This window comes from Canis lupus, chromosome 32 (genome assembly GCF_048164855.1).
Source record: "Canis lupus baileyi chromosome 32, mCanLup2.hap1, whole genome shotgun sequence".
Taxonomy (NCBI): Eukaryota; Metazoa; Chordata; class Mammalia; order Carnivora; family Canidae; genus Canis; species Canis lupus.
This window is the reverse complement of record NC_132869.1, coordinates 34516645-34588733: the sequence shown is the minus strand read 5'-3', so window position 1 is coordinate 34588733 and position 72089 is coordinate 34516645. Positions and strand designations below refer to the sequence as shown.

The 72089-nt window shown below is 46.1% G+C and overlaps 1 long non-coding RNA gene across 4 annotated transcripts; it reads right to left on the bottom strand.

The window, feature by feature from the left end:
* Positions 1 to 13467: 13467 nt before the first annotated feature.
* On the bottom strand, positions 13468 to 68395 carry LOC140623167 (uncharacterized). 4 transcript variants are annotated; one of them, XR_012022828.1, is made up of 7 exons: positions 68326 to 68395; positions 67918 to 67938; positions 64027 to 64116; positions 53059 to 53183; positions 52856 to 52942; positions 27539 to 27658; positions 13468 to 21713 (listed from the first exon to the last, which is right to left on the bottom strand). It is a non-coding gene; the product is annotated as an uncharacterized lncRNA (long non-coding RNA). The 4 variants fall into 4 exon arrangements; XR_012022827.1 differs by lacking the exon at positions 13468 to 21713 and adding an exon at positions 21733 to 23138; XR_012022825.1 differs by lacking the exon at positions 13468 to 21713 and having other exon boundaries at positions 26642 to 27658.
* Between the last annotated feature and the right edge of the window lie 3694 nt (positions 68396 to 72089).

Here is a 72089-nt window from a genome sequence, read left to right as displayed (position 1 = left end):
CTAGCAGCAGCGCCCTCTGGACCTGATGTTTTCTACCTGCCTCTGACTCTGAGGCTCTGGGTGTGCTCTCACAGCCGAGGGGGCAGGGAGAAGACGAGCCTCCCTTCACTGCTTTGCAGACCAGCACCGGGCAGGAATTCCACACCTGCTCACACCTGCTGAAAAGTCATCTCGGAGAAACATCCAGGTTGGACGGGGCTTCGGAATCATCAAGTGGGTAAGAATAAATGGGGAAGAGCAGATAAGCCGCTGCAAGGGTTTTGTGAATGATGTGATCATAGAACATGTGCACTTGGGCAGCCCGGGTGGTTCAGTGGTTTAGCGCCACCTTCAGCCTGGGGTGTGATCCTGGAGACCCGGGATCCGGTCCCACATCCAGCTCCCTGCATGAGGCCTGCTTCTCCCTCTGCCTGTCTTTCTCTCTCTCTCTCTCTCTCTCTCTGTGTGTGTGTGTCTCTCATAAATAAATAAATAAATAAATAAATAAATAAATAAATAAATAAATAAATAAATAAATCTCAAAAAAAAAAAAAACATGTGCACTCCCTCAGCAGTGGAGGGCCTGAGAAGATGCTTGCCTCCCCAGCTTTCGTTGGGAAAGTGCCTCCAGGTGAAGGTAGGCTTGACATCTGCTGCTGGCTTGGCTGAAGGATGTAGAGAGGAAGGTGAGTGGCAGATAGCTCTATGCAAGAACTCCTCCTAGCAGCTGAAGGTTTGTTCAGAGAAGGGCCAGGAGCTCCTGCATTCAAACTTCACACACCCCATGCCCTCTATAGCAGTCACAGTGATGACAGTCACAACAGCAGCCACAACCCACTAGGGCTTAACCTCTCTGGGGCACCTAACAGTCTAATACATTCACATATTCCTTCTCCTCCTCTATCCTTCCAGCATTTCTGTGCAGGAGGCAAGGCAAACCCATTTAACAGCTGCAGGGCCTGAGGCTCAGACAGGAAGTCAGGATGGAATAATTTGAAAAAGGTCACAGGGCTGCCAAGTGGTAGAGCCAGAATTTTCCCTCAGATTCCAAGATTCCAAGTCCACAGCCCCACAGACCACCTTTATCATCATACACTTACTTGCACCCAGGCTTTGATTTTTCTCAAAGTGCTTCCACAGATATGACTCGGGGAAGGTTTGACATCCTCAACTCATAATTAAGGAGACAAATTCTGAGAAGCTAAAATGGCCACAGAGCTGTACCCCTGGTAAACCAGGAGCTATAAGAAGGAAGAGCATCAGATTGGGAAGGAGAGTACGTAGCAGAAAGAATATAATGTTTGAAATTGGACTGTAGCTCTTAGAAGCAATGACCCTGGGCAAGGTATTTAAGTTTTAAAAAAAAAAAAAACTTTAAGTTTTGTCAAATTAGAAAACAAAAGTCAACTGAGTACATTTTAAAGATCTTACTGGCTTTCTTCAATGATTCATGAATCGAGCAACATCCAATCGGCAGACAGAAAAGAGTTCTGAGGAGCTGTACAAAATGAAGGAGTTTATTATAGGCAGAAGGGAGTGGGAACAAAGAAGTTTATGAGCAAAGAGTGGGGACGCCTGGGTGGCTCAGCCATGGAACGTCTGCCTTTGGCTCAGGGTGTGATCCTGAGTCCGGGGATCCAGTCCCAAATCCCCAGGAGGAGCCTGCTTCTCCCTCTGCCTATGTCTCTGCCTCTCTAATGAATAAATAAAATCTTCTTTTAAAAAAATAGTGGATTGGTTGTGGCAAGGTCACTTTCCTTTAGGAGATGGCAGGGATCTATCTATCAGCCAAATTACCTCACTAGCGCTAATCAGGTAATTCCTAATTGACTAGTTTAGGATTCCTTTACTGGGAGAGCCAAAATTTTAATTAAGTCTGGGTTTGGTAATGAGGGGCTTAGCATAAGTGACTCCATTTTGGGCCTGTTGTCTTGTTTTTAACAATTCTCTGTTAAAGGACAATTTTTTAAATCTAAAATAACCACTTTATTACAAATGTAAAGATGAACAAATATCAAAAAGACTTTATTTAACTCACTAATTAATGAGGGAACCAGTAAGGTGTTAAAAACTGACTCAAAGGAGAATCCAAAGGGCACACACAGAAACAATCTGAAATGGATTTACAAATAGTGCAAAACTGATCAATATCCTCAAGGCAATAGTCATTTGCATTCCAACAGACACAATTTATTTGCACGTCTGTGGACAAGATCATTTGCATTATTATCAGTTTTCTACAACTGAGTTGTAAAATAGCTCAGACAATAAAAAACCTACAGATTGCCCAAAAAGGCAGACTATTCCAGACAGCCAGTAACCTTCTTTTTTTTTTTTTTTTTTGCTCATGCCAAAGACTTCCACAATTTTTCCTAACTTGGGGAAATGGGATGATCCAAAGGGCTGTTGCAAGCATTCAAGGAGATGGTAAAAGTTTACTGCCCAGGGTGAAGTAGATGCCCAGTAAAGTTCCTTCCTCTCCTCTCCTTCCCCAGGTAAGGCTCTTCCCTTCTAGAATGGCTTCCTGATTACCCAAGCCCATGGGTTTTCACTCCTCTGAGTCTGGCACAGAGGAAAGGAATGGGGCTTTGATGTCACCCAGCCCCAGGGTCTGGTCCTAGCCCTGCCACATCCTTGGGCAAGTCATTTCTCCGCTCCTTAGGCCTCACTTTATCGGCAGTAAAAATGAGTAGCTGGACCAAGGAGCCTCAAAATGCTCTTCAAGCCTCTAATCCTGGCTTCACATTGGTTGTTAAAGCACAACCAGAATTGTGGGTTTTCTGAGACCGATTCATGGCATAGTGAACAAACATGGACTTTGGGGCCAGCAGATGGATGTCTGAATCCTAGCTTAGCATCTATCTGCGTGCTGTTGAGCAAGTGGCTTAACATCTCTGAACCTACATTGTTTATCTGTTGATGAGGTCACAACAGAGGTCCAAAAGGTTACTCCAAGGAGGAAACTGGACACCATGCTATGTCTCTCACCAGTTAATGCTCTGCAAGTGTTGGCTTCCATTCTCCTGTGACTCCCTTTGGGTGTGATATTCCCTGCCTTGGTCTATCAGTCAGTCAGCGAACAAACCCTCACAGAGCTCTCCCCTGGCCATGTGTTGAGAGCATGATTGCATTTGGCTCCTATGCTCAGGCAGATCCACTCTTGTCATGGATCTAGGCTGAGGACATGGCTAAGGACAGGGGAGAGAGAATTCGGTCCTTAGAGAGAGGCTTGCAATGGGCAGGAAGAGGTCACAGGAGATAGAGCTCACTTTGGCAGCTACATCCAAGATGGGCTTCTAGAAGGAGGTGACCCTTGAGAGAGCGCTGCAAGATTTTGACTCAGGAGAGTGCTTTAGAGGCACAGGGGCCACTTGGACAAAGCAGTGGAGTCTGGAAGACAAGGCCCGTGCTAAGAAACTGCTTGTTGTTTAGCTTGACCAGGGCCCAGGGTACCTAGAGGGGAATTCTGGAGGACAGGAATAGAAAGGGATGTGTGATTTTGATTGCCAAGGGCTTTCAGTGGCAGGCAAAGGAGTTTGGACTTCACCCTCCAGATGGCAGTGCGCCAGAGGAGGAGGCTGCGGAACTCTTGTCTTCTGGCCAGAGGATAATACCCTGGGGAGATGTACCTCCCCACTTTGTAACCTTTCCAATGTCTAGCATGGGGCGGGGCACATAGGTGGCACACACGAGTCCTTGGGGATCTTATGAACATGCCGACTCTGATTGAATAGGTCCAGCACTGGGGCCACAACTCTGCATTTCTAACCAGCTCCCAGATGACACTAATGCCTCTGGTCTGTGGGCCACACTTTGAATGACAGTTGCATCAAGTGTGCCCTGTGGGTAACCTCAGAATAAGCAAAAGACAACATTGTCGGGAAGATGGAACTTAGGCTAGATATCTTTCTCTCCTCTTTCCTCCTAGTTAGTCTCCAGGCTCCAGATTCCCCAGACTTCCTGTGCCTGGCTTCCTAGGACTCAGCACCCAACACACTGCCCTACCAGGGCTGCCCCTTCCAAGCCTGAGAGATGCTGAAGGTCTCACTTCCCACGACTCTCATCTTAACTTACAAGTCTCCTTCCCTGTAGGTTCTAGGAGGTGAGAAGGATGGGACCACTTTTAGCTAAATCCTCCAGAGAAGTTCATGGAACAGGTGGCCATTCAGCTAAGTCTGGACCAAGATGTTAATGGCTGACAAAAATTTGTCATCCATGCCTTCCAGAACACATTCTTGACTTCCAACTGGGGCTTCGAGTGACTCAGGCCAAAGGAGCTAATCTAATGCTGGGCATCATGGAAGGCTCTAGGATGAGAGCACATGATACAGGTACCTCTCTCTCCTCAGTTCCCAGAGTACCCCCATGCTCTGCCACTATCATCACCCCAATGGCCTGCCTCCCCTGCTGTACTTGGGAACTTCATGAAGAGAGTCAGCTTGGCATTTCCAGCACCAGCACCTGCTTCACAATGTTTGAGAAATGAACAAGCGACACTCCCCAGAGCCCTCGCGTATGTCCAGATTGGTGGTTCTCGATGTGGCAGTTTTGCCCAGGGACATCTGGCAATGTCTAGAGACATTTTTGGTTGTTAATCTGTGGTGTTGGTGGGGGACAGGGTAAGAAAGGATAGCTGGCCTCTGGAGGCCAAGGATGCTGTAAATAGCCTCCAGTTCACAGGACAGCCTCCACACAAAGGATTATCCAATCCCAAATGCCAATAGTGTTAAGGTGGAGAAATCTTGGTGTAGGGGGACAATGAGTACATAGGGACACAGTACTTCCCAGGGATGTTCATGGGGGCACCAATAGAGTCCACTATAGAAACCGAGACCCAAAGGGGGTGAAGTGACTTTCTCTGGGTCATAGCACAAGGTAACAAAAGTCCCAAAAGAGAAACCCATCTTTGGAATCATCAGCTAGGACCCTTTCTGCCACCACACCCAACACCCCCTTTCTCTTCAACCACGTTGTCACATCTCAAAATCATCCTGCCCCTGCTTCCCTGACACTAGGGATACTTAAACACTAGTTTACTAAGTCAACACTAGTTTACTAAGAATACTTCAGTAGCAGAGGTGAATGTGTCTTGGAAGATATCAAATGGTTTAAAGCTATGAGACTCTGAGCCTTCACAGACAGAAAGACTCTTAGTCCTTTTCCTGAGACCTGCATTTATGGCAACATGCCCACTCAAGAAATTTAAGAAAAATTTAAATGGTAACAAGTAGAGGCAGGCAACAGTGAGCTAGCAGTAAGACACATTGGGATGTTCATTATGCCGGATTTCCGGACAGTTAAATTGGTTAATGCATTTCCCTTTGGCTTGTGGATCAGTCTCAGTGACTGCCAGCAATGCAGCGACCACCTTGTTATACATTACAGCTTAAATGCCTTGGTGACATCAGTGAAGTCCTCTCCAGGTAAGACCTTGATTCATGAATAGTAGAGTGGAGGAGACAGATGACTCTGTGCCCACCATTCAGGCTGCTGGGGGCCTCACTCTAACTCTCCTGCACCCTCATATGCCCACAGCCCCCCCAAAACAAGCAGCTACATACATGCAAGTGAAAGTAATTTACTCAATTATTTCCTGCTGTTAATTAATTCCTGTAATTATTTCCTATAAGGCTTGGGCATGGGGAAAATCATAGTGTCCTTTCTGCATTGGGAGTTTCTTTTAAGGTAGCTACAACCAACTAGCATTAGCATGGCTCAGGGAGGGAGTGGCAGAGGGGGCAGTGGGATGGTTTGGGGCACTGAGCATCATGAAAACCCAGCCAGGGCTACAATTCTATAGAAGGAGCCTGCTTTCGGTTTCCTTGCCTGTCACAGCGGGGCTAACAGGCTGTCCTTCCATCCACCCTCTCTTTCTTCCTTTAACAAATACTCATTTAAGAGGCACCTGGTGGCTCAGTGGGTTAAGCAGCTGGCTCTTAATTTTGGCTGAGGTCATGATCTCGGGGTTCTGGGATCAAGCCCTGTGTCAGGCTCCATGCTCAGTGGGGAGTCTGCTTGAGGATTCTTTCTCCCTCTCCCTCTGCCTCTCCCCCCTCACTCTTTCTCAAATAAATCTTTTTTTAAAAAAACAACACTCCTTAAGATCCTAGCAGGTGCAGACTCTAGGCTAGACACTGGAAATATAACTGGAAGAGAGAGAGAGAAAAGAGGAGGGGTAGGGAGGGGCCAAGGACTGTGAGACCCATGGAGAGGGTACAGGTTGGGTGAGCATCAGGTGGGACAGGTTCCACCTATGAATTCATGGCCTTCCTCACTGGCCCACAATGCTTATGATCTGCCCACCTTCCCAGCCCCCAGCCTCCCCTCTGCCAGGCAGCAACCAAAGCCAACTTCCTCACCTCCCTGCCTCCTGAGATGTCACCTTCTCCTGGAATGTCACACTTTCCTGGATCTGAGGCATTCTTCACACCTCACACACCTTTCCCTCCCTCTCCGTCATGGTTGTTGAGCTTTCTACTATGTTCTTATTCTGCTGGTTGATTTTCACATGGGTTTGCCTTGGCTCAAAAGCTAAGCTGTACCACCTCACCCCATCAGGATGGCTATTATCAAAAAGCCAGCAAACAAATGAGGAAGTGGAGAGATTGGAACCTTCATGCACCCTGGTGGAACTGTAAAATGGTATTGGCCACTGGGGAAAACAGGATGGCAGTTTTTCAAAAAATTAAACAGAGGGGGATCCCTGGGTGGCTCAGCAGTTTAGCACCTGCCTTTGGCCCAGGATGTGATCCTGGAGTCCTGGGATCGAGTCCCACATCGGGCTCCCTGCGTGGAGCCTGCTTCTCCCTCTGCCTGTGTCTCTGCCTCTCTCTTTCTCTCTCTGTGTCTCTCATGAATAAATAAATAAAATAAAATAAAAAATTAAACAGAGAGGGGCGCCTGGGTGAGACGGTCAAGTGTCCAACTCTTGTTTTCGGCTCAAATCATGATCTCAAGGTCACAGGATGGAGCCCCACATCAGGCTCTATGCTTAGCAGGGAGTCTGCTTGAGATTCTTCTATCCTTTCCCTCTGCCCCTCCCCCCACATGCATGCATGCACTCTCTCTCTCTCTCCCCTCTCTCTAAAATAAGTAAATAAATAAAATCTCTAAATAAAAAAATTAACCATAGAACCACCATTTGATCCAACAGCTCCACCTCTGGTATATACACAAAACAAGCAAAAGCAAGGTCTCAAATGGATATTGGTACACCCATGTTCAAAGCAGCATCCACAGTAGCTGTAAGGTGGAAACAATACAAACATCCATCAATGGATGATGGATAAACAGAATGTGGCATATACATACAATGGTTTATTGTTCATCCTTAAACAGGAGTGAAATTCTGACCCATGCTACAACATGGATGGATCTTGAGAGGGAAAATGCTAAGCCGAATTAGCCGGACACAAAAGGACAAATATTGTAAGATTCCACTTATATGAAATACTTAGAATAATCAAATACATAGATTTTATTTAATACATTCAGAGATTTGATACATATACAGAGAGTATAATGTTGGTTATCAGGAGCTGGGAGCAGGAAGGAATGGGGAGCTCGTGTTGAACAGGGACAGAGTTTCAGTTTGGGAAGATGAAAAAGTTCTGGAGATGGATGGTGGTGATGGTTGCACAATGTGACTATACAGTTCAGAGAACTGTATTCTTGAAAGTGGTTAAAATGATACCTTTTATGTGTATTTTACCATAAGAAAAAATATTACCTATATTTCAATTTTAAAAAGAGAAAGAATGAAATCTAAGATGTGAACTCTTTGGGGCTGAGCCTATATTTTTTTTACTCCTTTGCCTTCTGTTCAGTGATACTGACAAAAGCAACCACTGTGGGGATTGAGGGAGCGGGTGCATCTCTGGGTCAGTGGTCCACTAGGACCAGAGATGGGAGCTGCAGTTCTCTGCCCCTGTGGCAGGCATCTCCTACAGTCCCTTCTTCCGGAGTGGGCACTGTAGTCACAAACTCCAGGCCTCCACATACCCCACCAGGCCTTCCTGCTCCATTCCTGCAGACCTGGAAGGCCCTGTCACTAGCCACCCCCCCATGCCCCCTATGGTCAGATCACACTCGACAACCTTGTTTTCAGTGGTGCTATATTCCCACTACTTCTCTGCGCCTTTGCTCAGGTCACCTTTCATCTGGGAAGTCCAGCTTTACCTGCTCCCTGGTAAAGTCCACTTCATCCTTCATGCTCAGTTCACACACATTGGCTTACCCTGAACTCCTCCAGAGCTCCTGCTCCCCCCTGGGGACCCCCACAGAGCCCTGCTGCGCCATCCCTGAGTCAGCACCGAACACCCAGATCTGTCATTATAATTGGGGGCATCTCTGGCTGGAAGACTGGCTGGATGGTGGGGCACTGTCTGGTGATGGGAGCTTTCCCCTTCTTCCCACCTTGCTGGCAGAGTGCCCCTGTCCTTCAGCTCATTCCCTTCTGTCTGGGAGGTGAGGGCAGCCTCCACCCCAGGGAGATGGAGACTGTTCCTTCTGCTCTAATCACTGTACCCCATTCCGCTTACCAGTATTGTTGCTGAGGAGCGATCATGAGATCTAATTCTGGTCAAGGAAATGGGAAGAGAAATGAGGCGGGGGTGGAGAAGGCCTATAGAAATGCCTCTTTCTGCTTAAAATGACGTGGGACAGGACAAGAGGAGAGAAGTCCTTTCCACCTCTGGGCCTGCTCATTGGCATTTGTCAGCTGCCACCCTGTGACTCAAGTAGTGACACCACCGACACACCTGGGCGTGTCAGGGCAGAAAGAAGTGTTATCAGGCAGGAGTCAGGAACCACACCGGTGAAGCCAACAGTGGAAATTACTAGTTGCTACCTAGGCATAAAGAATGCTACCTAGGTCCCTGAAAAGGTTTAAAAAAAAAAAAAAAAAAAAAAAAAAAAAGGAGGGAGCAACCGCAGGAAGCACAATCATTGACGGGGACCTAGAGGAGGGTGCCGCAGCGCCGAAATGGGGACCGGGACCCCACGGCTGCTGGCAGGTGCTGCACCTCTGAGCTTGGAGAACCCGGGCCGGTGGCCTGGTCCAGGCTCTGAGCGGGTGGGCAACGAGGCTGTACGTGTGCATGCTGGACACACAGCAAACTCACTGGGCTCTGCTGTGGAGGCCTGGCCTTGGCCAGGGGGCACCCGCAGCCCCCAGGGGAGGAAAGGTGGACCCCAGGCGCTGTCCCCGTGGTCGCCCTCCTTGGGGTCCCCTCCTGGCTTTGACAGAGCAGCTGGCCACGCAGAAAGGTCTGGTTGCACCTGGCTGGGGTGGGGGATGCAGGGGAGGGAGTAGGCCCAGTGCAGGACCCTGGCTTTGCGGCTGATGAGCAGCACCGGCTGAGGGCGCCTGAACCTTGGATCACATGCTAAGCTACTGAAGTAAAAAGACCATGGAGCTGCCCTACCTCAGATTTTCTGGCATCAGAGAAAATAAAATGTCTCCATCCATGAGCCACTCCTGCGGGTTTGCCTGTCACTGACCCAGCGTCTGTACCACCACAGCCTTGTCTTACTCAGCTTTGGCTCCCACAAGGCTAGGACAGGGCTCCCGCGTCTGGAAACATTAATGAAGTCTAAGGGAAGCCCCTCATGCAGCTAGTTAGGGTGCGGGACCACTGGGGTGAAGCCCTACTCTTTACTCAATATGCCATTTCAGGCCAGTCTCTGGTTTTCCTGGCTGCCATCTTCTCATCTGAACAGTGTCTCATTGGATCCTGGTGGGGGTGATGTGAGAGGCTAAGGTACAGTGCTGATGTCACCTGCCTCACACACAGTAAGCAATACCAGGAGGGAACTGTCCTGGCTGGTCATCAGCTCCTATGCTGCTGTTCTGACAAATGGGCTTTGGGCTGGCTCCCCCAACACCCAGTGGCACCCTATGCCTCATAGGTAGAGCCAGGCTCTGTGCCTTACCTCCCTGGGCTCTGGTCACTGGCTGGATGACCTGTCTAGTGCCCGCCCACAAGGCCCAGGACTCCTCCACGTGTCTCTGGGTCTGTCCACCCTGATGTCTTCCTGGTGCCATGGCTCTGTAGCATATGCTACATTTGCTGCAGTGGCCGTGTCCCATCAGCCTGGACTTCCCTTCCTTCTGCTCCAGCTTCCACATTCCACTCCCTTCTGGCCAGCTTGGACCATTCCCCCATCCCTTCAGGAGATAGGTCAGGGATGCTCATTTCATGGTGTTGTTCTTCAGCACTCTATTGGTATCCTGGGGCTATTGTAGCAAATAACCACATACTTGGTGGCTTAAAATAGCAGAAATGTATTCCAGAGGCCAGAAATCCAAAATCAAAGGGTCAGCATGGCTACACTCCCTCTTCCTTGTCTCTGTTCTCCCCTGATAATCCCTTGGCATGTGACAGCATCACTCCAATCCCTACTTACTTGTCCTGGCCTTCTCCTCATTGGGTCTCTGTGTGTCTTTTCTGTCTCCATTAGGACACTTCCATTCGATTTAAGGACCACCCTAAATCCAGCATAAGCTCATCACAATCCCTACCTTCATTGTATCTACAAAGACCCTATTTCCAATGAATCTGGGGGACATACCTTTCAACCCACTGTGAGTGCAAGATCCAAATCCAGAGGAAAGTGGAAGACAGAGCAGCGACTGTTCCCACCCAGACATGGGGGTTTCTTCTTCTGGAGCCAGCTGTCACATGTTAGCCGACATTTCAGCCCCTGTAACCACTCAGGCCCTGGCAGTCGCTGGTCACTGCTAGAATCTGTCAATAGGTTACATTATACCACCCTTCCATCTCACATACAGGCTGCTGGTAAGTTCCATCTGTCAAAGCACACATTGTAAATAAAGCCAATTCCATCTGGGGACTGGCGGTATAGTGAAGGAAAAAGGAAAAGTATTCAACAAATAAAGGCAAAATCTTCATCATCCACAAAACAATACACAAAAACCAGGGCATTCCTCTGGACCATCAATAAATAACCCACACCACAAAAATAATATATTAGACAGCTTGTGTAATGGTAGCGTGTGAAAGACTGTGGAACTTTCTAAAATTAATTTTCTTCATTTTGGTTTATTAAAATTGCACTCATCTATCTCCCCTGTTAAATATTTTATTTTTTCATATTAATGGCTGCAATTTCAGCTTGTGCCTGTTTCTGTCATTAACACTGTACAAACTTAATATCATTAGTAGTTTTTCCCTTAATTATGTGACTAGAGAAGAAAAACATCAAAGTTTCCGTGAAATTGGAATAGTATATCTAAATTGCCTCATGTTTATTTTAACATTAACAGTAAATGAAGCTAATGGGCTTTTATATTATTAAAAGCACTCATTTGTGTCCTGCCTGTTCTAATATATAACAAAGCTTTAAAAGATGTTAAATAATTAGTTATTTAATAGGGATGGGTGGAATAGATCAAACGAAAGGAAAAGTTGAGGGTAACCAAAGCACACGGTTGAGGGGTCCATCCCTTTTAGGGCTTTCAAACGGGATTCCCTCTCCCCAGGATCCCTACCCCACAGTAAAGTGAGAGCTCTAATTTATAACTACCCTGGAGAGTTAAAGCAACAAAATCTATTGCTGCAGCCCTGCAGAGGACACACGTGTGTGAGGGGCAATAATGTTTGCAATTATTTCTGGGCGATCTCCATTCATAATTCAATACCTGCACAAGGGCCGTGTGAGGCTGGGGCTCGAAGGTCCTCTGCGGGAGAGAGGCCGTGGGGCTGCTGCTGGTCTGCCATCTCTCCCCTACAGCCTCCTCACCTCATAGCAAGATATCCTTGGCTTCAGGGGATGCTGATGCGTGTAGACATTCAGCTGTGTTAGGAACCCAGGGAGACCTAGTGAAGTTACTCCAGCTTGTGAGTCTGAAAGAGGTACCAGACTGTTGTCACTGTCCTGCTCAAAAACCTGCAATGGCTCCCATGGCCTGCTCCATCAAGGCCAACCTCCTCCTTGGCACTTGAGGCCTTACCTCTCTGACACTAACTTCCACTCTTCCCAACATCTGTACTCTGTTCCACCAGCGGGTTTCCTCACCGGGCCCAGCACATGCCAGATTGTCCCATCTTGTCACCTCTGCTCATGCTGTTGCCTGTACCTGAAGCCACTTTTTACCCTTTCTCTTGACTAGTCATATTCTAGTCATTCCTTATGATTCAAATTCCAGATCCTCCATCAGGCCTCTCCTGGCTCCTCTGGCTCCTGAATTTCTAGAGCAGTGGTTCTCAAATGTGAGCATGCTCAGAATCTTGGAGAAGGCTTGTTACAGCACAGGTCACTGGGCACCACCCCCTAGCAGGTTTGGTTTCCTAGTTGGTTCCATAGGTCTCAATTTCTAACAAGGTCCCAGGTGATCCTGACTGATGCTGCTGGTCCAGGGGACCACACTATGAAAACCACTGGAGGGATCCCTGGGTGGCTCAGCAGTTTAGCAACTGCTTTCGGCCCGGGGCTTGATCCTGCAGTCCCAGGATCGAGTCCCGTATTCAAGCTCCCTGCATGGAGCCTGCTTCTCCCTCTGCCTGTGTCTCTGCCTCTCTTTCTCTCTGTGTCTCTCATGAATAGATAGGATCTTTAAAAACACACACACACACAAAACAAAACAAAACCACTGGAGCATATACAGTCAGTCCAGACCATTAAGGACTGTACTTGTGTTGCTAGAAAGGCTCTCCAATAGTGGCATGTGGCCGATGTCTCCTCAAACAGACAGTTCTTTGAGGGCAGGGACACTGGGATACTTCTCTATAGCCCTCAAAGCACCACCAGCTCATGGATGGGCTCATGGTGTATGAGACAATGACTCCCGTTGAATTGGTTGACTAGTTGCTGTGGAGTTTCATTCAATCCGTAGAGACATCTCCATCATATGGGTGAGGAAGCTGAGGCTTTTAGAAATGAAGTAAGTTGCTGGTGGTCACACACATATTAAGTGACAAATTTGAACCCAGGTTCCCCTCCAGAGCTCTTGGACAATACTTCCTGGTTGAGTGATTTCACACATGAGGATTTGGAGGGCAAGGCACCTGTTTTAGGAGACCAGATGTTTCTTCTGTCACTGCTCTGTAAGGAGCCTGGGCTTCCAAAACAATTATGTCTAGTGGCCAGGGGGTGGGGTGGTGGTGGTGGAATTGAGATAATCTCCCCTCCATGGATTTAGTGATCCTTTAGTCTGGGCAAGATATACAGTGTAAAATAAGCTGCAGTCTAGCCAATTGCTATACTGTCACCCTGATGTTAGGTGCAGTCTCCGAATCCTTCATCAATTGGCATTTTTTAAAATTTTTATTTATTTATGATAGTCACACAGAGAGAGAGAGGCAGAGACATAGGCAGAGGGAGAAGCAGGCTCCATGCTCTGGAAGCCCGACATGGGATTCGATCCCAGGTCTCCAGGATCGCGCCCTGGGCCAAAAGCAGGCGCTAAACTGCTGTGCCACCCAGGGATCCCATCAATTGGCATTTCTAATGCAAGATGATATATATCTGCACTTACAATGTAGTCCAACTTCTCTGCCACATAGTTAAAGAAACAGAGATTCCAGAGAGGAAATGCAGCATGACCAACAGCAAATCAGTAATGTGTATTAGTTATCTCCTGGGCATAACAAATTAGTTCCCAACTCAACAGCTTAAAACAACAAATATTTATTGACCCATGGTTTCTGTGTGACATGAATTTGGGAGCTTCCCAAGAAGCTCTTTCACCCAGCTGTTGGCTAAAGGTCTAAGATCTTCATCTCAGGCTAATTGAGTGTCCTTACAACATGGTGTCCCCCAGAGCAAGCAATCTAAGAGAAAACAATGATTAATTTATAGGGCCTTTTATGCCCTGGTCTCTGAAGTCACATGTCATCACTTCCACTTTATTCTATTTGTAAAGACAAGCCAGTGAATCCAGTACATATTCAAAGGGGAGAAGAACCAGTTTCCATCTCTTGAAGGGAGGAGTATCAAAGAATTTATGGACATCACATGGGGAGCAGAGTCTAGAACTCAAGAGTGTCCAATTTTTTTCAGTTATTAAATAAATTGTGCAAACATACATTGATTCTACATATATAGTGTAAAGCAGAATTATAAAATGAGCACCTGAGTAGTCACCACCCAACTTACTAGACCTAGAATTTCATCAGCACCCCAGAACTAATCGCACCTTGTGATTACAACTGCTTTCCTCCCGACATGTAACCACTATTATGACTTCTGTGATATTTATTTTCTTGCCTTTCTTTATAATTTTAATACCAATTGTGAGTCACTAAATAATGTAGTTTTCCCTGTTCTTTGAACTCCATGTCAACAGAATCATATACTATACTGATTCTTTGTCTTGCTTTTTTTTACTCATCATTATGTGTGAGTTTCACCCATGTTTTGGCATGTGACTGTATTTTATTCATTTTTGTTGTTGTACAAAAGCTTCTTATCTTTTTTTAAGATTTTATTTATTTATTCATGATAGACAGAAAGAGAGAGAGAGAGAGAGAGAGAGAGAGAGAGAGAGAGAGGCAGAGACACAGGCAGAGGGAGAAGCAGGCTTCATGCCGGGAGCCCAATGCGGGACTCGATCCCAGGACTCCAGGATAGCGCCCTGGGCCAAAGGCAGGCGCCAAACCACTGAGCCACCCAGGGATCCCCAAAAAAGCTTCTTATCTTTAATAGTTCTTTTTTGCCTTAAAGATTATGCTGTTTGATATGATACAGCTATGCCAGCTTTCTTTTGACATTTGCATGATATGTTTTCTTCCATCCATTTGGATGGATTTTTGCACTTCATATGTTTTCCAAATAGTTTTTTTTTATTTTTATTTATTTATGATAGTCACAGAGAGAGAGAGAGAGAGAGAGAGAGAGAGAATGGCAGAGACACAGGCAGAGGGAGAAGCAGGCTCCATGCATCGGGAGCCCGACGTGGGATTCGATCCCGGGTCTCCAGGATGGCGCCCTGGGCCAAAGGCAGGTGCCAAACCGCTGCGCCACCCAGGGATCCCTCCAAATAGTTTTAAATTCAGTCTGATAACCTTTAGTTTTTTAACTGGAACATTTGTTCTGCTTACATTTGATATCATTTCTGACATATTTGGATTTATTTCTGCTACATTTTCTTGCACTTTCTAATTGTACCACTTTACTATATTTCTTTTACTCTCCTTTTCTGCGTTTTTTATTTTAATGGAATATTTTGTGACCATTCAGAACTGCTTCTTCAATCAGTTCAGAAGGTGCGTTCTCTGTTTTTATTCTTTTAATAATTGATCTGGAAATTATAACAATCTATATTCAAAAATTATCAATAGCTAACATTAATCAATACATCCTCCTGGACTATTCAAGGATGTTAGAACACTTTACACTTATATGTTGGTGTTTTCATATTTTAAAATCTATCTTTTTAAAATCTCAAATACAACTATTATTAAAGCTGTTAATATTTATTTAATCAACCTATATAACTCCTGGCTTCTATGTTCTTCATCTGTTTATACATTTTGTTCCTCATTCCAGGATAACTATCTTTATCCTTGTAGCACAACCTTAAGCATTGCCTTTGGTGAGTCTCTGCTAATGGCAAATTTTTCTTCTTATTTTTTATCTGAAAATCCTTAATTTTATTTTATTCTTGAAAGACATTTTCACTGACTACAGAATTCTAAGTCAGTGGTTGTTTTTAATCAACAGTGTGCTAAAATATTCTATTATCTTCTGGTTCCCACAGTTGTTATTGAAAGTCAGCCATCAATCTACATTTTTTTCTTTTGAATAGATTATAACCTGTTTTCCTCTTTTTCTGGCAGCCTTAAAAATCTTTTCTTTGTCTTTGTTCTCCAGTTTCACTCTGAGGAATCTACATGTGTATTTTATTTATATAATCTTTCATTAGGTGTCTCAAAACAATGGATCAAGATCTTTCTTCAGGTCTGGAAATTCTTAGCTATTATTTCCTAAATTATCACCTCTTCCTCATTCTCTTAAGCTTTTCCTTATGGAATTGTTATTTGATGTATATTAGATCTTATCATTTTATCTCTCATATTGCTTAACTTCTCTTTCATAGTCCCTATCTCCTTTTTCTCTTTACTGGATCCATCCATTTCACTGATTCTCTCTTTGGCTGTGTCTAATCTATTATGCAGATTCACTGTGTGTTCACTTTAATTATATTTTTCATTTCTAAATGTAATATTTCCTTATTTTAATAATCTTTTAAGTCTCTTTCTTTTTAAACATTTTCCTCTTCCCTGCAGATATTATCATCCTTGTCTTTTTACTCCTTTTAAATGATAAGCACAGTATTTTATATTCTGTATCTGATAAGCACAGTATCTGAGATCTTGCAGATCTGTTTCTGCTGTTTCTTTGGGTTCTTGTTTCAAGTGCCTTGTTTCCTCGTGTACTTGATTATTTTTTGTCTGAGTTGTTCATTTTCCTTGGAAAATTTTTTTTGGTAATTCTTTGAAAACTGAGATGAAAAGATCTTTGTTTACTTCTTCCAGGTACCTTAAAGGCATTACTAGTCCAAGACAACTTTATAAGTTCATGGCTACAGTTATTCTGACTGTTCAGGTGATGTGGATTTGGGCCATAAATCCACTTTTCATGAGTAGCTCTTTTTCTCTCTGACCTCCTCAGACCAAGGCAACTTTTCTCACAGTCATTGAATGTGAGAGGAATCAGACCGTTTTTCTTCCAGCTCACACATACACTGAGAGCTTCCCTTTGGAGGATATCCTCTTAGACACCCCATCTTTGCTGCCCTAAGTTTTATATTCTCTCCCCCAAAACCCTTGGCAATGTCAAAACTGACACTCAAGTTTGGTGGTTGGGCAAATAAAGCACAAGTAGTTGCAGCGTTCTCAGAGCTCCTGCTTTCAATTAGCTTTGACTTTGTATCATCTTTCTATATTGTCAGCTTTTTAATGCCTTTAAGAACATATTTTTCACTTTTTTCAGCATCTCTGTTTCTACCCTGAGAATTGATCTAAATGATTCAAACTGCCAAATGCTAGACATAGAGTCTGCTCTATGCTTTCTCCACAACCCTGGATTAGCATGTTTTCTTAATTGGAGAAACCAAAACAGGAAGTAGGATGGTCCAATCCAGTGGGTGGTGGGGGTGATGGGTGATGGCTATTGGGCAAAAAGTCCTGCTGAGGATGGCGGGGGTTCCTGGCACACAAAATGTGAGCCCAAACCATGCACCTGAGTCTGTGTTCTCTAGGGAGGAGAACCTCCTGATTCTCTTAACCTCCCACTGTTTTGCCAAGGTGTTTGGAGGGTTTTAAGCAGAGGATGACACAGTCAGATGTTACTCCAAGAAAAATGGCTGTACCTTCTGTGTGGAGTTGGAGACAGCACAAATTTAGGTGGAATAGTCCAGAGGCTGTTGCAGTGGTTAGGGTGAGAGATGATGGCAGCTTGGATGGAGCTCAGGGAAGGGGAAGAAGTGGATGATTGACTGATATAAGAGGGTACCATCCATGAACATCATGCTTTTGGCATGGTTGCTCAAATTTCTTGGACTTTTGATACAATGATGATTGTAGCTCTTAAGAGATGCAACTCCGTTTTTTTTTTAAAGATTTATTTATTTATTTTAGAGAGAGAGAAAGAGCACAAATGGAAGGGGCAGGGAGAGAGGAAGAGATAATATCAAGCAGACTCCATGCTGAACGTGGAGCCTGACATAGGGCTTGACCTCATAACCCTGAGATCACAACCTGAGCTGAACCACGAGTCAGTTGCTCAACCGACTGTACCACCCAGGTACCCCAAGAGATGTAGCTCTTCTTAAGTCTCAGTTAACATGAATGGCCCAGCAGCTACTTGATTCCAATGAACCAGTGATGTGACCACACTGAGTTAACTGAGGGATACAATGCTCCTTCCTTGAAAGGGTATGCCAGATGCACCACCACACAAACAGGGGGTGAGGGGTACTGGGCATCCAAGATGTGCACAGGGCCCTTCTTTATTATGATTCCCTGGCACCCATTCCATCTTGCTTCCTGGCAGAAATGTCCATTCCCAGGTAAAGAGGATTTCAAAGAGAGAGCAAGAGGAGGGGAAATAAAGAATAGAGAGATAGGGGATCCTGGGTGGCTCAGCAGTTTAGCGCCTGCCTTTGGCCCAGGGCATGATCCTGGAATCCCGGGATCGAGACCCACATCAGGCTCCCTGCATGGAGCCTGCTTCTCCCTCTGCCTCTCTCTCTCTCTCTCTCTCATGAATAAATAAAATACTTTTTAAAAAGAATAGATAATAAAAGTAGGATGAGAGAATTACAAAAAGTCAAAATTAGAATGAGAATAAAAGGATGAAAAAATTTTAAAGCAAATATTAAAAGGAAATCAGGAGTTGAAAGTAGTGTTTATGGATAATACAATCAACTGGACTTTTAAAAGTAAGATACTAGGGGCACCTGGGTGGCTCAGTGGTTGAACATCTGCCTTTGGCTCAGGTCATGATCCCGGGATCCTGGGATCGAGTCCCACAACGGGCTCCCCATGAGGAGCCTGCTTCTCCCTCTGCCTATGTCTCTGCCTCTCTCTGGTCTCTCATGAAAAGGTAAGTAAAATCTTTGAAAAAAAAAGATATTAGAACCTGGGAAATAAAAAGCTGTGTAAGTGAGAGGGATTCACTTGGAGCAATGGCAAGTGTGGCTCCAACTCAAAAAGTAAAAATGATAATAAAGTAATTATTTAAGTGCAAAAAATGGGAGGGTTGGTAAAAGTTCAAATAGGAATATGAGATGAGAAAAAATGAGGTAGGTGGTAAGAACCTAAAATAAGAGGAAGAAAAAAAGATGATTTAAAGATAAAATCAGGTTCAAAAAGATATATGCACCCCTACGTTTATGGCAGCATTAGCCATACAGCCAGAATGTGGAAGCAGCACAAGTGTCAACTGACTGATGAATGGATAAAGAAGAAGTGGTATATGTATGCAATGGAATATTATTCAGCCATGAAAAATAATGAAATCTTGCCATTTGCATCAACATGGATAGAACTAGAGGGTATTATGCTAAACAGGATAAGTTGGTCAGAGAAAGATAACTACCATACAATTTCACTCATATGTGGAACTTAAGAAACAAAAAAAAAAAAAAAAGAGAGAGAGAGAGAGAGAGAGAGAGAGAGAAAAGAGACCAAAGAAACAGACTCAAAATACAGAGAACAAACTGGTGGTTGCAAGAGGGTAGGTAGGTAGGGGAAGGGTAGATAAAGGGAATTAAGAGTACACTTATCACAATGAGCACTGAGTAATGTACAGAATTGTTGAATCACTATATTGTACACCTGAAACTAATATAACACTGTATGTTAATGATGCTTTAATCTTTTTTTAAAAAAAGAAATTAGGAAACAAAAAGGAAAAATCCAACAAATGTGAGACCTAAGAGCTTCTGGGGAGAATAAGTGGGCCTGGTCCAGAAGGTTCCTACTCTTTCTGCTCTCAACCCCTCCTACTGCAGCAAAAAGAGGGAGTGCATGGTGGAGAGGTTGTTGTGAGCAGGGTAGGAAAGCCCCAGTCTGAGAGTTGAGAGAGCTGGGTCCCAGCTGGGTCTGACTTTCTCTCTGCAGGGCCCAAGCCAAACCCTTTCCAGCCAGACTTCGGGCTCCTCTTCCATACAGAGTAGAGCCAACCAATATGCATGGGGTTCCTTCTGCTCTGATGTCCTGGGGTGGGGAACGGATGCCAGCAGGAAGCAGGAGATAGGATCTTTGTTTTGTGGCTTCTTAGGGGAAGCACTGAATCTGGAGTCTGAAGTCCTGAGTTGGATTCTCAAGGCTCCAGAATGCAGCAGAAAGCAGAAAATGAGAGGTGCTCAGCAGGCAGCCAGCAGAGGAATGTGGCCCCCTGCCCAAGACCATGGCCATCCATGTAGGACACCCCACCCATGGCAAAGTCCATCTGTGTGCTGCAGCATGAGCACCATCCCAGAGCAAGGCTTCTTTAGCTTCTCATTGTCTGTCTCCCTGGGCACTGAGCTCCTTGAAGGCAGGCCCTTATCTTATGCAGTTCTTTATCCCAGCTCCCCACCCAGCACAGACCTTGCTAAGACACTGCTCAGTACCTGTATGAGGGATAAATAAAGCAAAAACCATAACTTACTAGGTGCTCTCACTAATGAATGGGTCCACTGACTCCTCATGACAACCCTATAAAATAAGTAGTAGTATATCTCATTATACAGATGGGGAGACTAAGACTGAGAGCACTAAAATAACTTGCCCAAGGTCACTCAGCTAAGAAGGAACCAACCTAGGTATGCTAGCTCAAAATGGCGAGATTCATCATTCTGCTACCAAGCAAGCGGGAGGGAGCAACTCTGGATCCCACAGCCCAAATGGTATGGGTATGATTTAGAGAGGAGGTTATCTTGAGCCCCACAGAATGAGGCAGCCATAGTATGGCCAGAGCATGGATGAGGCAACCTTACTATATGGTTAAGGGTGGGGACCCAGTTCTCCAAAGTGCTGGCTCATCCCTCTGAGGTCTCCTCTTCATTGGCTCTGAAGCAAATGGAATCTTCTACGAACAGAAGAGAGTAGCCACTTCAGTATAAAACCCAAGGAAGAAACAGCCAAGGGAAACAGCCTTTGTCCCTGGCAAAGGGAGATGGAAATTTCCCTGTGGGGAAGGAGCTTTGAGCCTGGAGGACTGGACAGCCTCCCAAGGGGCCTTGCCCCCTTTCAGTGCATTCTTCTCACCATCTTCCTCCCCAGGTTTTCTGAGACAGTCTCCCCATAGCTCCCACCCCTTTGCGGGCTCTGGGCCCTCAGGATGCGCCCAAGCTTGCTTCTGTGCCCTGTCTCCTCCTCCAGCCTTTTGCTGGGCCTCCAGACCCAAGCACTGTCTGGATCCTTAGGACTCCCTCATTAGGATGGTTAGGATCCCACAGCTTAACCTCAAGTCCTGAGCCAGGGGAGTTAACAGGCAGACCCAGTTCCCTCTGTATTTAAGGCAAACTTCTGGTGGAGGCTGCTGGTTCTGCCTTGTAATTGTCTCCTCATTAACCCATGAGGACACCGCAGCCTCCCTACAAGGATATGGAGCTAACCCCACCTCTGCACAGGCTCCTACAGATGAACAACTCCACTGCTCCCCTGCACTTCCCTCTCTGCCTCCTCTGATTGTCAAACTTTCCTCCTGGGCTTCCCAGGTGATGAGCTGCAGGTGTCCCTGCTCTAGTTCCTGAGAGGGTCCCTCCCCTCCTCTCCTGCTGAAAGTATTTCTAGTCCTCTCTGCTGTGAAGGTCACTTTGACATGATGAAGGCCTGTGAGGCCAAGCTGGCCCCTGCCTTCAGGAGACACAAGGAAGGAGGACAGATAGCCAAGAGAAGCCAGAAAGAACTCTGGAACAGAGCCTGGTGAGCTATGGAGGCCAAGTACAGGACCTGGTGCCCTGGCCACACACACCGCTGATTTATTCAACAGTTCCTGGGGGGCTGCTCCATGCTGGACACTGGTGGACATTGGGGAAGAACCAGGTGGATGGGGAACTTCCTCAGAGGAGCATATGGTGCAGTGACAGTCGAGATGCTGAGCACTGGCAAGCTGCATGGTTAGAGCTGGGGCCAAGCTGCTCCTCCTTCCTCCATCTCTGTTCCTCATTTCTAAAACGGGTACACGGCTACCCAACTCCTGGGCAGGTAGGAGGGTCAAATGATATGAAACGCAGAAAGTCTCCCACACGGTGGCTGGTGCAGGTGGCTTCTTCTAAACTGAAGGTTGAGGTTCAAGAATAGGTTGCAAAGAATCTAGTGAGTCATGAACAATTTCTTTTACAAAAGAAATGGAATAAAAATATTACACGCATCATACATACTAAGGGTATCATGTTTGTGAAACTTCCACTTTAGTTATAAGGCTGTGTGTATATTCTCTGGGTCGTGTGGGGAAAATGTATTATTTTTCAAAGAAGTTTGAAGGTCACTCACCTAGTGGTTCAGAGCAGGGCTTTCAGGCGACCTGGGTCTAGTTCAGATCCCAGCTCACACTGTGTGATGGGAACACCTCTCGCTCCTCCAACCCTCACCGGAGGCGGCGCACATGAACCAGGTGCTCAGAACAGCACCCAGGACCTCACAGGGCCTCAAAAAGCAGTACCTGGTCTCTGTTAGTATTGTGTATGTATCACAGGTGCTCAAGTAAGGGCTAATTGTCTCTGATTGAAACAAACAGGGAACTAGTATTTTTGTCACTGTTTTTGTCAATAACCTTTTTTTTTTTCAAGATTTTGTTTATTCATGAGACAGAGAGAGAGAGAGAGAGGCAGAGACACAGGCAGAGGGAGAAGCAGGCTCCATGCAGGGAGCCAGATGTGGGACTTGATCCCGGGTCTCCAGGATCAGGCCCTGGGCTGAAGGCGGGGCTAAGCCACTGAGCCACCCGGACTGCCCTACATTTTTAGTATACCAGGCACCAACCTCATGTCCTCACAGCAGCTCTGTGAGGTGAATTGGCTCCTTATTCCCATTTTACAGCTGAGAAAATGGAGAAGCAGAAGGTTCAGATTTAGTGTGCCTCTGGCAGGCAGACCAACCAAGCTCACCCCGGGTGCTCAACACCACAGGCACTGCCAGCCCTGGTTCCCTGCCTCTGCCTGCCCTAAGCACCCGCCCCGTGGTTCCAGTTTTGAGGCTCAGGAGCCGGCCCTCCCCGCTGGTCCTAGTGCTTGTGGTCTCACTCTGCAGGTGACCAGCCTGACCACTTTGCACAGCTGCCTCTTGCTATCACACTCCCACTGTCTCTTCTTAAAACACAAGCCCCTCAGGGTTCCCAGAGGCTGCCTTGAGCATTGGCACCTGCATCTGGGGAGCCAGTCACAGGTGAGCAGGGAGCTGGGGGGAGCCTGGCCTTTGGGGCCGGGGCTGCAGCCTGCTGGCCTCTGCTGCGGTGCCGAGCAGCCAGGAGAATGGAGCTCAGCTTCTGCCTTGGTCCCCGGAACCGAGGAGGAAGCCCCTGGAACGGAAGTCTTCCCCCGATGGAGCCCCAACTCAAGAGCTGACCCCTCCTCGCCCGGAAGTGGTGAGCCAGCACAGCAGCCCACGGGTGGGCCCAAGGTGCCAACGTCGCCGAAGCGGGATTACAGGCAGCATCCCGGCGCGGTGTCAGCCGCCGGCTCTCACCACATCGATCATCCAGTCCTTAAGACATATTAAAATGGATTTAAAAAGACATTTTGCATTTTCTCTCCTTAACACCCACATTATTGCCACACATCGGCTTTTGTTTTAATTAAAATCGGTTTTGAAATCCTCCATGAAACTTCAGTGGGATTGTTAAAGGCGGCAATTTCCTTATCGGCAGTGCGTCCCCACAACATACTGTAATAGTTATTTTGCAACAAAGCACAAGTCTTATTAATTTAGCTCAATCAAATCAGCACCACGTTAATTTATGGGGCTGTAAAAATCTGGCAGCGCTGCTCTAGATCAAGGAACTTAGGGCAGGCAAGACACCAAGTGGGATGTTTATTTTGTACAATGGTCCCTAACTGCATTTCTGTGATTTAAAAGCTTTCCGAGGCGTGCGATGATAATATTACATGCATATAGAATTGTGTGTTTGCTATGCCTCATTACTCCCCACAGAGACCCAAAATCATTTGGTATTCAACTCCTACCTAAAATATTTCCTTTTACATACAAATATTTTTTCTGCTTTAAATGGCTCCTCTATGTTAAATTTTTTTTTTTTTTTCCCAGCGCTGTGGAACAAGATCATTTCCTACGTGGGATTCTATTTTGGTCCAGTATTGATCTTTAGTGGTGGTTATTAAGTAGGTATTCGGCTCTCGCCCCTTCTTTTCCTCTGGTCAATCCCTCCAAGGCGGTTTTGGCGGGGTTAATTTTGCCTTTTTCTGCCTGTTTCTCCCCCACCTTCCAGATTCATGCTTCCGGATTTACTTTTACTAATGTCTTCTTTGGTGACTCAGAATGCTTCTCTCTCACTCATGTCTTAACAACAGAGCTTCACAATGATTACAATGATTTACCAGGAAACGCAGCTTAGCAGCCAGCAGAGGATTTGAAAGTCAGGGTGGGGCGGGGAACTGCAGCAGATGTGAGTCGGAAATCAGGAGATGGAGGCTCAGAGAGAACAAGCAACTGGCCCAAAGTCACACAGCAAGTTAGGAAGTGCACTGGACTCTGGGACTCCACCTGGATCCTCCAAGCACTAATTTTCCATCAGCTGAATAAGGACCATATAAATTGGAGGTCACTTGCGTGAAAGGCTTAGCACAGGGCTTGGCACGGGGTGGGTGCTCTGGGTTCTCCTCATTAACCCATGAGGACACCGCAGCCTCCCTACAAGGATGTGAAGCTGACCCCAACTCTGCACATGCTGTCCTTCCTCAGCAAGGCCGGGTCTGATTTTTCAAGCACCTGACTCTGAATTGCAAAGATGGACTCTGCAGGTGCAAAAAGGAACAACTGACATCTCAAACATTTACACCTGCCATGCTGCTCTCCCTGTACAGAGACACTTCCGTCTACTCCAGGAGGGCATGTGCTTGCTCTGAGGATATAGACTGGGCCCTGAAATACCACATAAGCATTAACTAATGGGCTCAAGACAACAACCTGTCTTAGAACAGGCATGCATGAAACCCCATTTAGTGCTGAGATGACAGAGACTAGCTGAGAGTTTTGAGGGCTGCCCATAGACAATCAGTGGCAGAGGGAGATTCCAACCCAAGGCCATAGCCAAGGTCAATGCCCTTTCTAGCACCCTGGTTGTGCCTGGCACCCTGGCCAGTCTGCAGGGGCCCACGGAGGCTAAGGTTTGGGGAGGAAGTTCCTGCTGGCAGCATAAGCATCTGCTAATGTGACAGCATTTGAGAGGCCCTGGAAGGCATCCCTTGCTCCCTTCCTGGCTGTAGCTATGCCTTCAAAAGGACTATCCTCTGGGGTAAGTCTTGCCTTTTCCCCACACCTGTGTATTTGTTTTCATTATAGAACCCACACTGTCCAGTTATGTTCCTTCTGTGTCCCATTAGAGAGAATGTGTTTCTAGATAGTCTAGAAACAGGAGAGCTCTCAGTGCCTGGCAAGGAGCTTTGCACTGGAGGTGGAGATTTTGATGTGTGACTCCCAGATGCCATTACATCTTTAGTGACAACGATGTGGCACTCACCACCTCCAAAGCCATTAACAACCACACCATTTTTGGGCAAAGCCCTTGTCAGAAATTCACCCTTCCTCTGAATTCAGTATTCCAGTATCTTCAGTAAAGCATTATGACTTCATCCTGAATGGCCAGGCATCCTCTCTGACCTGCCAGTGCTGGAAGGTTCCCAAACCACCTACAGATAGAGGTGTCTCAGCTATGCCGGGTAGCAACTCAATGCCATATAAGTCAGTGGAGGCGGAGAGAGTTATCTCTAGGGCGAGGAGGGCGGAGGAGCAGAGGTGAAGTTATGGGAGATGAGAAGATGGAAGGGGCATTCAGGCCTAGGCCAGATGTGGAGTGCTGGCTGTCGTGTGTGGTCCTGAGGCCTTCTAGGACCAGAAAAGTCACAGCCACGAAGTTCGGTTCTAGGCAAATGCAGACCCTTTGGCTAAGTTCCAGAAAAAAAGACCATTGAAATGGGAGGTGAGCCAAGAGTTGGCTGGATCAAGTTTCAGAAGAGGCTTTGCCACTGAGCAGGGATGTCAAGAGTAGACAGCTCCACCGTCGACTTCATTCAACAAGTACTTTGGGGAACGTGCTATGTGTCCGGCCCTCAGGTGGGCTCAGAAGGGAAGAGGAAACACAAAGCATTCCTGATGCCAACCCTGTCCTCCCAAAGCATGCCGTTGGCCACAAGGGTGCAGGCTCTGGCCCGGCTCTGGGCTCTGGGCCGGCGAGAATCAGTCCTCATTTCCTGCTGTGTTTGCCTCCTCCTTACTTTGGGAGCTGGGCTCCGTAGAGAAAATGAAAATGGTTGCAGAGGAGGCTGCTCTTTGGACCTCCTAGCTCAGCCTCTGCAAACAAATGCTAAGCCTGTGGGTACAAGGCCAGGACCCACAGTTGAACCAGTCTGAGAGGCATCAGTAGCCACAAAAAAAGAGGTGGCAAGCAACTTGGTTGCTTTCAAAATGGCTTCTCTCTTTCAAAAGGCCACAGAGGGATCACAGACTGCCTTTGTAGGAATTTGAAGAAGGCAACCTCTTAGGGCAGACCCCCCACACACCCCTACACAGGACCTCGGACTGGCACATGGATCCCAGGATGGACCTCTGTTTTTACAGCTCCCTGGGCTGGGCACACTTGTGCAATGAAAAACTTGTATAACTGTAGGTGGGGGCTTTGCTCCAGACCCCGACTGCATGATCAAAGCCACCAGGGCCTTTTCAGTTACGAATTATGAGAGGGTGCAGGCTGAGGCTCCCTCTACACATCTGGATCACCCCAGAGCTAAACCAGAACTCCCCGCAAAAGATGAGGAAAGCTGTGCTCTAACACCCTGCCCCTCCTGCCCTCATAACCAGCTCGCTCAGGGCACCAGCGTCATACCCATGACCTCCTCCATCGCCGCCTCCTTCCTTTTCACAGGAGGGACAGGTGGACGTGGCAGGGGGAGGGGGAAGCCCCCGCCCCGAAACTGCTTCTCCGCAGCCAGTGCCAGGCCTTCCTCTCTCCTCCCGGTTCTTTGAGAAGACTTTCTAAAGAAGAGGAACCTTCCGTGGTAGCAGATGGCGGATAAGTAGGAATGGTAAATAGTTTTAATTACTGCATAATGTAAGTGAGACAATAAAGGGGAGACAGTGGAAGCAAGCTGCTGCCGCCGAGGCCCTGAAACTGTTGCAGGGCCCAATTTGTCTGGCATGTGCTGTTCGCAGTCTTGGGAGGGCTTTAAAGAGAACGCTGAAAATATTAATTGCCCGCCTCACTGGCCCATCCATCTTCACAACCGAGTAACACGCTTTTTTAATTTCAGGGGAATCGTTTTCAAATGGGAATCATGCAAATGAGTATTTTAGCTATTCATTTGTTTTACTGCGAGCGCTTTGTGAGCAAATGGCCTACAGCTTGCAATGAATTAAAAGACACGGGCACTGGAGACCGATTTTTAATACAAAGTCTTGACTCGGAGACGACCCCGACCAGCAGCACAGAAAATGTTGGCATAGCAACTTTGGGCATTTTCATGCAAATTGGCTTCTATATAGATGATACGAATGCAATGTTTTCCTTCAACTAATCATCATAAAATTAGTTTCACTATATTTAAATGCCTCCACTTAATGCATTATATCCATATGCATGAAATTGCCTTCGCTAATGCAGTACATAAAATGCCAAAGATACAATGAATAGCCAAATTGCAAGCAGTTATGTTATCTCCCATAAAAACGGCTCCCCTCCCCCCTTCTTTTTTGTGAGTGTGGGTGTTATTGAATGTGTGGGCGCCAAAGGCATCTATCACAAATTGCTATTAACACACAGACACACACACACACACACACACCCCAAAGTCCTCTTCAGTTAAGTAACGTTAAGGTTGTAACCCAATCTAACGAAAGCCAGATGGAGCCGGGGCTGGGTGGGTTGTGCTCACCTGGGCTGGCCGCCCTCCCTTACACAGTCTGCAGCCAGAGGAGATGGCCGAGGGAAGAGCGTGGCTCTGCCTTGGGGTTGGCTCCAGCGGGGGTAGTTTCATGCGGCACCCCGTCACCCACTGAAAGAGAGAGGGAGAGAGATGTGTCTGAGCTAATTGGAGACCAAAAGGCCAACCGGAAATAATCAAAGGTGGAGCCAATGTGGGTGAGAACCAGCCCCCGGAAGATGAGCCCCAGCAGCCTGGAGAGATGAGAACTCTAGCAGAATATGGTCAAAGTCAATAACTGAGGAAGAGCCGGAGAGGAAGGGAGGGACACCCATGTTCTGGGTGCTGGGCTTGAAACCCTACGTCTTCCATGTCATGTCATCTTTACAACAGGGGGAAGTCAACATGATCGTCGTTGGTCTTATGGACTCTGAAATGAGTCTGAAAGAAATTGAGGAACGCATCCAAAGTCACATGAACAGTAGGTAGCAGAGGGAGGATTTAAACCCAGGACTCTCCCCACAAAGCCCCACTTTCTCTGTGCCAAGTTGCCCCCTGCAGGTGGCACCGAGTAATGGTGGGAATGGGTTCCATCACACTTTTTGCTCTAAGAGGAGCTGTCCTCTCTCCAAGCAAGCTAGCAGCTGTGAGGGTGGAAGGAGACAATGATTGGGGGGAGGGGAGGGCTTTCAACATTTAAGCTTGACTCTCTTTGAGTATCTGATGAGTCTTCAGTATGGATCCCAAGTCCCCCCAGGGTTCAAAGATTCTTTTTACGTGAACAGATTGCTGTGCTCCTCAACTTACTATCTGGGCCTCTACCTCCTCCAATCCCACCAAGGGGGTCAGGGTCTTTCTCTGCCCCAGCCTTGATGGGTTTGAAATTTAGCTTAAATATATGGATGCTATTCATGTTTGGGGTAGGCGTTATGAGAGAGAGAAGCAAGAGGTGAAACTTGAAAAATACAATCCCTTCTTTTCCACCTGGAGATGGCATTTCATCTCAGGAGGCCTCCGATTCTCACTGCTCAGGGCACTCTGTGTTGCGCTGAAGCAGCAGTGATATTTCCTCATAAGAATGCATGAGGTCACCATGGAAACAGTGTGGTGGTTTCCCAAAAAATTAAAAATAGAATGACCATATGATCTGGCACTTTTACTTCTGGGTGTATACCTAAAAGCAGGGACTCAAACAGATGTTTGCACAGCCATGTTCACGGCAGCATTACTCACAACAGACACAAGATGGAAGCAACCCAAACGTTCATGAAGGGATAAATGGAAAAGCAAAATGTGGTATGTACATACAATGGAATATTATTCAGTCTTACAAAGGGAGGAAAGTCTGACATGTGCCACAAGGGGACACACCTTGAAGAGATAAATGCTAAGTGAGATGAATTAGTCACAAAAAGACACTGTATGATTCCACTGACATGAGGTACCTAAAATTGTCAAATTCACAGAGACCGAAATTACAGTGGTGGTTGCCAGGGGATGGAAGAAGGGAGGACAGGGTGTTAGTGTTTAAGAGTGACTGTGGAGTTTGGGAAGATGAGAAGAGTTCTGTGGATGGATGGTGGTATATTTGCACACTTAAAAGTGGTTAAGGTAGTAAAACCTGTATTCTGCGTGTTTTGCCACAATAATTAAAAAAAAAAAATGAAGTAGGAAGGCATCTGCCCCCCAAGACCCCAAGCATGCCACAGCATTCAGGAGCCAAACGCTCTGGGCAGCTTGATGAAGAGGTGAGAACAGCTCCTCCTGATTGCTCAGGACAGCCCACCTCTCTCGAAGCACTTCTGTGTTCAATACAGGCCTGTTGAATTAAATGAAGTGGTAAAGTCAGGGAGACCCTTATGAGCGACAGGATTAGCTGGGGTGGAAGCCATAGCTCAGCAATACCTCCACTCTCATTAGTTTGCTCCATTTTCGTTTCCTTCCTGTCCCTTCTCCCCTTTGTCTTCTGTCTTGTGTGGACAACCCCCTCCGGACATCCCCAACACACAAATACTGCTATTACATTTCCTTCCACTGGCCTGTTTGGTTCTTGTGTCCCCTCCACAAGTGTTTTTCTCAACACCTGAAATTGTTCCTGGCTGCCGTGACTTTACAAACTCTAAATGGAACTGGCATACTCTTTTGCAAATTGAATGATTTATGCGATGCATTGTTATCCTTATCAATGCCTGTCCTTTTAACACTGGTCCTGTGGTTCTACTAGTAGCCACCAGGTGGCACGATTGGGAAAACCCGACCACTATTGATAATGGCAAATACCACCTCCCGTGGCTGTAGCGAGATTTGCAGGGATGGTGCCTAGATGGCGATTCACCAAACTATCTGTATTAAAAAGCCAGCCCTTTCAATGACTGTAAGTATAAGGGCTCTGAAAATGCCCCACAGCTCCAGCTCCTTTTCCCTCTCATATCTTAGCTCCCAGAAGAACCAGGACTGTGTCAAGGTCTTTGGTACAACCTGCCTCTAGTGTAGGACTACACGTTTCAGCCCTCGTAATACTGGGTGGACCATTCTCTTGAGATGAAAGGTTCCATCTCATTCTGTTTCTACTAGGTTTTCCAGATTCAATTTTTACATTGTTTGCTCCTGGAAAACCTCTTGTGGCTTTGTTCCTAGCACATCTTCCCTAATGTGCCTTCCTGTGCTAGTTTCTTCCATATGCCCATGGGAGGGGGGAGGGGGACGGGGTAAGCTAGATCTCCCTGCTGCAATGGAATCACTTCATCCTGGACCTGCAAAGTTGTTGCCTCCCTTCGTAGAACCTTCTTTTGTGACTAGCAGTATTCTCCTAGTTTATAAGCAGTTAAGAACCAAAGAAATGATGACTACTAGGAATTAGTGAAGATTCAGCAGGAAAAGGCAGATGCTCAGCTCACCTGGGCTCCCTCTGATGAGATGCTTTTAGACATGCTGCATTTTGATTTCTGCCTAGCATTTTGTAAGTCTCTGTTGTTGGACTTGTGAACAAAATGGAGAGATGGGGCAAGATGAGAGCTTAGAGATGCAGTTTCACAGCTGGTTAATCCACCCCACACAAACAATATGGGGCAATCGACTGGAAGAAGGTCACTGGTGAAATGGCATAAGGCCTATTCTTATCTCAGTTCTATTCTACATTTTACTTCCTTGAATGAGGACTCTCAAAGCAGACTTTCTTCATTTCCAGGCATTGCAGAAACACTTGAGTGATAAAATAGAGACTGGAAAAGTACTTAGTAGGCTACGCGCGCGCGCACACACACACACACACACACACACACACACAATGCAATAAAGTCAAGTTTAATAGACAAAAAAAAAAATGTAGGGTCACCTTGCTGGCTCTGTTAATTATCTGACTCTTGATTTTGGCTCAGGTCGTGATCTTAGGGTCCTACTGGGATGGAACTTCAAGGCAGGCTCTGCACTCTGAAAGGAGTCTGCTTGAGAATTCTTTCTCACCCTCTGCCTCTGCCCCTTCCCCTGCTCGTGCATGCATGCTCTCTATAAAATAAATAAATCTTTAAAAAGCAAAAGTACTTTCCCATTTGAGTTCAAACAGTCAATTGGTTGAGGATAGGATGGGGGATACTGGAGCAGGTTCCTGTTTAAAATCCTTGGGGTTTTAGTAAGCCATAAACTGACTCCTTAAGATGGGGTAATGGTTGCTAAAAAAGAACTAGCGTAAGCTGAGATGGTATTAATTCAAGTGTGTAGTAAAAAGGTGGTGCTGGTGTTAGGGTCACTAAGGATGCTGAGATGAGGGACCAAGTCGGTCAGAATGATGTAGTCATTTGTTGTGAGTATTGCTTGAGCCACAGAAGGAAACAGAAAGGTCTTTGAGGGAAGGGACCACATCCTATTGTGTACATTCCCAATATGTACTATAGCACCTGGTGGAAGAGAAGGTGCTGGTTGTGTGTGTCAAAAGAATGAATATGTGAATGACTGGAGGGTTCAGGAGTCTTTCTCTGAAGATTGGAAAGGTTTTCACAGGAGAGAGGGAACCAGGGCCCAACTGTGATAGGGGCCATGGGTGTCTTTAGTGCTCTGAACTCCCTTTCCTATAGGTGACAGTCCATTCCCAGGATTCCAATCATAAGTGATTTGCATATCCTCTAGTGGAAGGAAACATCTATTCCTGGGTCCAAATCCTTTCCCTACTACTAGTGTGAGCCTAGGCAAATTAACATCTCTGTACCTCATTCCCTAAATGCCAAACAGAAGCAAAGTATTGCCTCCTTCATAGGTTTGTTATGAGGATTACAATAAACAGCCTATGCAAGGAAACTGGCACATAATAAGGGCTCCAAAAAAATTGTGTAGAATGAATGAATTTTCCCTGAACATGTCTCATGCACCCACTAATTTCTCACTGATAACAAATATCCTTCTGGTTACTAAATTCTGTTCTCCAGGTGCAGAGCCTCCTTTCTTCCAGGAAACCTCCTGACATCACCCAACCATGATTTTCCTTGTCTCTTCTGGTTCCCCATCCTGTTTCCTGATTTCCCCAGGGAATCACCTGTAGGGACAGGCATCTGCATGGATGGGCATCTCCAGAGACAGCCATTTGGGTCTGATCAGCATCACAGAACTGGGAGCTGGACCAGGCAAGGCAGTGGGCAGTTGGGAACAGCAGCCTCACAGGAGACTCTGGAGACCCGAACTCTAGCCCTGGCTGCTAGGAAAGTGGGCATTTCCAGGCCTCAAGGAAGGTTCTCCAGACTGTCCCTCACACTCGGTGGTTCTCTGTAATATTCTGGTTCCATCGGATTCTCAGTAACTACAAGATGAAGACGGCTCCTTGGCAGGAGAGGGTATGATGAGGCCGTCATTTTTTCCTTCCAAAGAAAACTCAGGGACTTGGAGACAATGACACGCTGCCCCCTCCCATCATATTTGTCTCAGTATTTCCTTAACTGTTGAGGAGATCTGGTTCTTTAACTCGTTCAGGATGCACTGATGGCCATGTGAGAAAGATGCCCTCTGAGGCTCCTTGAACCTCTTGCTGTTTTTTTTTTCAGAAGTAGAAGAGCCCTAGTCCCCAGCCGGGGGTCTCTAACCCTTGCGGGGACCTGAGAAGAAGCTCCTTTTCCTCTCTGGGCCTCATTTTCTTCATCTATAGAATGAAAGGATGTGGGTAGAGGAGCTCTAAGGTCCCTACCAGCAACAATGGCACAATTATTTATCTTAGTGTTGCCATATCCCCCATAATTGAGGTTAAAATATCAAAACAAGATCTGGGGTTAGTAAACAATGCTTATTAAATGGAACCCTTCAACAATTATTCTTCCAATCTTAATCAAGAGACCCAAATAATCTGGCTTCTCAATTTGCAATTTCCTTGAAATCCTGCTGTTGATTAGTTCGGGTAGCCAGTTAATGGAGTCTGGCACACCAAACCCATTCATTTTGTTTTCTTAGAGGCAGGCTCCCATCTTGGAAATCAGGACCAGGAGGTAATGGCTTTTGATGTATTGTCAACAGGAGAGTCAGGAGTTCTCACACAGTGTCATCACTGCCTGGGATCCCATAAGGACAATGACAATGGAGAATGAGGATGAAGAAGGATGGGGCAGAGGGTGCCCAGCCATCATGAGGCATGTGCAGAGTGAATGTCTGGTGAGACAGACAGACAGAGCCCATAGGCAAGCCAGTTAAGATCTGGGGTGTCCAGTGGTGGCCATCGCAGGAGAGCAGAGGGGTCAGTAAGAGGAATTCACAATTAGGTACAAAGGGCCAGAACTAGAGAGGAAGTGGAAATCCTAATTCCAGGGACCAAGTTAACTTGCTGCCATAGAAAGCTGGCCAATGTCAGAGGCAAGAGCAAAGGCTCAGGACCCAGCTGGCTCAGAGTATGTCCCTTCATTCAACAATACTTATTGAGGACCTTCTATATGCCACATACTGTTCGAGACACCATGGATACAGCCATGAAAGGAGACAAAAGAGCCTTACCCGCCCTCCACCCCCATGGAACTAATTCCTATGGAGGAGGCAAATAACAAATAATCACATCACAGGTAGAGATCAACAAGAACCATTAAAAAGCAACACAGAGGAAAGGAATGGAGAATGATGGGTGATCAGGGAAGACTTCCCTGAGGAGATGATAGGGAGCAAAGACTTGAACAAAGCAGGGAGTGAGCCACGTGAATAGTCACTTTCACCAAAAGCTGCTCTTGAAACCATGGGTGACAGGGCTGCGGGGATAGCATTCAAGCTGTGAGTGCTGCAGAAAATCCAGCTAATCATGACTTGAGCAGACAGCATTAATTTAACTCACTGAATAACGGATGGGGTTGGCAGCCCAGGGCTGGAAGGGAGGGTTCAAGGGGCCTTGGGGCCCAGGCTCCTCTTCTCTTTCTGCTTCACCATCCTTAGCATGTGGCTTCTGTCCTTAAACTCTTCTGTCCTTAAACTCTTGAGGCAGCTGCTCACTTCCAGGCACAAAGTGCAAGTTCAAGACATGACGGGGGAAGAGGAACAGGCAAAAAGATCCCAGAGGACATCAGCTGATTCTGTCCCCATTAGCCCCAGCCAACGACTTCTGCTGTGTCCTAATGGCCAGACCTGGGTCACATGGCCACCTCTGCACCAGTCACTGGGAGGGAGAAGGGGGTTATATGTGGGACCCAGGCCCACCCACCAGCACATCCAACCTGGGTCACTTTCTTAGGGCCTCCCTTCGTGGAAGACAGCTCTATGATGGCTTTTACCTTGAGTCACGGGAAAAGCTCATCTCTCCTCTGTAGGGAATCAGAGCTAGCTCTGCCACAAACTTGCTGTGTGACCTTGGGCCAGTTGCTTCTAGTCTCTGGGTCTTGCTGGAGCAATCACCAGACTGCTCTCTGCAATAATGGTCTAAAGCTCCAAGTGCCATTCTCATCTCTGTCACCATAAATTCTATCCTATAGAGCCCCTAAAAACCCAGCAGAGTCCTACAGGGCACACAGAATGATCATTTTACCAAAGGAGACACAAATTCTAAGAGCAAATCCAGCTGGCAGGGCCAGGACAACCGTTAGGTGAGTGAGACACTTGCCTACATAGGCATACAAGGAGGTGCCAAAAATTGAAGTCACCAAGATATATAACACTTTAAAGCAACACTTTAAAAATCCAATTTAATACAAAAAAAATCCATGTTGAACAAAATATAAAATTTTTAAATAAAGACAAGATCAATATTACTGATTTTTCCTTTTGCTTCAGACTCTGGCTTGGCTCAGCATGGCATGGCCTCATTTACTGACCCTGTTTTATTAAAAATGCTGAAATTTTGTTTATCATCAACTTTCTTGCATTAATTTTGGTTTTCAGAGATCCAGTCTGTTCAACTATTATTTGATGTCTTAGCATTTTGCCACCCCTTAAATTTTGCACCCAACACAAATCCCTCACCTGCCTCTCACCCTGCTCTGCCAGCCTTAGGGAGCCTGAAAGGAGCCTGTTGCTGGACAGAGGCCAGTCTGCCCAGCCAGGCGTTTACCCTGTCTGGGGACTTGAGGGTCACACAGTGGACATGTGCAATTTTTAGCGGTTTGCCATGAGGGTGTTTGGATTAAAGGCTCTGGTATTTCTTTAATAAGAAAAGCAGGCTGTAGCCATTAAAAATTTAGTCCTACAAATAGCTCCTAGGAGCTCCTCTCTGAGGTGCTGTATTTATTTAATCATAGTAAATTTGGGCCAAATCCTCTCCTGGGGCTTCCAGCACCTGCCTCTATATCCCTGGGGAATGTGTCAGTAGGACCACGCTATTTGCACAAAATCCCTCTGCCTGTGGCTCCCCTGGCCCGCTGGCTCACAGGGAGATAAAACACCTTAGCCTCATTACTCAGATGGCTAATTGCAAACTGATTTAATTAAAGTATACAGATATTTCCCCAAGTTAGTTACATTTCATATCACTCCATTAGGAGTAATTGGCTGGGATGAGAAGCTGTAGAAAGGGAGGCTGGCCAGGTGGGTGGGGAGCAGGGAGCCCCCTGGTCTGTGGAAGGCTTGCTGCCTCTGGGGGTGGTCCCAAGGCGTTCCTGGAGGCACAGGACCACTGAGCAGCCTACGGGGGACGTCCCTGGGTCACCTTAACCACAGGCACCAGATTGCTCACAGCCTGGGTCAGGAACCTGGGTTTCACGCCCATTCCATACTTAAATGAGTTCACACCTGGCCTCAGCTTCTCCCCCTGTAAAATGGGAGTAATAGTGATGCCTACCTGAAATGGTTGGTACCTGATTAAATGGAACAAGCTTGGAAAGCCTTTAGCGTAGTACCTTCACACAGTTAAGGCTTAATAAATAATATCATTATTACTTGGGGCCAGGTGTGTGGTTACGGAGTGAAGCAGTATGGACAAGAGAAGAAGCATCTCCCTCAGAGTCAGAAACCTTGGGGTCTGGTCTCAGGTACGCCCCTAATTTCCTGTGCAATCATGAGCAAGTTGCTTCTTTCCCTGGGTCTCAGTTTACTCTTCTGGCCAATTAAGGAAAGGAGGCAGAGACTGATGTTCACGTACGCTATGTCCATTCTGCCCTTCTTCCTTACTGGCACAGCCCTGATTGGGGCAGCAATGACTGGCTACAACATCCATGTTTCCCAACGTCCCTTATAGACAGGGCTGGTCTGTGAATTCCCATCAATGAAGTGAAAGACAAAATTGTTCCCTTCTTGGGTGGGGTTCCGAGGAATTCACCTTTAAAAGGGGCCAACTCAGCTGCCCAGCTCCCCTTCCACCCCCCTCCTCCCTTCTTTCTCCCACCTAGAATATGATCCTGATGGTTGGAGCTCCAGCAGCTATCTTGTGACCAAGAGGTAGCCTTGAGGGTGGAAGCCACTTGGCCAAGAAGAAGATAGAAGATGCCAGAGATTCTAATAACATCTGACAGATGTTGCCCCAGTCATGACCACCCTGGATTTCATAGTACCTAAGAGAAAAAAAGGATCTGATGTTTTGAGCTTTGTTTTGTTTTTGTCTTTGTTAAGCCTTAGCTTTTTTGGGTCTTGATGACTTGCTGCTAAATGCTATCCCTAACTGATACAGGGTTTCCTGCTCTATCCAAATATTACAGCTTGATCTCTGAGCTAATCAGAACTGTCTGCCTGTCCTCTTTATGCACCAGGAGGGATCTATCAGCCCCACCCCAACTCCAAACCCAATCTGCTCACCCACTTTAGGATCCTCATTACAGAGCCAAGATTCCCATATTCCTAGCCTATAAATCTCAGACTTTGAAGAGATAACAAGTAGCCTCTCCTCACAGAGAGATTAGGTTCCCAATCTACATATTTTCAAGCACCTCTACAGCCAGTCCATTTGCTCACTGCCATAGCAGGAGTGGATAGCCTGGGGACAGCTGACAGCTCTGGTGTACTGGAAACTGCAAGGATTCACTGCTGAAATAACTGGTTTTAACCCCTTTTCTGTCCCTTACTGACTGTGTGACTACTGAGACTGAATGTGTTCCCCCCTCACCCCCGCTCCAAATTCATATTTTGAAACCTAATGCCCCATGTATGGAGATTAGGAGGTGGAGACTTTGGAAGGTTATTAGGTCATGAGGGTCCTCACAAATAGGATCAGTGCCCTCACAGCTCCCTTGCGGCCTCTGCCTTATGAGGTTATAGTGAGAAGACAGCCACCTATGAAGAAGCAGTTCTCACTAGACACTGAATCTATCAGGGCCTTGAGCTTGGACTTTTCAGCCTCCAAACTGAAAAGAAATGAATTTCTGGGGTACCTGGGTGGCTCAGTGGTTGAGCAACTGCCTTTGCCTCAGGTTGTGATCCTGGGGTCCTGGGATCGAGTCTCATATCAGGAGAGAGCCTGCTTCTCCCTCTGCCTATGTCTCTGCCTCTCTCTGTGTGTCTCTCATTAATAAATAAATAAAATCTTTTTTTAAAAAAAGAAATGAATTTCTGTTGTTTCTAAGCTATACAGCTGAGAGAGTTCTGTTAGAGCAGTACAGCAGCCCAAATGGAATAATAAGACAGTGACCTTTGGAAAGTCTCTAAGTCTTTCTGGACCTTGCCTTTCTCCTCTATAAGGTGGGCATAATAGTAGTGTGCCATTCCATTGGGGATGGGATGAAGAAATAAAACGTGTGAGAGAGGCACAGTACACTCATTAGGACTTATTACGGTCAGAGACCATTTTTTGAACCAACCCACAAGTCTTTCCTGAGCCAACCCTGTAGGCATGGTGAGAGGAATCCCCAAAAAGTACAAGCCACTGTCTTCCATTTTACAGAAGAGAAATACAGAAGTTCAGAGAGGTTAAGTAACTTGTGTAAAGCCACACAGGTAAGAGTAGAGGTGCTAGGATTTAAGTCCAGCTGTCTGAGTCCAAAAACTTCCAGTCTCCCTACACAGAGATGAAGAGCTGTGGCCAAATCCAGCCACACCTGATTTTAAAAATAAAGTCTTCTTGGACCACAGACACACTCATTTGTGTACGTCTTGTCTCTGGCTGGTTTTACACTAAAGGGGCAGAGTTAAATAGTTGCAGTAGAGATTGTATGACTCACAAAACTCAGAATATTTCCTACCTGGGCCTTTTCGGAGTTCTCTGAATGCTAATCTATAGTGTCCTATTTGCCCATCGTCTGGCCAGTAGTGAACACCTCTTCTGTGCCTGATACTGCAGGCACTGGTGATGGAGACATGTCCGACGTGAGTCCCGTTACTTCCCAGGTTACCAGTGAGGCTGGCCCCATTTTGCAGGTGAGACCTTCCCCAGGTCCCCAACAGATTTGTGGCAGAAATGGACCAAAATCCTATCTGGTACCTCATTCTGTCCCCAGGCCCCATCAGGACACAACCAGGAAAAAGGGATGAAGAATGTAGAGGGAATCCGTCTCCCTCTCCTGGTGTCTCTTTCCATCCCCTCTACCAATTCCCACTTGTCAGGAAGTCAGGGCAAGTTGCACCCCCTTTACGGCCCCTCCTCCATCCACAGAAGTCACCTCCACTGGACAAGCAGGCTCTGTGCTGGCCCTGTGCTCTGCAAGGACACCTAATCCACCAGCCCCTGCCCTCCCTCTGCCTCCCAACCTACTGCCCCTTCCAGATAGGGTCAGAGTTCCAGGCTGTCCACCTAGCTCACCACACAAACCCCCAGAGCCCCTCCTGGCCCCTCTGCCCCCACCCACCTCACTTACTTAAGGCTGAATTCTATATCTGGAAGTTCATTAATTTTTTTTGTGGGTGCCAAAATGCGGATCATTTGTGCTTATCCTCAACTAAATAAGTCAGGTCATAAGAGGTAATGCCATGGGTAGTGGAATGTAAACAAACACATTCTACCTCAATAAACATGCTAATTTCCAGCTATAATATTCACAAGTAAAAGATCCATCACGCCGACCCTATTTGGCAAAGGCAGCGGGCCTCATCCGTCAACGGGGGAGGCTCCCGCCAGTTCTCTGCGGGAGGGAAATAGTACAACTTAACTTGCTTGATGACGCCCTCGGGGGGAAACATGAGCCTCATAAATGAGTCTGGAAATGTGATAAAAGGATAATCTTGCATAAATGAGCCTATATCATCATTACCTGCGCCGACCAAGGCCGGGCACAGGCTTTGAGTGATGGAGTCACATTTCATATAAATTAAGGCCAAGGAGTGGGTGCACCGGGCCAGCGGGGGCTCTCTGTTCTTGCCGTATCCCATTGTCCACCCTCGCCCGAGGCTGCCACACGGGATGCATGGAGGGCCAAGCATGTTGTGGGAGTGGTAGTTTCAGTGCTGGCTGGGGCTGGGGTGTTGGGGTGTTGGGGCGGGAAGAGCAAGGACTACCCAGGCCCCACCTGAACATGAGTATACCCTTTGGCAAGTGGTGATGTCACAGTGGGTCTGGGGCCTTCCTCCCACCTCACAGAAAACATTAAGGAATCTATTATTTTATTCGCTCAATTTAGTGGACAGCTATTAAAGGCCAAGGCACTGAGACAGGCACTTGGAAAATCAAAAAAAAAAAAAAAAAAAAAAAAAGATGAAGCCCTTGCTTGTAAGGATTGGCCGTGGGCTTAGTGAGATAAAGCAAGTCCTTGGTCAAGCATGGAGGGTGCTCAGAGGATGGAAGGACCCCAGGGCCAGGGTGAGGCAGGGAAGGTCAGGCCCACTGTGCTTAAGGGATGGTGGGACACTCTCAGTGAGTGGCAAAGAGCCAGGGCCGTCCCCTCCTTGCTGCCCCTCCCCAGGGCCCTCAGGGACACTGGCCCTGTTCCGCCCGCTGTAGGCGCACAGCCTCTGCTGAGCTCCTCTGTTCAGCCTCTGAGGCCTTTTAGCAAAAGACAGGAAGATGGGGGACTAATGTGCAGAACACATGTGCCATCTTGGAAAAGGTCTGGTAAAGATCTTGATGCCCCTTCCTGATCCTCCCTTGCCCTCTCCCCCTGGGATGTTGTAGGTGCCCCACCCAGGTCCCCTACACACGCACCTGAGGCTCCCACCCCCTGCTGCTGGGGGTGTTGGCAGCCACTGCTCACAGCCACCCTCTTCCACAGAGAATCGTCTTTGGCCAAGGAGGAGCCACCTCACCTGGGAGGCTATTCCTGAGGCTCCAGGGTACAGAGGCTGGTCCCCTTGATGGACACCCTTGTCGGAGCTCATGCTCTGAGGTTTCGTTCCCACTCTGACGGATCAGGCTGAGGCTGGGCTCCAGCAGAGATTCCATCCTTGCTGCCCCATCCTGCTTCCCTCACGCCCTTCTCCCAAGAACGTGCTCCTAGTCCCTGATGAACTACTTACATCCAAATCTCTTTCTCAGCCTCTGCTTTTAGGGAGCCCAAGCTAGGAGCTCCATCTTCCCTCAGAGGCAGACCTGAAAGCAGCCCACCACAAGGCAGTGAAGGAGGGGCAGTGCTCCGGTTAGGACTAATGTGCTGGGGGGCTCAGAGAGAGAGAAGCTAACTATGCCTCAGGAGGTCAGGGAGGGTACCTCAGAGAAGGGGTGCCCACCTTCCTTGGCTTGGTCCTGCGTTCTCCAGGTGGGTGAGGTGGGAAGGGGGTTCTAGGCAGAGGGAACAGCGTGCCCTTTCATTTCCAAAGCACTTTCAGGTATCACTTCACAGCAAATAGGGGCAAGCCTGTGACATGGGAAGGCCTGCTTTAGAAGCCCCCAGAACCACCATCGGTGGGGGGGAGCGGTGGCCAGGCCCCGTAAATGCTTATTGCAGGAATGGGTGCATATGTATAAGCGAGTGAGTAAAATCATTCTGAGTATTCCTCCGGTGGACAGTGTTCCCTCCATCCTGTCATTCTCGCTGTGGTGACTGTGCCCTCGCGAGACCAGAAAATCCTTTACAACAGGGGCTGGGGCTGCGCATCAAGAGTGTCTCCATGAGACCTAGCTCCTAGCTCTGCTTTTTGCAGAGTTGATGCTCAGCAAATATATATCCCATGTCTTTGAAGTGTTGACCTGAGAGGAGAAGGGGATCATAAAGAGCAGAGGGTATTTAGATGTATAAAGACATTCATTCATTCATTTACTAAACAACTTTGTGATGAGATAGTAAAATTAGTGAATCAGAAATAGGGAAGGGGGCGGCGCCTGGGTGGCTCAGTTAAGTGGTTAAGTGTCTACCTTTGGCTCAGGTCATGATCCCAGGATCCCGGGATTGAGCCTCACATCAGGTTCCCTGCTCAGTGGGGAGGCCTGCTTCTTCTCCCTCTGCCTCTCCCCCATGATGGTGCTCTCTCTCTTACTCTTGCTCTCTCTCAAATAAATCAATAAAATGTTTAAAAAAAAAAAAGACATAGGTTTAGAGGGGAAATTATTGTATACCTAGAGTATGCAGAAATTGTACCAGGTACTTTCACATACTGCACTCAAATTTCCCGATAACCTGGAATTATTACTGCCATTTTACAGATGATGAAACCAAGTGGGAGCAGATGTGCAACGGACATTTAGCTCTACCTAGGTCCAGAGCCTGTGGTCTTTCCCTCCTCTCTCCCTCCCTTCATCCTCATGGATGAAAATCAAAAGTTACAGAGGTCTGCAATGGGTTAACCAGATCTTTTCTGGAGGCGGAAGATCTAGAAGACCTCTGGGTGTCTCTTTCAGCAGAGAATCATTCGATTCAGGCCACCTGGGTCCACGCAGACCTGATGGGCAGCAGATCCCCCCCGCCCCCGCCACACCTCCCAGGCCAAGGCCAGCTCTCCTAAGGTGCATCCAAACACCTGTAACAGAGAGAAAGTCATGCTTCCAGGGTTTGTAGGATTCAGAACCGGCTTTAGGGTTAATTTTTCTCTGAAGGAAAAAAGAAAGGTATAAACACTGTTGGAAAACTGAGCTGACAAGCTCAGGGGAAACCCGAACCACAGAAGTCTTAGTCAAAAGCGCTGGCTGAGAAATTGCTGGCCCCTGCCAAGCCCAGGGAAGGGAAGCTTGCACATTCCCGGGCTGCGTGTTTCAAATACTTTCCGCGGTTTCGCCAGTGGAGGGCCAGGAGAGAGGAATCTGTCATTACCAACTTGGGTCTGCAGAACAGCTTGGCTGGCAGGGAGCAGTGAAATCGCAGGAGGCAGGAGGCGGAAAACCTGACTCATGAGCTTCAGGGACAGGGGAATGTGCAAGAGGGAGGGGGCTGGAGGCAACGGACCGCAGACCCGAAGGGCAGGCGCGGATCCTTTGACTCATAATGCATTCTTGCGGGCTAACCACCGTGACTGCCCCTTCCCTGTGGGGTGAGAGCCTCATGCACCCTCCCAAATGTTCGATCAGCGCAAACATTTGTTGAGCACCTACTAGGTGCCAGGCCTCATGCTGAATATCCAACAGGACAACCCGTGGAAGTTAGCAGAGAGGGCACAATAGGCCTGCTTTTCAAACGAGGACTCTGAGAGCCAAACGAGGAAACTGAGGGGAACTGCCCCACGTCCCAGAGCAGATGGCCAAAGCATCAGTTCATCCTTTGTGTGCTGAGGGCCTACTAAGCGCGGGGCACTGGGTCAAGGGTGGGCACAAAGATGGAGGTGATGAGGCCTTTGCAGTGAAGGGCTCAAAGTCTTATACACTTGAACCATTTGGTGTTTTTTAAAGATACATTTATATCTGCTACCAAAGTTTTCTTACAAAACCATGTGTGGGAGGAGGGGCAAGGATGATTTGGAGACCTGACAACAGGGAGGTGACCGGGGCGGGGGTGGGGTGGGGAACATGATGGCAGAAAGAGCCCCGGATGACAAGCCATGGGGCTTGGCTTCTCGGTTCAGCCTGTTGCTAACATGCTATGTGACCCAGGAAAGTCACTTCAGTCGCTGTGGCTCTTGATTTCTGAAGAGGACACTATCTCTGCCTGACCTCCCTTTTGGAAGTACTGTATGTTCCACACCATTGCCTGAATTCATGCCAATTGGCTTCTTATTGCAAGCCTCCATCACTCTGCCTGAAGAGCTTCTCTGGTGGCAGGAGGATGCTATACCCAACATGGGGCCGGCCAGAAACAGGGGACCCCATGCCCTCAGGAACAGCCCTCAACAAAAGAGTGATGGGAGTTGGGGGATGAAGACTGGCCTTCCTGTCCCCTCGAACAGGACAACTCTGAAGGCATGTGTTCACAGCCTCTCGGGGCTCCGTGGTGGCACGGAACCCCAGCCGCCCCCCACAGGGGTACTGTGCTCATCAAGCACCCTGTGTTCTGGCCATTCCTTCCACCTCTCACATCCCTCCTGGTGCTTCCTGAAACCACCTCCTAAATAAACGACTTGCACTCAAATCCTGTTTCAAGCTCCACTCCTGGGAGGAGCCAAATGAAAATACTTTCCTGGATGGTAAAGGAGGAATCCAGCCTAGAAGGGTTTTAGCCCCCATCTGCAACAACCCCATTATGGTGTAAAGGAGTAACTGAAGCCCCCAAGGAGAAGCTAAGTCCCATTGGTTGTAACATTCCCCATCTCTTCCCTAGATCTCGAGAAAGCAGCCTCCTGAGCCTCACGGGCCCGGCCTCCCATCAAGAACAAGGCCTAGAAGTAAGGTCCAGGGTCTGGAAGAGCACAGAGGTCGGGGCACCAATGCAGGGGTTCTCTCAGGCAATAAATGCCCTGTTGGCCCCCCACCTCACTCCCACCAGCCAACTCCTCCTCTTCAAAGCAGATCAGCCTTCTCCACTTCTACAGAGGCTTCTTGAACATCTGCCCTGTTCTGGCCTCCCGGAGTTCCCTGCTGCTCCTGCCCTTCTATGGGGTCTGGGGCACCCTCCAGCACCACACCCAGTACATGGCCTATGGGGAACCACTATTGATGATGAGTCTGTATCATGTCTTCCCAAAGGTCTCTGAGGGCAGGACTTGGGCTCATTTTCTTTTTATCCTCAGATGCTGGCTCTTACAGCTCTAAAATGCTTGCTGAATGAGTAAGAATAGGAAAACCCCTCAAAACTTGTTGAGACCCCAGAATCATTGTCATTTCCCCACCTACAGGGAGCCTGATGGAGATACCAAAGACTGGAGATTTGAGACCACAGACTGGAGCCATAGAGGTCAAATATCCCCCCATTGCACAGATCCAGAGGCTTCCATTCACATCTAGAGGTACACAATGAAGTGGCCTTGTGACAGGTCCCTTCTTGGCACAGTTCTGTAGAAGTCGTGGTTTTAAATGTTTTTCTAGCTGTGGAATTCAAACAAAATCTTCTCTAGAAGTCCAGCATGTAAATAATTGCCCTGACTGAAATGGGGGGTGGGTGTGGGTGGAGTCCTCTCAACAACCCCTTATCCTTAAGGGAAACCACTCTGAGAGTGCCCTGGGGCTCCACAGGGCTGTTTAGAAGCCACTGGCCATGTGGGAAGAGCTGGGTTGTGTCTAAAGACCCAGGTTCTAGTTCTACTCCAGGCTGTGTGACCCTGGGCCAGTCACTTCACCTCTCTGGGCATCAATTTTTTTCATCCCTGTGATGGAAAAGATAATGTCTCCCTCACAGGGTTGCTGAGAGGCTAAAGCTGATAACCAGGGTAGCTTTGCACCATATTATGGCCACGCACAAAATCTGTTGTCAGGCAGCCCAGAAGGACACGAGAAATCTTATGTTATTTTGAAACAGGAGCTCTTGGAGGCACTCAGCCCTGGTCTGCAGAACAGACACATGGCTTTGAGACTCAAGGTTGCCTTTTTTCTTGGGGCTTCAGGCCCCCACGTGCTCACGGGGCGCCTCTTTGCCCCAGACCTCATTACCCAGCCAGCTGGGGCCCTCGCACAGGCATTGTTTCTCGTCCCTGGGTGTAGAGCTGGAACACGTGAGCACGGAAAATTCATCCCCTCGCTGCTCTACCAGCCAAACCCCGGTCCCAGCCCGGGATGCGGACCCCTAAAGGGAAATGGAGGCAGAGTGTTCTGGCTCCAGGAATCAGCTAATGGAACCTTGTTAATTACTATGTAAATTACTTTAATAGCCTGGATCCCCCCCAGACTATTGTTTAGGGGCTGGAGACTCTAGACTGGGAGATGGGGTCTCAGGTGAGGGGAAGGAGCAGCCTATCCTTGGCCCCAAGAGCTCCCATGTATGGTGTCCCATGGGGCAGGAGTAGAGGCACAGATGGGGAACCAGAGGTGAGAATGACCTCATGTCGACCATGGTCCATGAGGATCATGAGAATGACACTGACCTGCAGGAATCAAGTCCATCCTTGAAGGTTGACCCTAAAAAGGCCCCCAGATGATCTCTGATCCACCCTCATGCCCTCTCTGCATCCCAGGAGAATGGAAGCCCAGAGCAGGTGAGTGACTTGTCCAAAGTCAAACCACAAGGTGATGGCCAGGCAGGGGCTAGAATGCCAGTCTCCCATCTCCAGCCCAGGGATTCTCACACTGGCACCTGTGGATGAGCAGGACTTGGATGTCTTGCCTGAAACATCAGATAGTGAGATTTTCCCAATTTACAGAAGAAAAAAAATAAAGTTAAGGGAAGCATTGTCTTGATTTCAAGTACTACACGTAGCTTTTTAAAAAAGATACATTATCCTACAGATATGATACGTAGCTATATTTTCTTCCATAAATGTGCTTTTGTACCACACAACCAAGTATGTCAAAACATCACAGTGTTCTATGAAGGACACCATGACTTTAAGATTCTCTGACCTGAAGAGAATACTCATTCCTGAAGCACTTCTTTTCATCTCAGTTTTCCAGATAAGGGAAGAGACACTGAGCAATGCTAATAATGACTTATGCTAGATCAGTGCTCTTTCCACTGTGCCATTTGTTAAGAGTATGTATAAACCGAGAGTGAGTAAGTACCCAGAGGGTTAGGAAGGGGGACGGGGTAGAATGAGGACGGTACTACAGCGGGGCTATTGCCAGGAGGAAGAGCTGTATGGGACAGGCTCCCTGACCTCTCTCCTGGCTGCCTGCGGGCACACTGCTCCCTCCTGCAGCATGGGCTGAGTTTCAGACAATAGGTTTGCTGGCAGGACGGAGGCTGTGCTGGAGTGGTTTTATCATAACACAGTGGCTCTGTGGCCACTTGCTACCTGTGTGACCTTTGGGCATGTGGCATCATCTGAGTTTTGATTTCTTCATCTGAAAGATGAGAAACAACACTTGCCTCACAGGCTGGTTGAAAGCATGAAATGAGATGGTAGGTACTATGCACCTGATATGACGCCTGACACTCGCCTTCTCCCTCTTTGTCCCCATTTCTCTCTCCAAGATGTCGATATAAATATTTTTGAATCAGGGTCAGGCACAGGGACCTGGGGCATCACCCAGCACCTTCCTTGCACCTCCACTGCACTGCACCCACCTACAGGCCATCAGTGGCTAGCAAGGCTAAAAGCCCAAAGCCTCTCCGCCTCTCCCTCACACATCCTACAGGCCCAACTCTGCCCTAGGCTTGGCACTGACTGTCGGCTCCCCACTGCCAATCCCCAATCCTCCCATCAGCACTCCCAACTCAAGAAGCCTTTGGGGTGTCTCCAGAACCTGCTTTCCTTGGTTCTCAATGGTGCTTCCTCCTCCCCTACTCTCTACGGATATACACCACCACCTTGGCCTGGGGTTCCAGCTTTCAGTATTTCCTGGAGGCTGCTAGAAGGAAAATATAGGGCCATCTGAGACTTGGTCTCTGCCTGCAGGGAGGGGGAATAATATTATCCCCTCTCAACCATGTGAGGGGAAGTGCATGGAGGCTATGAAGCTCTTCCAGCAGCAGAGGTTGTTACCGTTTGTGATAGGTATAGAGGTACAAATATAATGTCGGTGTAAAAATATGCCAGACTATCTTGTCTAATGGTCTCCTGCTGGGGCTACTGTCTCCTCCTCCCTTCCTCACTTCCTCAGAGGTCATGTCTTTGGAGAAACCCTTTTCTCTCCACTTCTCAGAGGGAACTGTCATGGCGTGTTCACCTGCCTGTCCCTGCACCTGGCTGAGCTCTAAGAAGGGAGGGGCCACATCTCACTTACCTGGCTCTGAACTTTACTTTTGGCCACAAGTAAGAGAATCCAGCCAAAGCTATTTAATCAAGAAGGGGAATCTGCTAGAAGGCCATGAATGTGCTTCAGGAGGAGCTCAAGGAAATGCAGCTGGAAGCCCTCAGGAAGGGATTAAGATCAGAAACAGGTCACCACACTCTCCCTTCCTCTCTTACCCCCTTTTCTTCCTCCTCCACATTAGGATTTTTAAGATTTATTTGAGATAAAGAGAGAGAGAAAATATAGGAGGAGGGGCAAAGGGCAAGAGAGAATCTCAAGCAGACTCCCTGCTGAGCCCACCCTCCATCTCAAGATCCTGAGATCATGTCTTGAACAGAAATCAAGAGTCCTATGCTTAACCAAGTGAGCCACCCAGGCGCCCCTCCATTTGGATTTTCTAACTTTCTGCTCGGCGCCTAAAATATTGACTGTACCATTGCCAAAGTGAGAAGCGGTCCACTGTGCACAATTTTAAAGTAACCGGTCAAAAGCTGCCTGGATAAACCTAAGGCCCTCACCTTAAGCCTTACCCCACACAGAGGTTATGAAAGGGTGGGAGTCAGAAGTTAAGGTGTTTGAGAAGGAGGATGGCTTGGGAGCTGGTCTGTATGGTGCGTGTTCTTACCACCTACGCCAAGAAATGATAATGGCCTCTAACCTTAAACATCAACCTGCCAGTTAGTTTCCCAGAAAACAGAGGGGTTTATTCAGGGATAATAGGACTGCCATGCGAACAAGCTCACTGCAGCAAAAACATAGGATTGCTGTGGGACAAAGGGGAAACACACTTTTATAAGGAAGGGGCGGGGCTGGAAGGCTGTTGTTAACCAAGCGCCCATTGGAGTAGACTGGTAGTTGGAAGCGTACTGGCTTATTGGCTGAGCTGAGACAGTCTCTCGTTGGCCGCACTATGGGGCGGGGAGGAAAGCCTTTCTTCCTCCTGCTGCAGGAGTAAAGCAGCATCCACCTGTCTTCTTGTGGGATTTTCAGTGGCAATGACTGGTAGGGCTTGAGAGCTCTCCCCTCCCAACCTCCTGACTCCATTGGAGTGAGCTTCCCTTTGTGGATTTTCACAAAGCTGACACTGATGGAGCGCTGCTGGTGCGCCAGCCCCCATGCTAAGCACTCTAGGGGGGCGATCGCATTAGACCCTCCCAACAGACATCTGAGGGGGGCATCTCTTAGAACCCTCCCCCCATTTCACAGATGAGAACACTGAGGCACAGGAAGGTTAAGTAACTTGCCGAGTACATTTCAGAGCGTGGATTCAAGCCGTGCGTTCTACTGCATCACGTGTCAGCCTGTGGCAGCGGCACATGTCACTGTGACCGTGATGACGCGGGTGTGCACGTGCACCTGTGTCCCCAAGGGGGGTACATACACGTGCATGTGTGACTGCCCACGTGGGAAACCACTTCTGGGTCTGGCTCCTTTGTCTCCTGTGCAGAGCTGGTGAAACTTTACCCAGCCACTGCCCTTTGGTGACCATTTTTCTTAATGAAAAATTTAGTGAGCGGAGGAATGGTTGCCGTGCACTGGGGAGCCCTGCACGCTTGGCAGCTTCCGCAGATGAAGCCCACCGCGCTCCCTGTTCCCATGTCAGGGGGCTCTTGGGGAAAACCACAGCCATGACCCAGGACAGGGGGCAGCTAACTTCCCTTGGCCACCAGTCAGGCAGGCTCCTCCACCCGCAGCCTTATGTCTAAGCGCCTCCTCCAAACTAATGCCAGAGCTGCCTTCTAAATGCCCACTCCATCCTGATCACAGCCCTGTTCCACAAAACTCCATGGCTCCCCTTCGACCCTAAACATAAAATCCCATGCCTGTGCCTAGCTTTCTTCCAGCATCCAGGCCCAACCTGACTTTCCAGAAAATCCTTTGAGGTAGCTGCCAGGGCTGGCACTAAGTGAGGGGAGAGATGCCCTCCCTCGAGGGGTCCAGCCTGCTGTGCCTTCCCTGCATGTGCTCTGCAAACCTTGACACAGGAGTGGGCATAGCCACGGGCTCCTCAGAACTGGACCAAAGGTGCTGCAAGAAATTAAACTCTGATTCAGCAAAGGTTCTGAGCACCAGCTCACTGCTGTGCCCCTCTGTCTCCATCCTGTCACTGAGTCTCACCACACCCCATTTTGCAAGTACCACAGTGGTCATAGTGTCTGACGTGCTAAAGTCACAGAACCAGCAAGTAGTGGAACGAGAGCTGTGATGACCACGGAGTGAGGATCTACTGTGGGGCAAGCCTCATAGTAGAGCTTCCATCTTTTACTTTGTTAACCCTTGGGTCAACCCAGAGAGGTCAGTCCCAATTATTCACTGATTCCATACGTATGAATTCACCAGCTCAATGAAATGTATTTTAATCCCCAATCAATACTCCTTGTGCTTTCAGGGTCATTTGCAGACATGAGCAAAGTGGCAAAAAACTGGAGTGGTCCTATTCACATGTTCCCAGATGAAGTCCAACAAGGTGACGCCTCTGCCTTATTGTTTCAGCTCACACTACAAACAAGTGGCCTTTCTCTGGTCTCTTTAGTGCCACACTTTTCACATTTTTGTCCTTTTTGTTGGTGATTTCTTTATTTGGGGTGGCCCCAAACATACTGCTGAAATCCTGTCTAGCGTTCCTCGATGCAAAAAGGCTATCGCATGCCTTACAGAGAAAATTGGCCTATTAAATAAGCTTCCTTTTGTTAACAAATCAATAATTTATATTAAATAAAGCGTCTAAACAGAAACACACATAAAACAAGGATATCTATTGATCAATTGATGAAAATGCAACCAGAGGCTCACAGAAAACTAACCCTGCATTTTCCCTAGGATAATGGCTCAGTATTTACTAATTCAGTATTCTCAGCTGCTTTCACAAACCATGGCTACCACTGGGGCGCCTGGGTGGCTCAGTTGGTTGAACAGCTGCCTTTGGCCTGCTTCTCCTTTTCCCTCTGCCTGCTGTTCCCCCTGCTTGTGCTCTCTCTCTCAAACAAACAAAATCTTTAAAAAAAATAAAAAGAACATGGCTACCACAAATAATGAGTAGCTGGTGAAGAAGCTATTGGCTCAGAGAGGTTAAGTCACCCACCTGAGCTTCCATAGCTAGTGAGCTGCAGGCCCATTCTTTTTTTTTTTTTAATTTTTTATTTATGATAGTCACAGAGAGAGAGAGAGAGAGAGAGAGAGGTAGAGACACAGGCAGAGGGAGAAGCAGGCTCCATGCACCGGGAGCCTGACGTGGGATTCGATCCCGGGTCTCCAGGATCGCGCCCTGGGCCAAAGGCAGGCACTAAACCGCTGCGCCACCCAGGGATCCCTGCAGGCCCATTCTGAGAGGAGTCACACCTAAGTGGTCCCCCAACCCAGTTCCTTTCTGAGGTGTGGGGTAAATGCTGGTGGTCTGGGGTGGGGGGGCAAGGTAACGCCGATTTGGTATTAAATAGCATTATCGAAAGTTCTTTTTTGTTGATCTCTCTCGGTCCTTAGGATTAGATACAAGTATAAACCTGAGTTTGGTGCGAGTCAGTCCTTAACACCTCTCAAATCTTCCTGCTGATTCCCCTTTTTAATAAAGGAGAACAACCATCAGGTGCACAGCCTGTAGCAAGTAGGAGGGTCAGGCCAGAATTTAGCAGCAATTATCTTTATACTTGCCTTCAAATAGAATACTTGCCACAAATAATGGCTCTTAATAATAGCTTTTAACTTTTAACAAGGTGATAGAAAGTTTCTTTCTCAAATAGATTCAGTTAAGTAAAGATCTGGATATAGAAAAAATGTTAAGTAAATAAGTGTTAAGAAAAAAATCCCAAAGGTGGTCTGTAGTGGTTTCTGAATGATGCCAAAACCAAAAAGGTAATGGGTGAATGACCGGTATTTCAGGGGTGCAGGCAACATTCTATTTTTTCATCTTTTTTTTATTTTTTTTTTAATTTATTTTTTTTATTTTTTCATCTTGATGCCAAATACACAACCATGTATCAAAACTTTTAATGGTTTAAACCATAGTGCCTTTAAGCCAACGACAAATTTATTATTTTACAGTTCTGGAGGTGAGAAGTCAGTAGGGCTGTGTCCTTCTGGAGGCCACAAGAGAATCTATTTCCCAGCCTTTTCCAGCTTTCAGAGGCTGCCTGCACTTCTTGGCTTGTGGCCTCATCTCCTATCTCTAGAGTCAACATCAAATCTCTCTCTCCTGCCTCCTTCTTTCCTTTCTAAGGATGCTTGTGATTGCACTAGGCCCACCTGGATAATGCAGGATACTCTCTCCACCTTAAAAATCCTTAATCACACCTGTAAAGTCCCTTTTGCCATGAAAGGTAACATATTCACAGATTCTGTGATTAGGATGTGGATATCTGTTGGGGTCCTTAATCTGCCTACCACACATGTTAGTGTGAGGGCATGGAAGTGCATGCAGGGAGACTGACAGCGTGTGAATGCACATGCCCAGAAGCATGGGTGTGCGTGGTGGGGGTGGGGTGTACAGAACCTGCAGAGGTGGGTATTTAGTAACTAAGGCTCCTCCATGCCCACAGCATTCCAGCACAGCCAAGCATGCAGCTGCCACCTGCCATTGTCCCCTTGAAGCCTGTCTTTGCAGCCCTGCTGTGGTCTGTGATATGGCCTCTTCCCTCTAAGCTGGGACCAGAGTAGAGGCAAGGGCTGGGGATCCCATAATGGGGATGGGTGGTGCTGGCTTGCCAGGGCCCTTGCTGAAGACACAATGGCCTGGGTAGGGAAGGTGGCCCTGGTCCACCCTCAACAGTCGGTTCAATTGCTCTTTAAGGAGCTCCTTGGGAAACTTGGGGCAGATCCATTGTCTGTATTCACAGAGAGTCATTTGGTCATGTTTCTGGGCACCGTGGCCACCCCCATCCTGGTGTGGCTGGGCATGGGGGTTTTATAAACTGCCTTCATAACTGCACCATTTACTTTCAAAACTGAGGTGCCCTCTGGAAATAGCTTATTAACAATTACAAAACACAATAGTAGCAAGCTATCCTTGGTGTGCTTCCTACCTTCCACATGAGTGTGCTAAACCCTTCACACACATTATATGCCTTAACCCCCACGCAACCCCATGGTTTACAGGTCAGGAATCCAAAGTTACAAAGGTTAAGCGACTTGCCCAAGATTCTGAACCAAGTGAACACAGAGCTAGGATTTTGGTGCAGGTCCTAAGGGTTACTCACACTGCCTTATTTCTGAGAAGGGCATGCCCGGGGACCCATTCCCTTGATTGGGCTTGGCTCTCCTGGAAGTTCTCCTCCAAAACTCCCCAAGCCCTGGGGAGGAGAGGATAGAATGGCCCAGGTCTGGAGCTGTGCCTCTGTCAGTTTAGCCCCAGAACTCCTGCTGACAGGCATCAGCCCCTTCAGGCCATGCGCCCAGGGCCTTGGAGCGGGAACTAACCCAAGGGATTGGTCTCCAGCCATTTTTCAAGGATACGAACCAAATCTCAGGCGAGAGATTTTTACACCTAATTTCCCTTCCTTAAAAACAAAGAAATCAATATGTAAAGTATAATTGCCAAAGTGTCTAAAATGCTATAATCCAAACGCTCCCACAAAAACCTCACAATGAGGGTTATGTCAAAAAGACACAGGAGCCAATGGAAAGCGCTCCAAATGGGCAGAGCTGGGACAATTCAAGCAACAAAATAAACAAGTATCAGATTATAACCTGAAGTATAAAATACATATCCATGAGTCCATAGTACTATAAATTAATGATTGAATGAATGAATAAATAAGGGAGACAAGACAAATCTCTGGTGCAAAAGAATTCCAAATAATTTATGCAGATACTCTGCGCTCAGGGAAGAAAAGCACAAGTCCCCAAGCCTTAAGTATGGGTTGTGCATAGTGACTTCCTTCCAAAGAGCATGATAGAGAAACAGAAGAGTAGCCTACCGTGGAGACAGCTAACCGAAACCACCTCAGCCATGTGATCAAGGCCAACATCAAGAGTGTATGTTGATAAGTATGATGAGAATGGCACTTTAAAAAAAAAAAAAAAGAGAGAATGGCACTTTACTTCTGTGGTCTTCCTCCCCCAAACTCACAACACTGGTCTAAGCATGAGAAAAACAGCAAAGTTCAGTAGAAAGGCCTACCTGACCAGTGCTCTTCAATACTGTCAAGGTCATCGAAAACAAGAAGAGTCTGAAAATTTGTCACCGCCAAGAGGAGACTAAGGAGACTTGACAACTAAATGTAGTGTGACAGCCTGGATGAGCTCCTGGAAAAGAAAGAAAGTAGGTAAAAACGAAGGAAATCTGAATGAAGTAAGGACTCTAGTTACTATGAATGCACCAGTATTGGTCCATTACTGATAACAAATGTACCATACTTGTGCAAGATGTCACCAAGAGGGGAAGCTGGGGGAGGAGGTACATGAAAGGAAGCTCTCTGTACTACCTTTGCAATTTTCCTGTCAATATAAAGCTATTCTAAAATTAACATTTATTTTAAAATAACATTAAGTTGTTATTTAATATATACATTAAATTACTAGCAACTTATGATATTTATTATCTGAGCTTTAAAAGTAACAAAAAGAATAATAATTTTGGGATCTATTCATGTACTTTAATTAACTTTTTAGCCACATCTGTTTCTAATACCGTGTTACTGGTACTTTTCTAAAGAATGTGTTTTTTTTTTTCTAATATGGTCTCTTTCTTCTGCCTCAACGAATTGCTATAATCATCTTCAAAGTTTTATTTTATGATTAATATAACAGGAATTGTTGATACCCTTTGTAGACTCTCCTCTGTAGATCACAATATTTTTTCAATTTAAATTTTAGTTAACATACAGTCCAGTATTGGTTTCTGGAGTAGAATTCAGTGATTCATCACTTATACACAAAAAACAGAGTTCATGACAAGTGCCTTCCTGAATACCCATCACCCATCTAGCCCATCCCCCATCCACCTCCCTCCATCAACCCTCAGTTTGTTCTCTATGGTTAAGAGTCTCTTACGGCTTGTTTCCCTCTCTCCTTCTTTTCTCCCCGCCCCCTTCCCATATGTCTATCTGTTTTCTTTCTTAAATTCCACATATGCTATTGTTGAGATCACAATTTTTTTAATAAGAATGAAGTTTCTCTGCAGAGATATCTGGGAAACCCTGAGCAAATTCTGTCAGATGGAGGATATTCTCAATTCCTATTTCTTCAGATAGGAATGGTTAATTATTTCAGCCCAAATATTTTCACGGGTAGTGTCTTTTTAACCTCCATTTAGAATATTTTTCTTTAACATATTATGAAAAGATAAAAACCACATAACTTTTAATTCTTTTTAATATTTTGCCAACTGTAGATGCTGCAAAACGTCAGCCTTTCATCTTCCCTTCAATTCAAACATAAAATATAAACTTCCCCAATTAAAAATAGGAGCTCCATCAAAATATTCTTCCCACAAGTCAAAGAAAAACTATAGAATTTCAGAATTAACTCTTGGCCACCATTTGAGCTCCTTTATTTATTTATGACCTAACTTGTTCAACAATTCCCTCATTTTGAGGGATAAATGTAAATTTTTTTCCAGTGTGAAATTACTGAAATTTGCTTAAGGCTTTGTCTTTAATACCTAAAATTTGATACAAGTTTTAAAAGTTACAGTTTTTTTAGCATACTTGTGGAACATTGTGATTAAAGACTTTTAGTTTCTTTTGAAAATTTAGAGGACTCATTTACAAAATGTTCAATTCCACTGTAAATGCTTAATTTTACAGAGTAATTCTCCAAAGGCTCAAACATTTAAAAATCCAACTGATGGCAGCCAGCAAAAACAAAAACAAAACACATCTTGCTATGCAGTCCTGTGCCAAATCATATTGGATGACTGAGGCAAAAGGAAAAATCGATAATAACGATCCTGTCTACTCAAAATGTTGATATTTTGTTCACATGGATTTTTTGTATTAATTCTGATTTTTAAGATATTGCATCAAAATATTATTTGTTTTAACTACTATATTTTTGGTGCCCCCTTCCCTCCCCCCACAACCCCCACCCTCCTCCCCACCTTACACTTTGTACCAAAGGTGGATGCCTTCCTCCCCACCCCCTAGTCCTGGCCCTACTGCCATGTCGAAATATGTTTTATATTAAATATCATCTTTGCCACAAAAATATTATAGTGTAATTACTCTTTATGTGTGTGTACATGCAAATAAGTACAATTTCTATTTCAATTGATACACCATTTCAGCTTGTTTTATTCCTATTTTCAAATATGTGCACCACCACCAATTCCAAGTTCATTTCTGCTCCATGAATTTCCTAATTGGATGTGAATATTGTTTTTACCATGCTGCTGTGTTCTACTAAAATTTATGTTTGTGTTTGCAAGCACAAATAACTCTATCTATGCTGAACTTTGTAAACAAATGTGCAAATAGGTTTACAACAACGTGAGATGTTTTACCTTCACCTGAATGAACTTACAAAAGCTTACTTTCATTCCACTACTAAATTCCACTAAAATTCATCACTGAATTTTTTTAAAAGATTTTATTCATTTATTCATGAGAGACACACAGAGAGAGGCAGAGACACAGGCAGAGGGAGAAGTAGGCTCCCCGAGGAGAGCCTGATGCAGGACTCGATCCTAGGACCCTAGAATCACGACACCTGAGCCAAAGGCAGATGCTCAACCACTGAGCCACTCAGGCGCCCCAATAAACTGAATTTCTATATGAAGCACTCAATGACCTTGATTTAAAACTGCTGAAGACCAGTGTGTTTGGTTGCCAGGAGCAAAGAAGCCCTGTCGAACTAGCTCAAACTGGAGACTTAATGATGGGGATGGTTCCACCAGCAAAGATTCTGGGCCCCTGGTGGCATCAGGACCAGCTATATCAGCACTGTGTGGCCTGCCTCCATATTTCTTTTATTCAAAAGAAGAAAATGAAACTAATTTGTTTAAGTTGCTGTTGGGGGAATCTCCCAGAACATCATTCCTAACTGAGCCAGCATCCAAATCTCTCCTTTCCCACCAAATCCAGGGCAGGGTCAATTTGATAGAACCTCCAGGAAGCACATATCCAGTTCAGAGCGATAACCCCTTATTCTCTCAGCCAATGGCAAGAAGCAGCAGCCCTTGGATATAAACATAGTTGTAGGAATCACATCCGAACCCTGCTCTGATGGGGCAGGAAAGGAAGGGACATTTATTACACATCTATTATGGGCGAGAGGCATCGGCTGTTAGGACTTATTTAATACCTGTGAAGAAAGTGCTTATTCCTTTTTATCCATTAGGAAATAGGCTTCCTAATTCATTTAGAAACTGAGAAACTGGATCTACTTTCTATGAAATTTAAGAACAGGCAAAACTAACCAATGTTGACAGAAGTTTGAATAATTGTGACCTCTGGGGGCAGGGTGGCACTGACCCGGAAGAGGACACAGGAGACCTCCTAGGGTACTGGAAATTTTCTAGATCTTGGATATGGTGATAGTTAAATATGTAAAATGTCACTGAGCTGTACATGTAAGATTGGAAATGCATGGTGCACTTCATCATATGTATAATAAACCTCACCAAAAAAAAAAAAAAAAAAAGAGGTCAGTATGTAAAATTCTGAGGTCAGTCTTCACAGGCCTTATATAAGCAATGATTAGTTATTCAAGAGCAGATGGGGGAACTCTTTTAAAGCTGGGTTCTAACTATCTTAAGGCTCCATGAGTTGGAGATGCCAACTAGTTTACATTTCTGAAGCAAATAGAAAGTAGTAAAAAAGAGAGAGAAAAAGCAGCAAGATAAAAAAATATCTCTCTCATGGTTTTGGTGCTTCCTTTGGAAATGACAGTACTACAAGGAAAATTTTTATTCTTGTTCTAAGAGTTCTGGCCAGTGCTGAGCTACAGTCTCAAACACACTGACAAGGGAATAAGAGTGTGGGGACCCTGGTCCATTCTGGTTCATGCGTCCCTATGCTCCCCATCTGTGTTTCTGAACCAGGGCGTGATATTGATACTCAGACCGAAGTCACATTCAATTCTTGTCATAGACATCCCTAAAGTGGGGTGCAGAACAGAAGGCCCAGACAGAGATGGAGAGAAGAGGAAAGGAGGACACCATAAACTGCTTCTAGAGACTGTACATTTGTCTAAGGTAAGTTAAACAGTAACACAGAGCAAGAGCTGTTGAACTTTCCCTTCTGTGCCAGGACTTTGGCATCCTTGATTTCATCTTATCCTCCCGGCAGTCCTGTAGGTTAGCGTTATTACTGCACTTTACAAGAGACGGGATGAAGACGCAGAGAAGTTCAGTGATGTACCCAGAGCCACACAGCAAAGACCTGACTTGCCCATATTCCTCCTTGCCTGCTGCCCCCACCCCTGAGTCATTCTCCCCAATGCAGTCAGAATGATCTTTTAAATCCTGCCTCCCTGTTTCAAATGTTTCAATGTGTCCCCAAAGCTTTTAGAGACAGACCACATCCTCACCCTGGCCCCTATCTCTCTCCCATCACTTGGCTGCTTCCTTCTGCCACAGTGGTCCCCAAAGTGTTGCTCTTCCTTTTACCACAGTACTCTCAGCCTGTGCTGTCCCCTCTGCCCAGAATTTCCTACCCCACTCCCTTCCCCTGGGAGACCCCTTATCGTTCTAGACTCAGCCCAAGTGCCATCTTCTCAGGGAGACCTTGCCTGGGCTCTCACATTCCCATGCTCTAGCCACGCTTGGAGAATCCTGCATACTTTCCTCACATCACTTACCGCAATGTGTGAGTAAACATTTGTGTGACCATTAATTGAATGTCTCTCCCACTAGAATGTAAGCTTACTGGATCTGCTCCACTCACCTGTATCCACAGAACCTACCAGTGTGCCTCACACCTTGAGGGTTCTCCAAAATTTGATGAGTGGCTGGCTGCGTGATGGATGGATGATGGATGAGGCAGAGAAAGTATTCTAACCCAAGTCCATCTGACCATAGGACCCTGCTCTTTCTACTCCATTTCACCAAGTCTGCAGTCCTAGGATCTCATGAAGACCAAGTAAAACCAGGACACTGGGTGGCTCAGTGGTTGAGCATCTGCCTTTGGCTGAGGTTGTGGTCCCGGGGTACTGGGATCTAGTCTCGCACATCAGGCTCCCCACAGGGAGCCTGCCTCTCCCTCTGCCTATGTCTCTGCCTTTCTATGTCTCTCATGAATAAATAAAATCTTAAAAAAAAAAAAAAGACCAAGTAAAACCAACATGGCTAAAGTTACAAGAGATCTCAAAGACCTCCGGTCACCAGTCCTAAAACTATTCCTCTGGACCTAAAAATTTGTGGTTCATACTTTTTTTCTCCCCCCTTCCCCCCGAGTTTCTTGAAAATGTTCCATTGTTGTCCTTCTTCATATGTTTCTATGAAGAGGTCTGATGCCAAACTGAATCCTTTCCATCATAAGGAATTGGTCTTTTTAAATCCAAGGCCCAGAAGATTTGTTTCTTTATCCCCAAAGTCTAATGCCTTGGAGCTGACCGTTCCAGGTCTATTTCCCCAAGTACAGAGTTAGCCCTTTGAACACAAGAATTCAGATTTCAGATCTTAGTTTATTTCCAGAGAGTGTTATTGTATTATAGTTTTAATTTTTTGTTCTGTTTACTTGTCTTTTTTTCTTTCTTTCTTTCTCCAGGGACTCTAATTATATAAAAGTTGACACTTCTCTGCCTGCCCTTTCCAGCCAGCAGTTTCTCTTTGGTGTTATTAAATCTCTTTATTTCATCTTGGCACTCTGAGCTGTTTTCATCCCTCTCCTATTATACTGTTCAATCAAATCTATTCTCCCCTGGGCATCTTGTAATTTGTTTCATTTCTGAGATTATTTTCTTTTCTATTTCTTTCCTGAATTTAGTAAACACTCATTTTTGGATCTATTGTTTCTGTTTTGTCTATTTTCCTGTCTGAGCTTTTATGATTTGAGGTGGGGTTTTTTTTCCCTCCTATCTGCAAATGTTTATTTAAGGATATTTAATTCAAGTCTGGGTGTTCTGTAATCGTTTTTGCTCTCCTTCACCATTGGTTTTGGAGAGAATTTTATCAGCTGAAACTATTTTGACTCTTTGCTGTTTAATTGCAGGTTTGTGTAGATGTCAGCTTCCATTTTCTGTCTTTTTTAAATATTTGATGTTTTTCTCGACCAGGACTTATAGGTGGTTCTATGTAGACAAGGGTAAAGCACCTGAGAGACTTTCTCAGTTTTAGTTCGAGTGTCCTCTTCTGTTGGTACAGTAAAATGGTTTTATTTTTTATTTTTTTTTTAAGATTTTTTTTTATTTATTTATTCATGAGAGACATAGAGAGAGAGAGGCAGAGACACAGGCAAAGAGAGGAGAAGCAGGCTCCATGCAAGGAGCCTGACATGGGACTTGATCCCAGGATTTGGGATCAGGCCCTGAGTCAAAGGCAGATGCTCAACCACTGAGCCACCCAGGCGTCCCAGTAAAGTGGTTTTAATAAGCTTCCTTTTTTTCTATAGAACTCTTAATTTCTATCCCTCACTTCCTTATTTTCCTTCACCATCAACCATCCAGGAGATACCTCTCCTTCCGAGTTATCTCTCTCCCACAAAAATGACTCCTTATAAAATTGCACCTTTGGGACGCCTGGGTGGCTCAGCGGTTGAGCATCTACCTTTAGCTCAGGGTGTGATCCTGGAGTTCTGGGATTGAGTCCCCCATCGGGTTCCTGCAAGGAGCCTGCTTCTTCCTCTGCCTATGTCTCTGCCTCTCTGTGTCTCTCATGAATAAATAAATAAAATCTTTAAAAATTTTTAAAAGACTGCCACCTTTGGTCTCATGCTCTCAAGCCCTTTTATTCAATTCCTCAGTAGACAGCACTCTGATCCTTCAGTATATCCCCACTCAGGAGAGATTCTTATTTTCTGGGAGTGTTTTTATGTAAGCTCTACCACCATTAGAACTTGCTGCAATCTCCTCTTTTCCAGTGGTGTCCGCCCAGCTCTGCCCTAGCAAAGCCTCTGGAACTGGCTCTGTTGGTTTCAAATGCTTTTCTGCATTGATTGATATATGCTCCTGTCATCTTTCTTCTTTGGACTGTTAGTAGAGTGGGTTATGTTGACTTATCTTCAGTGTCCTGCATTCCTAAGACCATTTATTTGTTATGTATTGCTGGATTCAATCCGTTAATATGTTGTCAAGGATTTCTGTATTTATGTTCATGAGGAATATTGATCTGTAATTTCCTTTTCCTGACTGTCTGGCTTGGGCATCAGGATAAAATTAGACTCATAAAATGGACTGGGAAATGTTCCTTTCTATTTTCTGGAAGAGATTATATATTAAAAGATTGGTTTGATTTCTTCTTTAAGCACTTGGTAGAACTTGTCAGTGAAATCTTTTGGGTCTGAAGCTTTCTTTTTCAGATGGTTTTTAACTATAAATTCAATTTCTTCAATAAATATAGGACTAGTCGAGTTATTTCTTCTTCGATGAGTTTTTAGCAATTTGTGGTTTTCAAAGATTTAGTTCATTTTATCATTTAGTTCATTTTAACACAACTTAGATGTTGTCCATTAATTTTGTAAAGTTGTTCATATTATTCTTCCCTTATTAGTCTTTTAATGTGTGAGGTCTGACAATTCATTTTCATCCCTGATACTGGCCATGTGTCCTCTCTCTTTTTTTTGTAGTCAGTCTTCCTAGAACTTTATCAATTTTATTCAAGTTTTTCAAAGAATTAGCTTTCTGTTTCATTGTTTTTCTCTATTGTTTCCTTATTTTCCTTTTCATTTAATTTTGCTTTTGTCTTTATTATTGTCTTCCTTCTGCTTGCTTTGGGTTTATATTTCTCTTCTTTTTTTAGTTTCTGAAGGTAAAAATGTATATTGCTGATTTGAGATCTTTCCTCTTTTCTAATATAACCATTTAATGCTATCAATTTCCCTGGAAGCATTGTTCAAGCTGCACCTCACAATTATGGTATGTTTTCTCTTTATTCAGTTCAGAATATTTTCTAATTTCCATAACACTTTCCTTTTGACCCACAAGTTATTTCAAAGTGTGTTTTTTAAGTTCAAAGTGTTTAGAGATTTTCCAGTTATCACTCTATAAATTTCTAGTTTGATTCCATTGTGATCAAATAACATACCTTGTATGATTTCAATTATTTTTAAATTGTTAAGACTTGTTGTATGACTCAAAATATGGTCTTCTTTGATGTAGGTTCTTTGTACACTTGGAAAGAATTTGTTCTCAACTGGTTTTTTTTTTAATGTTCTATCATCATCAATTAGTTCCAGTTGGTTTATGGCTCAGCTCTTGTATATGCTTGCTATTTTCTATTTATCTGTTCTGTTAATTACTGAACAAGAAATAGTGAAGTCTCCAACTGCAACTGTGGAGTTTTCCACTTCTCCTTTCAGTTTAATCAGGTTTGCCTCATGTATTTTGAAGTCCTGTTATTAGGTGCATACACACTTAGTATTGTTATATCTTCTTGATGAACTTCCCCTTTAATTGTTGTCATGTGTCCCTTTATCCCTAGTAATTTTCTAGGGATAGAAAGACTACTTTGTAAAATATTAATATAGCCCACTCCAGCTTTTTTTTTGATTGGCATTTGCATGATGTATCTTAATCTTTTTTTTAAACTGCTTTATTGAGACACAATGCATATATCATAAGTTCACCTATTTAAAGAGTACTGTTCAGTGGTTTTTAGTACATAGGTCTTAGTCTTTTAACCTATCAATATCATTATATCAACACAATTGTAGGCAGCATATAGTCGTATCTTGTTTTTCTAAATCCATTTTAACCACTTCTGTCTTTTAATTGATATGTTTAGTTCATTTAGATTTAATGTAATAATAGGTATCTTTGAATTTCAGGCTGTCCTTTTATTATTTATTTTCTGTTTGCTCTCTCTGGTTTTTGTTCCTCCGTCTCACCTTTCCTTCTTTCTTTGGGTCATTTAAACATTTTTTAGTTTTCAATTTTAACTTATTGTATTTTTTACTAATCTCTTTTAATAATTTTCTTAAAAAAATAATAATTTTCTTGTGACTGCAACTTACATACTTAACTTTTTTCACTGTCTACCTTGAACAGATACTTTAATACCTTAAATGGAATGTAGAAACTTTACCACCATGTAAGTCCCTTTACCATCCTTTCATTATATTATAGCTGTCATATATATTAGATCTACATTGAAAATGTCATTTAAAAAGTCCTAATTTTTGCTTTAAACTGTCAATCATACTTTAGAGAACCCAAGAGAAGGTGAATAGTCATTTATTCAGATATTTACCATTTCTGCTATTTGTCCTTCATCCCTGATATTCCAAGTTTCCTATGGTCTCATCTCCCTTCTCTCTGAAGAACTTCTTTTAGTGTTTATTTTAGAACAGGTGTGCTGATAACAAGGTCTCTTAGTTTTCTTTTACCTGAGGATATTATTTCACCTTTACTCCTAAAGAATAATTTCACTGGGCATAGAACTCTGGGTTGGTGGTTCTTTCTTTCAGCACTTCCAAAATGTTATTTCATTTCCTTTTAGCCTTCATGGTTTCTTTTCTTTTTCTTTTTTTTTTTTCTTTTCTTTTCTTTCTTTCCTTTTTCTTTTTTCTCTTTCTTTCTTTCTTTCTTTCTTTCTTTCTTTCTTTCTTTCCTTCTTTCTTTCTTTCTTCTTTCTTTCTTTCCTATTCATGAGAGACAGAGAGAGAGAGAGAGGCAGAGACATAGGCAGAGGGAGAAGCAAGCTCCATACAGGGAGCCCGATGTGGGACTCAATCCCAGGTCTCCAGGATCATACCCTGGGCCAAAGGCAGATGCTCAACTGCTGAGCCACCTCCCAGCCTTCATGGTTTCTGATGAGATATCAATAGTCATTCAAATATATGGTCTCCTACAGATGATGCACTTTTTTCTCTGACTACTTTCCAGATTTTCTTGTCTTTAGTCTAAAAATGTTTGATTACCATGAACCTGGGAGGTGATGTTTTTGAGTTGATCCTGTTTGAGGTTTGCTGGAGTTTCTTGAATCTATAAATCTGGGAAGTTTTCAGCCATTATTTTTTATTATTTCCTGAACTGCATTTTCTCCACTCCTTCAAGGGACTCTGATGGCATGAATATTTGACATTTTAGTATTGTCCCATGGGTGCCTGAGATTCTCTTCCATTTTTTTTCTCTACATTCTTCAGATTGAATAATTTCTACTAACCTATCTTTACATTCACTGAGTCTCTCTTCTGTCATCTCTATTCTGCTATGGACCCCATCCAGTTATTTTTAAATTTTGGTTATTGTATCTTCCAGTTCTATATTTTCCATTTGGTTCTTCTTCAATCTTCTGTTTTTTATTGAGACTTTCTATTTTTTCATTCATTTCAAGAGTGTTCATACTTCTTATAGTTATATTAGAAGCTTTAAAGTCTTGTTCTGATCATTTCACTATCAATGTTTACTTGGGGTTGATGGCTATTTATTGTCTTTTTGTTGTGAGTAGAGATTTTTCTAGTGCTTCATATCCCAAGTCACTTTAGATTGTATCCTGGACACTTTGAATATCATGTTATGTTACTCTGGGTCTTATTTAAATACTAAGAAGAATGCTAATTTAAAAAAAAAATTAGCAGAAAATTGATTGAAGCAAGGTTCAACCATAAGATTCTACCCACTTTTTGTAGGCTCTGGTTCCAAGATCAGTTCAGTATTCAGAGCCTTTTGCAGTGCTATCCAAATGTGTCCTACATGTGCAACAACAGCCTGAAAACTGGGTGGTGGTCCACCCCATAGTTCAGCTCTCAAAATCTTTCATATTCTGTTTAAGCATCAGATTGATGCATGCAGTTTGGAAGTGACCCGAGGTTTACACACAAAGTTATGGAATTACTCTCTCCTCATTACAATTACCCCCAAAACTTCCTGGCTCCCTGGGGCCTCTTTTCCCAGTTCCCAGCCAGAAATCTGGGGCTTTAGTTTCCTAGCTTTGCTATGCAGATTTGTGTCTGGGACCAGATAGTGGGAGGACAGAGAGAGAACACAGCAACAGGAATTTGCTCAATCTCTTGTGTTCACAGATCTCTTAACAGAGAGAAGGTTTTCTTACCCTCAGGATTTTAGGTATCTACTTGCTGATGCGACCCTCACCATTGCCACTACTGCCACTGCAAGGCTGACCGGACAGACCCTGGCATGGCTGAGAATGGAAAAGAGAAAAAAGAAACAAATACTTCCTTCTACCTCTGATACTTAAGAGCCCCCTTCCTACTCTTCAGGCCAGAAAGAAAACTCTATTTGCTTTCTTAAAGCTCTTTCTGCCTGTACACAGTACACACTTTCAGATTTCAGGCTGCCTTTGAGTCCAGGCCAGCCAATACTGGAAGGAAAAAATGAGAAACTCAACCCAATTCAGTTGTACTTCAAACCCTTGTTTCTTTCTCCACTCTATTCATTACCATTACTTTTCAATGGTTCACACGTTTTCTCCAGGTATTATAACTGCATTCAGTAGGAGACCTAACAGATCGTGTTTACTCCATCTTTCCCAGAACCAATCCTTTATCTGTTAGGCTTCACTTTCAATTGTATTTGTAATTTCTAGAAATTCTATGTGTTTCTTTTTCAGATTCATTTTATCACTTTTGATATTCTCTCATTCTTTTGTCATACATTCAATCACTTCTTTATTTTAAACAAACCACACATAATTATTTTATATTCTATAATAGATAATTTCATTATCTTTAGTTGGTTGGTATTGCTGTTGGTCGGATTCAGCAATATTGTTTTCTGCTGACTCTCATTACATGTAGCTTATTTTCTCCTCTGTTTAATGATTTTCTTTTTTTTTTTTTCTTTTAGTATGACCTCCTGTTTCTTGGGAGTTTATCTGTGAGAATTCTTTGAAGCCTAGATTTAAACTGTGTTTCTCCAGGGAGCATTTGCAATTGCTTCATCAGGCATCTGGGGAATACTTTTAACTGCATTTTTATTTAGATTTGGGGGGCGCAGGGGAATGCAGGGAGCAGTAGGCAGTGTGAATTCTGGCACCACACCCACTTAAAACTGGACTTGCCCTAGAGATTCTCAGGAAAGACCCTTCTTTCTTCTGCTTCAACTCCAGTGAAGACAGAGGCAGACAAATCTCTGTGGACATGCTTCCTCCCTAGTTGACTAGCCCCTCTGGGATCCTAGCTTTATGTAGAGGTCTTCACAAATATTTATTTGCTTGGGCCCCAGAAATTATCTTCTGTGCCATGAGCTGTATAGCCTGTTAAACCCAGACTCTGGGTCACCAGGAATAGGCAGGTATCCTTTGGGCAAATGCTAGCTCTAAAATGTATATACCTCTATAGACTCAAGATTTCTTGATGCTTCTGAACACTGACATTTCCCTCATTTTTTGTCATCTAAGCTATGTTATTAAAATTATATTAAGGGACGCCTGGGTGGCTCAGTGGTTGAGCTTCTCTCCCTTTGGCTCAGGGCGTGATCCCAGGGTTCCAGGATGGAGTCCTGCATTGGGCTCCCTCTGCCTATGTCTCTGCCTCTCAATCTGTATCTTTTGTGAGTAAATAAATAAAATCTTAAAGAAACAAAAACTATACTTTAAAAAATTATCCAGAATTTTAGATGTTTTGTCCCAGGGGAGATTTCTCTACATATCTACTGGAAGTGGCACCTCTGATTCCTGATAGGGAAATTTATCCAGATCATGATTGTGATAGCTAATGAACTTAGTTTTATTTTGCCCACCTAACTTCATATTTACTATTGATTATATTTTCATCCCTCTTTCTCCTTTCCCTTTTTTGGCTTGGTCAAATTTCTCTTTATTCCTTATTTTGAATCCCACCACCACTATCACCATCACTTGTTTATTTAGAAATTCTACCCTCTTTTCAATTTTGCTGCTTGTTTTTCCTGTTCACTTCCCACCATCCTTCTAGATCTTTAGAAGACTTATATTCTCTGTGCTCCAAAACATCCTTTCCCCTCCATGGATTTGCTGATAATTTAGATCACCACTGTCCAAAAGAACTTTCTGCAATGATGGAAATGTTCTGTATCTGCCCTGCCCAATATAGTAGCCACTAGCCATGCATGGCCAATGAATGCTTGAAAATGGTGACTGCAATTGAGGAACTGAATATATGATTTTATTTAATTTTAATTATTTTAAATGTAAGGAGCCTCGTGTGACTAGTGACTACCACACAGGACAGTGCAAACTTTGATACTTCATTTCTGACTCTTAATAGGTCTTCTCTTACAGCATGGCCTTTTTTTGTTTCAAGAATCCCTACTTGAAACAACAAATTAAGCATGTCATCATTCATGTAGATTTGGCTAATGTATCCATTCCTTCCTAATGTTTCCTGTACACTTTTTCATCTCCCATCTTTTTTCTTTTTCATCCCCTATTTTAAAGATCTCTCTTCTAACACAGATTCCATTTGGTTTGAGTATCTCCCTAAGTATTTTGTTTAGTCCTTACATCCCCCCAAAATGCCCTGAAAGAATTAATGGTATCTTGACTAGAATGAAGATTCTTGGATCACAAATCTTTTCTTTAACAGTGTGTGGATATCTTGTTATCCAGTATTGCAGATCTAAAGGTTATTATTAGCTTAATGCTCTTGAAAGCCACCCAGTCTCACCTTTGTGAACTTGTACAATGTCCCCTCTATCCTTGAGCAGCAGGTAATCTCTAAACTGAGGTATATGAGAAATAGAACTTTGCTTATTTAACTGAATTGTATTTCTTTTTTAAGCCCTCATTTTACTTGGATGGAGAACACCTAATCTTAGTGAAGGCTATACCTCGGTTCTTGGGTAGGGGTGGGAATTATGTAGTGCTAAGGTGAGGGAGGAAGTACACAAGGGAGATCAAGTTCTTAGCCATCTGTCTTGCTGTCCTTCCCCAAGACGTCTAGATATCAGACATTGATGTCCAGTGACCATGCATGGCGTCCTTCTTGGCTCCACCTCAGCCTCTCTGGGTCCTCCTGCCCTCTGTGCCTTGTCTGTGCCATGCTCCGGAACACCAGAAACACATTCGAGTTCACCCCACTACAGGCTATGGGAATCCCTCCTGGGCACCCAGGAACCTTCTGCTGCTCCTGGCAATTCTGTAAGGCCAATTGGGCCCATCTGCCTGGGTGCCCACTGGGCAACTTCCATTTCCACTCTACTACCTATTATGTTGCATGGAGGCTCCACCCACCTCCTTGGCAGTACCGAGAGCCCAAGGCCTCTCCCTACTTGGGTTTCCAGACCTAACTGGGGGATCCATCCTCCTTTCTCACTTCCCTTGATTCTTCTCCCTCCCCAACTCATGGACTCTTTCTTTAGCTGGCAGGGGGTGGGGCACATAGGGGGTGAGTAGCAAAGAATAGATCGAAATGCAGATGTCCAGACATCCCAACACAGGCTCCTCCCAAGCCTACAGCGAGTGTGCACACAGTAGAATGCATCCTGCCTGTGCACAAATGCCTGGGAAGCCTTCAGAGCAGAGACTTGCCTGCCGCGTGGGGAACACTTGATCAAAGCTGAATGGAGGAGGTTGAGGCCACCCAGGCAGGAGGTCTGCAGTGTGCTCCCACTCTTGATGCCTGGTTGAGTCTTCACTGTGGGCCAGACGCCTATCACTGCTTGGACCCTTAGTCAGGGTGCCATGAGAGGTGGGGCCAGGGAAGAGGTGAAGGAGAGGAGATGAATGAGCGTGTCCCCAGCATACTGCCCCAGCAAGGCCACCTCACAATGACGTCATGCCAAAGCTTTCCAGGCATTCTCTTATTGAATCTTTACATCAGCTTTTAGAGAACAAAAGAAAAATTTTTCTTCCTTCCCCTTTTATAGGAGATTGAAGCTTCAAGAGATTGAGTAATTTGCCCAAGTAACTGGAGAAGCCAGATTCAAATCAGCTCAACTGTTGGGCCCCCAACCTCCATACCACACAGCCTCTTCCCCACCAGTTCTGCGGGATGATACCCACCTGATAGAGGAGCCAAACGCCCTAAGGAGGAAAAGAATTAGTTCAAATTAGTGGAAGAGCCACACCCGAGCCAAGCAGTAGAGACTGGGCTATTTAACTGCAGGGTCCCCACCTCCCAGGTCCTCTGGGCAAATGGGAAGATGGGCAGACAGATCCAGGCGTTCCTGCCCTGGGGTGGCAGCCACCGGGTAGGCGTAGTACCTGTCCTGGCCAGCAGAGGTCGCCTTACTGGATGGGCAATAGCAGGGCAGGCCCGCCCGAACTCTCCTTGGGGCCTCGGGGTGTGCAACGCCCCAGCACTGGGAAAAACAAGAGTCCAGCTCCTGGCCTTGTGGAGCTACCAGGTGTGCCCCCTACACCTCGCACCTCCCCACCTGCCCCGCGAGGGCCCTACCCCAAGGAGCGCACCTTCAGCTCAGCTCCCAGCGCGGGCGCCGAGGTCCCGCTGAGTGGGCGGGCGGCTGCTAGTGGCTCCGCCCTCCGGCCGTAGTTGATTGGGCCGGGGCTGGACACGTGACACCGGCCCGACCAATCAGCCTCTCTCTCGGGTTTCCAAAGACGCCGGTGCTCCCACCCTGCAGCCCAGGTGGGTGCCGGAGGCTGCGCATCCCCAGCCCACCCTGGAGCCAGGCGGGTGGGAAGCGGTGGCCTGTGGAGGCCCTGAGGACGCCCCCCTCAGCTCTCTGACCGGGGAGCAGAGTGCACCACTGGCTTCAGCAGCTGTACTCCAGATCTTAGAGGCCAGCAAAAAAATCCACCTGCCTCATATTACCTGCGGGGAAACTGAGGCTCAGAGGGAGAGGGGGTGACATGTTCAACGTGAAGGAGGATGGGGCAAGTGGCCACCGCCGTAGTTGGATGTGAACAGGGAAGTCAACTGAATTATGACTGAGAAAGGGGCATGCACGGGGCGTGCACAGGGCACACGCCTTTGCACGAGCTCTACGCCAGGGAGGGCTTTCCTCACCCTCGCCCGGGTGCCAGCGTCTCCACCCCGGGCACTCAACGCGGCCACGGTCATGCACCTGCAGGGGCGGTGGCTGAGCACGCAGGACCGCAGGGGGCAGGACCCCCCCCACCCCCGCTGGCCTCCCCAGCTTTCTTAGAAGGGTCCCACGTCAGCAGCACCGCCCCTTCCCGGCCTCCTGACCCCGGGTCAGAGCAGCATCAGCCAGGCCCATCTCCCAGCCTCCCCAGCAGCCCGCCCTTCCCCACACGGATTTGTTCTCTAATAAAACCCTTGCACATCTAATCCTGCCCCTGGCATCTGCTTCTCAGAGAAGCTGGGTGAATTCCAGTCCTTACCCTGCAGCCACGCCATAGCTCCTGAAGTGATGGGACATTCGTGGCCACACACCAACTGGGACAGTGGCCCAGCAGGTGCCTGCCCGTCCTCACCGTGCCCAGGACCCATTACCCCCAAACACCCAGACTCAAGGAATTCACCCCCCATGGGACCTGGGTAACCATGTCCCACTTCAGTCCCTGAAGCCGCTCCTCTTTCAGACAATCCCAGCTCCGAGACTCTTTGCTCACAGTGAACGTGTGGGACTGAGGCGGACTGGAAGGCTAGCAGAGACGGAGAGTTATATATTTGTTTGTGGCTGCGTCTTATTATCCAGACATTTACCGAGCACTTACTCTGCGCAGGGCACAGTGACAGCAGAGTATTCCAGAAACGGAGCAGGATTTGGAGACACTTGGAAAATAGGATCTGGGTTTAAGCGTTCCCACTCAAAGCTGTGTGGCCTTGAGTGACTTACTTAGCATCTCTGATTCCGTTTGCTCATCTATAAATGAGCTGTGTGGGAGTCTCATGTTACAGAGCACAACACATTGCCAATAGTAGACTTCTACAAATAGCCAGAAGTATTAATTATTAGGGCTACAGTTACAACTTCTGTCTTTGAAGAGCCAGGCCAGTGGGGTCTAACTCTTAATTTAGGGCATGCAGAAACCAACCTCCCAAACACAGCTCAGAAGCTGGAGCCTGTGGACTGGGTAGCGATTTGCCTTCTGAACGTCAGGACCCAACAAGAGTCTGACCTAAAGCTCATGTCTTTTTCCTCTGCCACCAGACTTCCTTCCACGAGAGCAGCCCTATTGGCTAAAACTGAGGGTACAAGGGAGGCCGACTCCTCGTGAGGGTCAGGGCAGTGCAGAGAACAGCCTGGATGCCAGGGGGTGTGTTCAGTGTTTGCGTGTGTGTGTGTGTGTGTGTGTGTGTGTTCAGTGTTTGAAAGGACTCAATTATGAAGCAGACATGGAGCTGTTCCCAAGGAAGGGCTAGAGAACTGGACAGCTTTGACCTGAGTTACCTGGAGAAGAGACAGGTGTAGACAACAAAGTTACCAGGATGTTCAGAGGAAGGAGAGCTCAGATCTAAATAGAAAAACCCAGGAAGTCTTCCTAGAGGAGGTAACATTTGACAACTTTTGAAAGATGCTGCGGGGACTAAAGGAGAGAGTAGGACCCTGGGGATAAAGACCAGCAAAAGGAGAGGCTAGGAGATGGGAAAGGGTGGAATAGTTCGCCTGAAGTGGAACAGGAAAGAAGGAAAGGGGTAAAAGAATGAAGCCATGGGGTGACCAAGCAGGTACCTTTAGGAGGACCCTAAATGCCCTGGCCAGGAGTTTTATATTTACCCTGTTTAGCACAGGGGCCGCAGGATGAGATTTTTGAGCAGAGGATTAATGCTCTCCACATGTATTAGCAAGATAGGTGGCCCAAGGAATTCTGCAAGCCTGGGCATCCCAGGCTGGCCCCGGGAAGGTCTTGGCAGGCTTTGCCTTGGTTTTAAATGGTCCTACCTCTCTGTGATTTTTATCAGGGGCTGAGAGTCAGAGAAGCTCTGCATTCTATGTATCACAAGCCTGTCACACATCCTCTGTGCACCCTCCGCAATACATAGGCACACTCAACACCCAGCCTTACACACACACACACACACACACACACACACACACACACACACACTGTCTCTCACAGAGGGCCAGGTGGGAGCCCAGTCTGATCCCAGGCTGCATGGACAATGAAGGCCACTGGAGGGCGCCTCTGACATCCCAGCAAAGAGCCTGAGACCAGGCTTAAGAATCAGCCCCAGGCTGCAGGGGCCTTACAGACCAAGTGCACCTGCCTCATTTTACATGTGGGGAAACCCGGGCTCAGAGACCCCCGGGGGTGGGCACGGGGGTAGGGGGGGACACATGATCAAGGCGGACGGAGGAGAGAGTAGCCACCTCAACAGTGGGATATGAACAGATGGCTCTTAAAAGTCAAGAGAAGGAAGACAGAAAGCAGCACCCCCTGCCCCCACCAGCACACACAGATCCACACTGCCACTACTCCGGAAACGGTTTGCCGCACCACCTGTCACAACGCCTGCCCTGCCGCCACTAGACGCTCACTCTTTTAGATTAAAATACCCATGTCCTGCCAATCTCTGTAGAAATGTATATGTCCCTCTAACGGTGATAGATGGCATCCTTGGGTCCTGAGGTGGGTGGTCTGCACTGGACACTGGGGGCCTGGCTACGGCCCCGGGGACTCACCCACCACAGCTAGGAGTGGGAAGGTCTGCCTCCTTCTCTCAGGATTTCGCCTGGCTCCTTCTCATTCCTGGACCGCCCCTTCTCTACCTCTCCTGGTAATGAGATCCCATTCACCCTTCAACCTTTTATGTAACTCCTGCTGGAAACTTTCCCATGTGTCTCCACCCTGCTCTGCTCAGCTCTCGGGACCCGCCCCTGCCAGCCCTCTACCCACCCTGATTCAGACTACTACCTTTATTTTCATGATCTCATGTCTTCTGTCCTCAAATACATTAACAGTATGCATTTATAATATACCTAAGACAGACTAAGTAGCTATAATTAAGACTCAGAAGTATAGTGGCTTTAAAAAATAAAAGAATTTTTGTCTCAGCATTTAGTAGGGTGAGCAGTCTAAGGTGATAGGTAGCAGTGTTCCACATGGTCAGAAAGAAACCAAGTGTTGCTGTTCCCAAGTCTCAACCTCTAGCAGCTCCTCTCGGGCAGGGACTGTGAGCCTCTCATTGGCACACCGGGCACCTGGCTCAGAGCTTCCCCCCCTTCCCTAGCTGCTGCTGAATATCTCCCCTACTGCTCCTTGATAGAAGGGTTCAACATGGTCCCAGAGAGTTGGGACTGCAA